Source organism: Eubalaena glacialis, chromosome 15 (genome assembly GCF_028564815.1).
Source record: "Eubalaena glacialis isolate mEubGla1 chromosome 15, mEubGla1.1.hap2.+ XY, whole genome shotgun sequence".
NCBI classification, from domain to species: Eukaryota; Metazoa; Chordata; class Mammalia; order Artiodactyla; family Balaenidae; genus Eubalaena; species Eubalaena glacialis.
In genome coordinates this window covers 18,156,621-18,228,709 of record NC_083730.1, presented here as the reverse complement: position 1 = coordinate 18,228,709, position 72,089 = coordinate 18,156,621, and the positions used below count along the sequence as shown (strand labels likewise).

General features: G+C 43.1%; 1 protein-coding gene across 1 annotated transcript; it reads left to right on the top strand.

Annotated features, from left to right (window-relative positions):
* Positions 1 to 17,192: 17,192 nt before the first annotated feature.
* On the top strand, positions 17,193 to 42,304 carry ST8SIA3 (ST8 alpha-N-acetyl-neuraminide alpha-2,8-sialyltransferase 3). Its single transcript, XM_061169227.1, is given in 9 exon segments — positions 17,193 to 17,362; positions 23,015 to 23,126; positions 23,272 to 23,392; positions 34,530 to 34,551; positions 34,553 to 34,771; positions 34,773 to 35,024; positions 36,415 to 36,534; positions 38,938 to 39,495; positions 42,022 to 42,304. Coding segments are annotated over 9 exon segments (1,857 nt in total).
* The last annotated feature ends 29,785 nt before the right edge of the window (positions 42,305 to 72,089 follow it).

Genomic DNA, 72,089 nt, shown 5'->3' with positions numbered 1-72,089 from the left:
AGCTGCCCTGAACTACCTCCATTGCTTAGTTCAAGGTCACAGTATGTGTCAGTTCCCCAGGGCCATCCAGGTAACCTGGAGAAGGGATGCTTATCTAACTGTATCTCTGACCCAGGCTGGTCTGGACCCTTGGAAGATGCAATTGCCATGTGGAAGCTGAGATGGGGAAGCCTGTGAGAGGAGCAAGTTTGGAGGTGAAGATCAGGAGTTCAGTTTTGAAGATGACAAGTGGAGGCGTTGAGATGGCTACGGAATATATGAGTCTGAATTTCAGGGATGAGAACCTGGCAGGAAATAGAAATTTATCAGACATCAGCATATAGATGATATTTAAGCCCAGGAGCCTAGATAAGATGATTGAGGGAGAGAGAAGACAGAAAAGATTAGAGGTCCAAGGACTGAGCCTTGGGGCATGCAAACATTTGGGGGCTGGAGGAATGATGAGACCAGCAAAGGATTGTGAGGAAGTGTAGTTCACAAAGTAAGAAGGAAGTCAGAAGAGTGAAGTGACAAAGACCCAAGTGAAGAACACGTGCCACAGAGGAGAGAGGGATACACTGAGCAAAGCGGATACACTTTAGTTCTGTGGCAAATAAAATGAGGACTGAGAATTGCTCAATGGTTTTAGCAACATGGAAATCATCAGCAAACCTGACGAGAGCAATACCTTTGGATTGTTGGAGGCAAAAGCCATATTATAGTGGATTCAAAGCAGAATGGAGGATAGCTATTGAATACAGCAAGTATAGACAACCTTTCAGAGATTTTGCCATGGATGGAAGCAAAAAGATGAGGCAATGGCTAGAGACGGACAAGAGTTTTGTGTTTTAGTAAGAATGTAAGAAATTACAGCTTGTTTACATGATGATGGGAATGACTCAGTAAGGAGGGGGAATTTTAATAATGCAGGAGAGAGAAGGCTAATTTCAGGAACTATGTCCTTGAATAGAAGAGAGACGATGAGATCCAGTGTAAAAGTTGAGATTTGGGACGAAAAGGAGCATAGATTGCTCATCCATAGCAAAAGGAGGGAAAGCAGAACTTTCTGGTGTCAAAAATCAAGAAACAGCAAAATTAAAAGCACCAAATAAATAAAATAGCACTAAGAGTTTATTGTGCATGTAAGAACAGGGAGTTTCGCAACTCCCATTGCGAACTGGGAGTTTTCAAGTTCAAAACTGATATGAAACTCAGTGGCACGATGTTAGAGGGTGAGGAAGTGGTTTCAGCTTTGCAATAATTGGTTATTACAACGGAGGTTTCAAGATGACAGGGGACTGGTTAAAAGTGATTACCTTATATCACTTTAGGAAGATGACTAAAGTTTCCCTTATGATCATCAGAGACATTTACAAAAAATAATCTAAGTTATGTTCCACTTTTGTTCATTAAATAAGCTTGATTTAGTTTTGCTTAGGTGGCTTAAATGGTTTTGCATACTAGGGAATTTTCAAGTCTGGTCTCCATTTTGTATTTAAATTTAATAATTCCCCCCTTTTGGCCATTCTCTCAGCAGGCTGAAAGTATGACCAACTAGCAGGGCATTACTCTCAGTTACCACTTCCAATATAGTCAGGCCGAAGAAAAACATAATCACTGTTTCCACTAGTTGAATCATCTGGACAGAGGGTCACGTCATCACTGTTACCATCATTGGTACGGTCATTGTTGAGTTCTTCCAGTTGTCTGATCCTGGTGTGTGAGTGGCTGCCTAAAGGCGTTTAAAACCCTTGAAAGAATACAAGAATACAGCTAGAGAGGTTAATATGACAACTATAAGGCGAATAATAGCCAGGGATTGGAAAGTTCCCTGGAACAGAGATTCCCAGGGGCCGATATTTAACCAATTAAATAAACCAAATAGGTTATAATCAGATTCAGGCTTTATCTTTCTAAGTCAACCTACATTTTTTTGGGTAACGTGCAACTGGGTTTCTTTTTTTTTCTGAGTTATTTAGAGAGGAACACATGATATACGAGTAGTCACATGTCCTCATGATTACTTGGGACAGGATAAACATGAGAGGATATTTTATTTTAGGAGGTGATCTTACAGGTGAGCTTCCACCTAAATAAGGCCGCTATATGGTGTGGTCCATCAGGTAATTTAATAAAGGCATTTCTATGGAAATGAAAGAAAAACAAAGGTTAATAGTTGGAACAAATTATAAACTCAGTTTCTGAGTTTGGATAGCAGCCATTTGAGAACATTTCTAGATTTGATTTCGAAGCATCTTTAGATGGTGGAATGAGGAAAGCAGTTTCAATCTGATGGATTTTCCTTCTTTGCAGTTCGACTGTCTTTGATGTGTGTGCTGGTGAACTCTCTTGAGTGGCCCACACAGCAGCAGGCATGAAGCTTGTCCATATACGATCCATTGTGGTGGTTTCTCTGAGGTTTACAGGTAGACGACAAAACCTCAAAGACAATGAACAGGACTAGAATCTGATAACAGGTACACTATAGTTTTTCTATTAAAACATAAATTTTTTCTATAGTCATGCCATTTTTATCAAAGATAATTACAGCAAAACTAATTTGTCTGTAGAATAAGTCTAGATCTATTAAATGTGGCTTGATTATTTACATAAATGTAGCAATCATAATGATTCTACTCATATTCTCAAATATGACATTCCAGTCAAAGCTTTGGTACTATCCAAGGGGCTTTATTGGCATAAAGTCAACCTCAGTTCCCTAAAATTGTCTGGTAATAGGGAATCTCAGATTAGATCTTAAAACGTCTCTTTAGACTAAGAAGCCAAGTTAAGGATTTGTCTAATTGTGTCTTGTTACAAAGAGAACAGATTCTTATTGAACTTATGTAAATACATATATTGCTCTTTTATAAGAAGAGAGAGCAAATCTTTTGAAATCTTCTGGAAAACCTAAGTTAGTTTGAGGTCAAAAAGAATTCAGAATTTGATTTGGGGAAGTTTGTCAAAAACGTCAAAAGATTTAAAACACTTGTTCAAATAGGATCACAGGTAACTGTGAACTCATCCTCAGTTATACATTCAACCAAAGTGACAAAAGATTTCTAAGGCAAATACAGAAAGTTACATAGTCGTAGAAAACAAAGAAACAAACAAACAAAAACACCTAGATCATGTAAACTTGAAAAACATTTGGGTTAGTTTCTACATTTCTAAGAGTTTTAGGAATACTTAATTTATATAAGTACTTATTTTTATTCAAGCCAATTTAGTAGTGCTCGTTTTAAAATATCACATATATGTAATATACATACATAAATATATATACACAAACATATAAACAGACACAGAGACCTTATAACTTTCATTTAAAATTTTTTGCCATGTCTCAGGTACAATAATACGAAACTCAGAAGAATAGCTGGATCCAAATTGTGTTTCTGGCAGAAGGACTAAGTTAAGATTACCTGCTCAGATGCCAAAGTTTTTTACTACAGAATTTTTACTTGCATGCTGTAAGGATTTTTTTTTAATTAGAGAAGCTATTTTTGGAGTCATTTTGTCTTTTAGAAGCTTCTGTACACCAATCCAAGAATGCATTTTCCAAAAAGCCACAAGACCCTGTCCGTATTCAGTGTACAAACAGGAAGCAGGAGTTTTTATGGGAGGTGGAGAAAGAGTTTGGATCCGGAGGAACCCATCTTTGTCTTTAGATTCCCTAAGATGTTTTAACTAGGAGAGACCCTATTTTTCAACAGCCATTCCAAAACACAGGGAATCAGTGTTTCTTGCCTTTTGAACAGAATAGGATGACTTACCAAGAAGCTACAACAAACAAAACATAAGTATGCACAATAAAGTCGGAGCACTCAAAACGCAAAGGGAGCAAAGCTCGGATCCAAGAGAGACCTGCCCCCAACTTCAGGTTGGTGAGAAAGCAGTGACCTCAGGGGCTCCGTGGGAACCAGCACCTGGTGGCCCAACGGCCTTGGAGTCGTTGGCGACCTTCTTTGACTCCTACTTCTGATGTCAGAAATTGTCAAAAATCCAGAAGTAGCAAAATTAAAAACACCAGTTCAAGAAAACCATATGAGTAAGAGTTTATTATGCATATAAGAACAGTTCGTGAACTAGGAGGTGTCAAATTCAAAACTGGCATGAAACTCAGGGCATGATGTTACAGGGTGGCTTATAAAGTGAAAATGAGAGAGTTGCTTAACCTTTACAATATTTGGTTATTACAGTGGGGGTTTCCAGACAGCAGGGGATTGGTTAAAAGTGATTATCTCATACCATTTTAGGAAAATGGCAAGTTTCTTTACAGAATGACTTATAAAGTAAAAATGAGGAAGTTGTTTAACCTTTACAATGATAGGCTATTACAACTGGGGTTGGGTACAGCAGGGAATTATTTAGAAGTGAGTATCTCATACCATTTTAGGAAAATGACCAGGTTTCTTTTATGATGATCAGAGGCATTTAAAGAAATAACTTAAGTTTTGCTTGTGTCCATAAGCTAGATTTAGTTTTGCTTTTGTGGCTGAAATGGTTTTGTTTGCTCAGGGAGTTTTCAAGTCTGGTTTCCATGTTACATCTGATTTTCACACTGGGCTCAGATGCGTGTTGGTGGATGGATCTGATAGTGAGAATGTGTGCAAGCTCTCTTCTGATGGCTTCCACCTTCTCAGTGAAATACCGAGCCAAGATCATCAACTGTAGTGTACATGGGGAAGGTTTGAGGAGAGAGAAAGTAGAAATTCATCAAATGTGGAAGCGTAAATGGACCCAAGAGATGTAGTAGAACTGCCCACTGGAAGTTAGTGGGCGTGAGTTCAAGGCCAGGGGCTGTGTGTATTTCTCCCGTCCTGTTCAGCTGCATGAGTGCAATTACAGGGCAAGGGGACCATTGGATTTAACCAGGGTTGGAATTTTGAGAGAGAAGCTAGCAAGGGGAGCACATGCGTAAGGGTATAAATATAATTATGGGGCCGCAGAACTGAAGGTGGGTAAGGAGGGAGTGAGGCCATGATGGGGGGAGATGAGGGCCAGAGAGAGGATGGGAGCCTCAGTCAACTGCAGGGTCTGAGTCAGGGTTACTTCTTAGATTTGGAGAACAGACGGAGTGAAATGAGTAGATGTGATGTGAGGTCACAGAGTAAGATGACTGGGGACGAGGGGCTGGTGACTGGTAATGACAGTCAAGGGTATGACTTGGGAGGATGGTAGGGTGGAGGGTGAGATGGATTGGAACTGGAGAGGTCAAGGAGGAGGTGGGCTAAGGTAGAAAGGATCATCTACCAAGAATTATGGCAGGAAGATCGGCAAGGGTAACGGCCAGCAGGAAGTAAGGTCTTCAAGAGCGAGGGGATGCGTGCAGGGTTGGTGAATGTCAGCAACGTGGAGGGGAAGTGGGTGGTAGAGGAGGACGGCGCAAGATCAATGCCAGGACTTTAGGGGGCAACAAGCCTAACAGCCAAGCGCACAGGCCAGAGCCAGCCTGCCAGGGTTTGCATCCCAGCCCGGACGGTGATTCGCTGTGTGACTTGCCATAAGTCATGTGACCTCTCTGAGCTTCAGTCTCCTGGTCTGTAAATTGAGGATAGTAACCAAGCTGAAACACAATGGGGTTGTGAGGACTGAACAGGCCCCAGTCCAGGGCGAGTGCCACCCAGGTGTTTTGTCATTGTCACTATGAGGGAGGCGGTGGATATGGACGCCAAAGCACAGAGCAGCATTTATGAAGCAGTACAAGGTCATTCAGCTCGTAAGTTGTTCCAGGACCGCAAACCCAGTCTGTCCAGCTCTGAAGCACTGGCAACACTACTCAGATGATAATGAAAGATAGTTACAGTCAGCACAGGTGACAGACGTGACGCTCCCCTGGCCCAACCAACTGTGAGCTGGTCCTTTGCCCCCTTCTCCCCTCTCTGTGATCAGACACCCTCTCCACGCCGCAGAGCTTCTCCTCAAGGCCCTGGTGCTCTCGGGAAAGCACCTGACGTTCATCCCTGCTGAGATGGGAAGGACTTGAAATAGGATGCCTCGTTCCCTCAGACCTTGGCTTTGACACAAAAGGAATCAAGTACCAATGATGGATTTCCCTGATGAGAAGGGGGTCCACTGGGGATGCTGCCAGGCCTTCTATAATCCCCTCAAATCCCCGCCCTGCCTTTCCTCAGGGCTTCCTTTCATGACCAACACTGGCCTTGCTGAGCAGCCTCGGTGGGCAGATGTGAAGCCCCTGATCCCAGGGTGGGTGGCAGCAGTGGGCAGTAGCCCTGGAAGGTCAAGAAATGGGGGTCAGCCATTGGAACAGAGATCCAGTGGCCTTACAGGAAGTCACGTGAACCCAGAGACGTGAAGCCACTAGCCTGAGGTCACACAGCTGCTTGCTGGTAGGCAAGGGCTGGAACCTAGGTCATCTGTTGCCCAGCCCTGAGGTCCTTCCACAGCCCCACACTCAGGGACAGACTTGGGAACTGACAGCCAGACAAGGACTAGGGGTGTTGTTAACCACATTTAAAACACCTTTTTAAATGAAAAGTCGTGGCGATGAGCCTTCCCCCTCACTTTGCTACACTGAGAGTTTTGTCATTGCACCATATGCCGCAAGGACCAAGTATAGATTTTTGTGACAAAATTAGCAAGGCTATTAAAGACTGTAAAGGAAATCATCAAAAAGCCAGAGTTAGAGTCAGGGCAGCTAAATTGTCCTCCTGTGCTCTGCAGCACATCCAGACCACCCATCCAGGCCACCCATCCACCATCACTTTCCCACGCCATGCTCCCAGGTGGATGTGGCCTGAGACAGAAGAGCAGACAGAAGAGCATAATGGAGAAGGTGGGGGGAGGGGGGAGGGATGATAACAAGCACGTGTCATATCCTGCTAACTGTGTGCCAGGCGCACTCTGCTCTCCACAGCCCTTTGAAGCAGCTATTATTATTATCCCCATTTCACAGATATGGAAACTGAGGCACAGAGAAGTAACAAGGTTGAAAATAAATCAGATCCTGGCCTGGGAAGATCGAAGAAGCTTTGTCCATCACTTTCACATTTTTCCCTCCTAGCTGGTGCCGACTTCAGCACATAAACATGCTCAAGTGCCCCATTTTAATAGAAAGATTTCCTTCACCTTGTCCACAGCATGCTACTGCTTCAAGAATTTTCTCCTTCTGCCACCAACTTGCTGGAAAGAGAAACAAATCCTCCCCATTCCTGCTTTCTCGGCTCCTGATCCCGCGTCACTTCACGCAGGCTTCCACCCCCCCCCCACACCCTTACGATGACTCCAGTTGAACTCCTAAGGGTTGGAACCAGCGCTCCCTCCTCCCCAGTCGCCCTCGCTCTCTCCCTCTCTCTCCTGAGACATCACTGACCACCCCTGACCTTGGCACACCCTCCTCCATCATCGGTCACACCTACGTCCCCTTCTACCTCTCGGAAACAGCCTCAGTCGCCTTCACTAGCTCCTCTTCCTATGCCCACCTCCTAACTAGCTCTCCCCCAAAATCCCAAGAAGGTTTTTGGGCACAAACATTTGGGCAGTGGTTCTCAGCCCTGGTGAGACATTAGAATCATCCACCCCAATGCCAAAGGCTCTGAATTCATTGGTCTGGGATGCGCCCATCATATATATATATATATATATATTTTAAACTCCTCCACACAATTCTAATGTGTAGCTGGGGTGGCAATTCACTGATATAAGACACTCTCCACATCTTGGAGGAGGGGGTACTGGGGACACACTCAGGTAAGAGGAAAGGGCGGAGGAAGTCCCAAGAGGAAGGCAGAAGAGGCTGGGGAAACTTTCCCCCCACTCGAAGGGGGTGCCTGATATCTGTCCTGCTTCTGGTTCCTTAAGCCACTTCTAAATCTTTCCACTTCTAACTCTTCCCTAGTAAATCCTAGGGAAGCGCCAAGCTCAAAGCAGTCTGCTAGGAAGGAAAAAGGAGTAGAATAGACCAATTTCTCCTTGTTAATACAGCACCATAAGAATTGTTTTATTGCTTTATTTGGAGCTTGATTTTTTTTTATAAGATCAGGCAAAAATGGTCATTAGTATTCCACACAACCGCAGAGGTGACCCTTGATATTCAAGGAAAAATAACATAAAGCAACAGACCGTTCACATTAGAATCATGTTCGATGCTACTTTTTTTCCTAACAGTCTTTTCATGATTCAAATCATTAAATGGGAGCATTAGAAGGTCCCTTCAAGGCCATCTGGCTCGGCCCCTCAGCCCATGAGGAATCAATGAGGCTTCATTCAAGGAGCACGGACTGGCCATCAGACCGACCTGAGTTTTAGTCTCAGCTCGACCGCTTTCCAGCTGAGCCACCTTGGACATGTAACTTATATAAAGGTCACTCAGTTTACTTGTCCGTAAAACGGGGATCATGATACCCACCTCCACCACACCACAGAGCGGTCGTGAAGAATAAATGAGTCAACAATAAATGTTAGTCCTCTTAGTTGAATTTTGAATCTTGAATGTGACTTTTGACCTCGAACCCTGACTACACACTAAACATTCTGTGATAGCAGTTTGACACCATCGGTTTCTACCACTAGCACTTAGGGTGTCCTGTGGCATCAGCCTCATTTGTAGGCAGACTACGGGGCCACCTGGCAGAAGACCCACCTGCCAAAATATCTTCTCCCGGCAGTTTGCCACAGCGCCGACTGGAGAGCAGTGTGGTAAGGTGGGAGGGGACCCACGCTGGGGTCCAAAGAATTCAACGGACCCCAGTTCTACAAATTGCTAGCTGCGTGACCTCAGGCAAACAACTTCACCTTTCTGAGCCTAAGGGTGAGGATGATAATCCTTGCTCTGCCCACTTGCATATTATGGCGGGTCAGATGAAACTGTGTATGGTGGTAGCTCTGTCAGTGTCAGGAAGAACCATGGAGAACGTGGGGACGTTAACCTGACATCTCCATTTAGATTTTTCAAAGGCACCTCAAACCCAACATGATTAATACCAAATTCATGCCCATCCTGAATCCACTCCTTCTCCATGGATCTCTGCATCTTCCGATGGCACCACCATCCATCCGTCCACATGGTTGCTCAGGCCAGAAACCCAGAAGTCATTAACTCTTTCCTCTCGCTCACCTTTCTCATCCAGCTTATCACCAAATACAGCCAATTTTCCCTTAAAACTATCTATGTCTATGGACTCCATCCACTCCTCTCCACCACCACCCTAGTCCCAGCCAATACCACTGAGATCTCATGATACCCCCTCTCTCTGTCTCTCTGTCTCTCTGTCTCTCTCTCTCTCTCTCTCTCTCTCTCACACACACACACACACACACACATACACACATTAAAGCTGTTAACAAGGGCTCCAAATGCTTTTGAGATAAAGACCAAAAAAATCCTTACCCCAGCCTGGGCCCTGGCCTGACTCTCCAACTCCATTTCTTACCATTTTTCCACCTTCAGCACTGGTCAACCAGTTGGGGCTTCTTCCCATTCTTAGAAACCACCATGCCGCAGGGCCTTCCCACGTGCCTTCCTTTTTTTTCTAGGACACACTCCACTCCCTTCCCCTGATTAACTCCTGCTCTTCCTGCAGATTTTTGCTCCCAGCACCGAGTCACCACTTCCTCAGGGAACTGCTTCCTGACCTCCCTGACCAAGTCAGTCCCCCTGTTACCCTTCCTGTGGCCACCGTCATCTCTCCTCCATAGCACCCAGCATACTGGAAGTTTTATATTTTCTTGTAAAAGAGAATGTTCTATCTGATTTCTTGCTGACGATTATATTCACAACATAAAGCACAGTGCCTGGCACTTAGCAGGAACTTTATAAATATTTGTTGCATGAGTGAACATGGTTCACAAAGGCAAATTTGAAGTCAACTCTTAAAAGCAACAACAAACCCTCAGGTTCGTTTTTACTTTTTGTTAAATAATTGTTGAACCTCTTCTGGGCCAAAACTAGTTTGGTGCCTGATGGAATATCTTTATGCTAGAACGTCTGAAATGCTCTCCCATTCCTCTGAGCACACTTAGGCAAGCATGTCTGGTACAGAGAGAGGTTATCAGATGATTTGCCTTCCCCAGCACCCGATCCTGTTTCCCTGGATCTTCCCAGTGGCTTCTGATAAATCTGCTGACAGCTCTTCCCTCTGGCTTAGGAGCCAGACTTGCCCTACGGAGGGACTCATTTCAGGAAGCTCTCCTGAAAATTATCTGGCTGACCTCTGCTTTTCCCATTTGTAAAATCCATAACCAGTAACATAGCCAGGAACAAGGTTCTGCCCACCGAGGCCTGGGGGGCGGGTGGGGAGCCTGCCCCATCAGCTGGGAGATGATCCTTCCATCTCCTGTGAGTGGACCCCTGGGAGCCCCTGAAGGGAGCCCAGGTACTTCTCCCTGCATCCTACCCCAGGGGGCAGTGCTCAGATATGGCAATGTTTGAGAGAGATATTTTTCCACAAAAAAATGAGCTTCTGACCCAATGAGATTTAAGCAGACAAAAGATGGAATGTGCTATTTTTTTTCTCCTAAGGTCCTCCATGTCACTTCCAGCAAAAATAGGTTACTCGTACTGTGGTACCTATTGTCAAAATGCTTATTTGTACAAAAGGAAATGCGGGGGTCGGGGCAGAGGCTAACTGGCAAGGAGGGGGTTGGAAAGGGAAGAAGAAATGAAGGAAGAAAGCAGAAAGAAGGGAAGAGTAGAGAGAAGGTACAAAGAGAAAGAGAAATGATGGAGGGAAGGAAGCTCATTCAGGGGAATTTGTTTTATTAAATTCCAACCCAAGGAAGCTGTGTACACAGGCTCCCCGTTTTCTCCTTCTGAAGCCCGAAGGCAAACCAAGATGCTGTGTCAATTATAGAAAAAATCAATGAAGATACTGTTCAGGAGTCCTTTTCACCATTCAGCACGGATGGTATCCTTCACTTTCTAGCACTGATTCATTTACTTTCAGCCTCTCTGGGGGCTACTGACATATTGCTATCTCAGAAGAATCGGAAGCAAAATCACCTTTGTTTCTTCCTGCAACTCATTCCTCTGTACGCTTTGTTAGAGGAGTTATGTGACCTCGCTAGGCCTGTAGGGCTGAAGGGCGAGACCTCAACAGATGAAGCTGAGGAATTGGGTGCCTCCTTCCACCAACCTGGCATCCCCTCTGAGGTGTCCAGGGCCCCACAAGGCCTCCAGCCTCTAGGCTGAGAACCTCTCATAGTTTCACAGCCCGTTCCCTTCACTGTATCTGTCTGGATGCTAATAAATTAAAACCTACCCTAGTGCTAGGACCCTCCCAGCTCAATAGCATTAAGGAAGGAGGCTTCTTAGAGAAATAAAGCCATATTCCAAAGCAATGGCATTGATGAAGGAGGTGTAGGCATTACAACGTGTGAAGAACATCCCAGATGCAGGCCTTGTAGGTAAGGTATGGCGGCCACCTGTGTGGCTGAAACCCACCATTACAGAGTCATTCATTTGAATTAAGTAATACTCTTCTCCTTTGGGTCTACTTTAGATTTCAAACATTTCTAGGGAGGTCAAACCTTCTGTCCCTGTACCGGTTTCCTCTTGCTGCTGTAACAAATTACCAAAAACTTATGGCTTAAAACCACACAAGCTTATTCTCACAGTTCTAGAGGTCAGAAGTCTAAAGTGGGTCAGCAGAGCTGCCTTCTTTCTGGAGGCTGTAGGAAAGGATTTGTTCCTTGCTAGAGCTGCCTGCATTCCTTGACTCATGGCCATCTTCCTCCATTTTGAAAACTGCATCGTAGCATCTTCCAATCTCTGTCTCTGTCTCTTTCTGTCTCTCTGTCTCTGTCTCTTTCTGTCTCTCTGTCTCTGCCTCTGTCTCTGTCTCTCTGCTTCCATCATCACATCACCTTTTCTGAATCTGCTTCCTTTGTCTCCTTCTCTGCCTTTGACCATCTAACTTCTCTCTTATGAGGACTCTTGTCGTTTCATTGGGCCCACCCCATAATCCAGGATAATCTTCCCATCTCAAAATCCTTAAATGAATTATATCTGCAAAGTTATTTCTGCCATATAAAGTAACAGATTCAAAGGGTCTGAGGATTAAGATATGGACATTTGGGGAGAGGCATTATTCTATCTACCACATTCCCCAATGTTTTATATGAGTGAATGATGCAATCATATTTCTCCCCAGCTAGGTGACAGGGGAGATCAGGGGAGACACTCAAGAGCTGGGTAAAAGAAGAACATTAGGTACTAACAGGGGGTAGAGAGTGAGGAAATGAGAGGCGGAAGTGACATAGTGTTGACTTCAATAGCTTTTTTCCTGATTTTACATGACTAATATTCAAGGATAAAAATACTCAATAGAATGGACCCCATTCTCCCCAGATGATGCAAGAAAACAGATTTATCAAATTCTGGTATTTTTCTACGACGAAGTATTACTCTGACTAAAATAAATAAATAAATAGATAGCTAGATAAATAAATAAGAATGAGCTACTGGTACATACAACATGATTGAATCTCAAAAATATTTTGAGTGAAAGAAACCACACACAAAAACTGTATTCTGCATGATTCCATTTATAAAAAGTTCAAGAATAGGAAAACTAATACATGGTGGAAAAAATCAGAACAATTGTCTATGAGAGGTGGGAATTTCTTGATGGAGGCATAAGGGAATGTTCTTGGTGATGGAAATGTTCTAAGTCCTGATGGGGGTTGTGGTTATACAGGTGCATACATTTATCAAATTGTACACTTAATGTCTATGCATTTCTCTGTATATAAATTTTACCTCAATTAAACAATTTTTAAAAATAGTTAGGAAACATAGAGAATAAATTGAAAGACTCAAATATACATGTGCTCAAACTTCTAGAAGAAGGGAACTGAGGAACTGATGGCAAGGCAATATCCAAAGAAGAAATGGCTAGGAATTGGTGAGAGATGATGAATCCTCAAATTGAGAGTATATACCAATTGCCAAGCAGAATAAACAAAGAGAAATCTCCACTTAGACACAGCATAGTGAAACCATAGGATATTAAAGACAAAATCATAAAAGCTATCAGAGAGAGATGAAGGTAGAAAGAGAGAGAGAGAGATTACCTACAAAAATATGCTCACTAAACTGACCTCAATCTTTTCAACAGCAGCAATGGATGCCATAAGACAGCAGGACAGTATCTCTCAAAGTGCTGAAGGAAAATGTAACAAAAACTATGTACTCTGCTAAATGATCATGAAAGAGTAAGGGCAAAATAAACACATCCTAAGTGTACAAAAAATGAATAATTTTTTTTACCACCCACACTCCCTCTCTGCATAAATCACTTACGGTTGTCCTTCAGCAAAAAGAAAAATCAAACTAGAGGTAAGATGTGGGCTACCCAATGAACTCAGAAATTATAGAACACATTGGCAACTTTCATTAAGTAGTAACTATAGCCAGTCAAAGAGACATTTCACTTTTATTTTAAAAGGTAAAATAATTTGAAAGTAATATAATTAGTGTTCATTGCAGAAAACTTGAAAAATACAGAAAATTATAAAGAAAGTAGAAACCACCCACAGTCCAGCATCCAGAGGATCACATCACTGTTTCCACTGACCCTGTATTTATCACTGAAGCCCTAAGCCAGTGCATATTCTTCCCCAAGAATATTTTAAATGACATACATTATTACATTGGAAGGTTGTTACATAATGGATAAAACCAATCTGTCTTTTGATTTGTCTCTGTATTTTACTTTTTCCATAACATTGCTATAAAGATCCTTGTGCATATATTTTTCTATGAGTCACTTTTTGTTACAATATATCTCTAGCAAAGATTCTTCTAGGAAATTCTGACCACTGCCTTGTTGCAGCAGATGGACCCTTTAATGACTCTCAAATGAAAGGCCTTGGAGAAGTGCAAACAGCCCTGGAATGATGATGCCAAGAATACACAATGGGAAAAGATAGTCTCTCCAACAAATGATGTTGGGATATCTGGATATCCACATGGAAAATAATGAAATTAGACCCTTACCTAATACCATACACAAAACTCAACTCAAAATGGATTAAAGACTTAAATGTAAGACGTGAAACTACAAAACTCCTATAAGAAAATATAGGGGACGATCTTCATGACATTAATCTTAACAATAAATTCATGGATATGACACAAAGGGCACAAGCAACAAAAGCACAAATAGACAAGTGGGATTACATCTAACTGAAAAACTTTTGCACAGCAAAGAAAATAATCAACAGAGTGGAAAGGCAACCTGCAGAATGGGAGAAAATATTTGCAAACCATATATCTGAGAAAGAGTTAATTTCCAAAATATATAAAGAACTCCTATAACTCAACAGCAAAAAAAAAACTAATAACGTGATTTAAAAGTGGGCTAAGGGCCTGAACAGACATTTCTCCAAAAAAGGCACACAAATGGACAACGGGTATATGAAAAGATGTTCAATGTCACTAATCATCACGGAAATGTAAATAAAAACCACAGGAAGATATCACTCACATCTGTTAGGATGGCTATTATCAAAAAAAAAAAAAAAAGACAAAAAGTGCTGTCGAGGATACAGAGAGATTAGAACCCTTGTATAGTGTGGGTGGGAATGCAAAATTGTGTAGCCACTATGGAAAACTGCATGAAAGTTCCCCCCAACTTAAAAATAAAACTACCATATGATCCAGCAATCCCACTTCTGGGTATGCATCCAAAAGAATTGAAATCAGGATCTCAAAGAGATATTAGCACTCCCATGTCCATAGCAGCGCTATTCACGATGTCAAGATATAGAAACAACCTAATAGTCCATCAACAAATGAATAAAGAAACTGTGGCATGTATATTCAATGGAATACTGTTCAGCCTCTAAAAAGAAGGAAATCCTGTAATAAGTGACAACATGGATGAACCTTGAGGACATTATGCTAAGTGAAATAAGCCAGTTACAGAAGGACAGATACTATATGATTCCACGTATATGAGGTATCTAAAATAGTCAAACTCACAGAAACAAAGAAAGGAAGGCTGGTTGCCAGAGGCTGGAGGGAGAGACAAGTGGGGAGTTGCTAACCCATGAGCATAAAATTTCGGTCATGCCAGATTAATAAATTCTAGAGATCTACCGTACAATATTGTGCCTAAAGATAGCATACTGTATTCGTACACTTAAAACTTTGTTAAGAGGATAGATCTCATATTAAGTGTTCTTATCACAATACAATTTACATTTTTTTAATTAAAAAAAAAGATGTTATTGTGAATCTGCCTCTGCCACTAACCAGCCAACTGCTTCCCTGGGCTCCAGGAGGCTCCTACGTGACAATGGCGTTAGGCAGAGGATTTATCAGGTCCTCACTGCTCTGACCTTCAGTGATTCTACAGCCCAATGAGCAGCCCTGACCCTGTCTAGAAAGGACTCTCCCCTCCCCTAGAAAAGGCCCTGGCTCTGACACAGTGGAAACTTCTCCCTAGTTCCAGCTCCCTGGGCAAGTGACACCAAGAAGCAAGAGCTGCTTGCAGAGAGGTGAGACTGAAACCACACGCCTGGGTGGGATCGGGTTTCCCTGGCGAAGACTGACCCTGACGCCCAGGCTCTGCTCGCGGCCTGGGCTGCTGTGTGGGAGGCCAGGGCAGCTCCTCTCGAGTTCACATCCTGGGGCAGAAGGCGGCCTGTCTCCGCCTCTGGCCCTTCACACCAAACAGACGCACGGGCAGATGTTCTGGTTCAGTGCTTCCCACAAGCAGATGCCAGGGAGGCAAATCCTCTGGGGTCTGGGAAGAGGCATGAAAAGATCTGCAGGAAAAATCTGTTTTCACCTTTAAAACGCATGTGCTTTTTGTATTTTATTCCATACTCTTTCCATATTTATTTTAGTGTGAAAATCTTTCCCTTATTCTTCAAGTAAAATTGATACCCCAGGAAGATGCATTTCTCTTGTGCTTTAAGTACCCCTAGCACATATGACACCTCCCATGGAGGGTACATATAGCTCAGTCAGCAAAGCAGGGGGTCCCTCAGGACTCCTCCCCCCACCCTCTGTGCTGGCTCTCAGCACCTGCTTCTGGTCCCCAGTTGTCACTCCTGCATTTACACTTGGTCGTCTCTCAGGCTCACAGCCTTGGCAGTTCCTTCAACCCAGACACCCCCCGCCGCCTTAGTTCTAAAGGACGCCCTGTTGCTGTCCTTAGACCCACAGAACCCCACTTCCCAGCACCAGTGAAGAGGGGGCATTTCTGACACCACCTCCCAAAATTCAGTGCCCAGGGGACAATGTTGGATCAGGACACCCTGGCCAGACCCCTCCCCCCAACATTTGTATGTAGATAAATCTGGCCAAAGAGAACACCTAGGGCAGCTGGAAAGATGAAAAATGGGGTAGGGTGGGGCAGAGGGTTGAGCAGAGCAACAAAAGAACAACTTACGAACTGGGACGCTGCTGGGAAAGGTGTGGTGGCAAAACTGCACGGGCAGGCAACCAGCAGCCCCGATACAGGTGCCGGTTGTCTCTCCAGGGGCACCACGGTGTTCAGTTCCGGTGGGGAAGGGCTGGCACCTCCCACTAATGTTGGTCCAGGCAGAAGCTGACCCACCTCTCCAGAGAGAAGTAAACCCAGCTATTTGGGCCCTTGGGAAAAACCAACTCTCGGTAGATTTTGCAAAAACATTTGCTCAAAGCACTGATGCCTTAGAATAATGTTTCCTTCCCCCTCTACTCCAGGAGGGGCAGCCTGGAATTTTCCTCATGGTTTCAGCCAGGAATTTCCAAAAATCATTGGTCTCCAAAGTTTTTTGATCATTCATCTCTGTTAGTAAATATGTTAGAGGCACTCTTAACATATGTGTATCTAAAAACTTATAAATTATATACAATGGTACCTATATATTTGTACATTATAAAGCATATTCAAAAATAGGCATCTTCGAAGGATGAGTTGAAAATTAAATACAAATAAAAGATCTAATGTTTCTTTCTCCAGCCAATTCGCTGGTACAATCCAGGTTGGAGGCCACAGCTATAAGCAACCTCGTTGTCTGTTACTCTTTTGTTCTTTAAATTTTGTTTGAGGTGCTGTGCTTCTGTTCAGCCATTAATCTCAGATGTGAACGTCTTTGTCACCTGGATGAATGTGTCTGAGAGTGGGAAGAAGAGATGAGAGGATTAACTATCGCCCTCAACTCGAAGGACCAGCTACACGTTCTGCAACAATTCCAAGTGCCTAAGTGACCGCTCTGCACTGGCCCTGTGTTGGGTACGGTGGGCCAGCCCGAGCATGGAGTCTGCTCTCCGGAGCACTCCATCTCCACTGCCCTCCGCTACCCAGAACTCAGATTTGGAGCAGCCAGGAGGCAAGAGAAGTGATGGACCACAGGGCGATGACAGAAGAGCGGAGAGGTCCTGGGGTCTGAGCCAGTCTCCGAAGGATGGGCAGGACACTGACATGTGGGATAGGGGGAAATAAGACTCCCAGCAGAGGGGCTAAATATCTCCAAACATTTAATAAGATATGCTTTAAGGGGCGGCCCTAATGAATATCCTGTCCCAGAGTCTGTTAGAAACAGGAAAGCACAGGAAGAACATGCCGCCACTTTGATTCAGGCCTGGACTCCAGTGCTGGCTTTTCCACCTTCTGGCTGTGTGACCCAGAGAAAGCCACTTCACCCCCTGAGCCACAGCTATCTCATCTGTTAAATTCAGATACTATAGCTCTCAGGGTTGCTGTGAAGTATAAAGAAAATCACACATGTCAACGTCCACTTCGGTACACAGTAAATATGAGTTCCCTGTAGAGAACAGCGCTGGGGGATGCCCACGGGAACAGGAGCCCCTCTGGACTGACCATTCATGAATGTGTGCCACACCTTCCTGACCAATTTGTATTTTCATTCTGGCCCATCTTAAGGCCCAGTGAGTGACCATCTGTGTTGCAGTTAAGAGCACAAAGTCAGAAAGCAGACTCCCTCAGTCCAAACCCTGCTCTCCCACGTGCTGGCTGCATGCCTGTGAACAAGCCCCAACTACCTCAGCCTGCTTCCTTATTAAATGGGGATGGATGCATTCATTCAACAAGTATTCATTTTGCACCTGCTATGCACCAGACACTATTCTGGCACATACAACAATGCTGAGGATACAGCAATGAACAAAACAGATAAAGATCCCAGGTCTAGAGCAGAATATGTACAAGATGAGCCTGGATCATCACGTCACCCCAGAAAACAAGGCAGCCATCCAAAGTCCTGTCAAAAGATCTTGGGACCCAAACTGAAGGGACTCCCACTAGCTGAGGAAGAGCATCGATAAGACTAACACTGGCAATGGATTGAAACGCATCACATTTGTAAAACTCCATCAGTTCATACTCATGGATATTTCTGAATGGCCACATTATGATGATGCTAGATGTATTATTCTGAAAACTGAAAAAAATCAAGCATTTAATTCAACTTTCCTAAATGAGCTGTATCTCAAGGTAACTCAAGAGTTGATGCGGGGATGTTTCACTCTACAGGAATGTTCTGGAAAGTAAAGAAAAGAAATGATAAAATATCACCATCTTACAACGCCCATTGAGTCAATAAATCTGGGCATGATCATCAATGGCCGCTCACACCCCACAAAAGAGATAACCGGGCACCACGTGACTCCTGACACACAGCACCGATGAAGTACTCCTGGCAAACAGCCAAAGACCAAACCTGAATCTGAAGAAGCCTCTGGGTCCAACTACCAGCTTGCAAGAAATACAGGGGACAGAGGAACATGTTAAATGACATGATGGGAATATAACAAGCAAGATCCAAGACAAACCGCCCAGTTTCTTCAACAAAAGTTACCAAGTGGGAGGGGGAAGAAAGAGGGAGGGGGAACCTCTGAACTTAAAAGAAATGATCACATGCAATCTATGGATCTTACATGTTCTGATACAAACAAACACACTAGTTAAAAATCACTTATGTGTTTAATGGGACAGAGTTTCAGATGGGAATGATGACAAAGTTCTGGAGATGGATGAGGGTGATGGTTGCACAATGTAAATGTACTTAATACCACCGGGCTATACACTTAAAAATTATTAAAATGGTCAATTTTTTGTAATGTATATTTTTACCACAATTTAAAAAATCATTTGAGACTATTAGAGAAATTTGAACACTGACCGGATATTCAACAGTATTAAGGAATTGCTATAGTTGTATTTTATGTGTCCTTATATCTTAGAGATACATATGGAAGTATTTATAGATTAAATGGTATGATGGCTGTAATTTGCCTCAAATTAATCCAGTGGGGTTGGAGGGATGGTGTAAATGATACAAGATTCAGCAGGAGTTGGTGATTATCGTAGCTGGATGATGGATATAGGGGATTTATTGTATAATTGAAATGTTTCATAATACAAAGTTCTAAAAAATTATCCCTTCCCTCCCAGAGTTTACATTTGACTGTGGGAAAATAAACAAATAAGTAAAATACGTAGATGGTGATGAGTGTTATGGAGGAGAAATAAGCCAGGAATATAGCAGGAGGTGCAGGCTGGAAACGTAAATTTGAACATTGTCAGCACATGTAGGTATGTAAGGTCATGAGACCGGTTTAGTCCATCCAGGGAATGAGTGTAGATACAAGTTAGTAGTCTGAGTTCTGAGTTCTGGGGTTCCCCGCGGTTGAGAGATTAGGACGATGAGGAGAATCCAGCAAAGAACTGAGAAGGAAAAATCAGTGAGGGAGGAGGAAAACTCACAGGAGCATGAAGTCCCGGAATCCAGAGACAAAAATGTTCCAAGCAGGGAGTGATCGTCTGTGTCAAATGATGATAATGGCCCAGTAAGCTTAGGACTAAAGATGGACCATTCGATTTAGCAATAGGAAAGCCTGATTAGAGTGGGTTCTGGGGAGAATTGGAGACATCAAAACATATACTTTTTTCAAGTATACAACACCACTGTTAACTGTAAGGTATTGTATACTTGAGAGTTGCTGAGAGTAGATCTGAAGCATTCTCACCACAGAGAGAGGGGGGCGGAAGTTGACTATGTTAACTATGTGAGCTGGTGGGTATAGCATTGATCTTGGCAATCATTCCAAGAGTATATGTATGTCAAATCATCACGTTGTGTACTTTAAATATATACAATTATATTTGTCGATTATTCCTCAATAAAGTTTTCTAAGAAAAGAATAGACAACTCTTTTTAAGGAGTTTTGCTATAAAAGAGGACAGAAAATTGGGGTGGCAGCTGGAGGAGTAAATGGAGTCAAGAGACGAATTTTTTTTTGAACTTTATTTAATTATTTTTTTATACAGCAGGTTCTTATTAGTTATCCATTTTATACATGTTAGTGTATATATGTCAATCCCAATCTCCCAATTCATCACACCACCACCACCACCCCGCCGCTTTCCCCCCTTGGGGTTCATACGTTTGTTCTCTACATCTGTGAAGAGACGAATTTTTTAAAATAGGAGAAATTAAAGTGTGTTGGCAGGCTGCTGGGAGGGAACCAGCAGAGAGCAACATTTTGATGATGCAGGAGAGGAGCAGGGCTGAACCACTGCCCTGGAGTAGGCGAGGCCAGGGACGGTCTAGTGCACAAGTTCCAGGGCTGCAGCTCATCCAGGGGAATGGATGAGAGGGAGGGTAGATGGTATCGTGTTGACGCAACACGGTGGTAGAAGACATGCAGGTGCGGAAGCTCTGTTCTGGTTGCTTTCAGTTTCTCAGAGAAGTCATCGGGTGAGAGCGAGAATGAGGAAGGTGGTGCGGAGGCTTAGGGAGAGAGGAGAAGGGGTGCCAGGCATCCACAGGAGTGGAGCAGATGAAAGGACCCGGGAAATATAGATGGACCATCCGAATAATACCCATACCTCCGGCATAAAGTTGAAAAACTTCAGTTAGATGACACATGAAAAAGTGCTTAGCTAGTGCCTGACATAATAAACACAATAAATATTAGCTTGTCATTTGTTATTACTAGGCCACTCTCCTAAATGCTCTTAATTCTTAATTCAAGAATTGTCACTATTTCTAACAGACAGGGTTGAGTGAAGTCCCACATTGTCTCCATTTTACAGTTCTTAGGATGAAACCCTAGCAAACAGCCCCTTCACCTCAAAACCAATGGAGCCACGCCTGCTGAGGACGTCCCCCTGCACATGCCCGGGAGGAGTCTCTCCTGGAAGGCAGCCTTCGCTGGCAGCGGGCACGGCCACAGAACACTGCATCCCGCTTGCTGAGAGGAGAGACCATTCCGATCAGGTAGCTCCTTGGTCATTACCGTCCTTGCCTTGGAATTTCATTAGGACCTGGTGTGGCTCCTGGGCTCCCAGTTTCCAGGGGCTTAGAGTGATGTTGCCCGTGGTACAAATACAAAATCGCCAATAGCTGCCTGGTGTGCGGACTCGGGGGATTCTGTAGTACAGGGGTCCTCTATGGTGACCTGCCAGGCATGAGGTGGGTTAACTATGAAGATGAAGATGAGCCATCCATGTGGCGACAAGGGCAGGATGGCTGGGGAGATGCTGGGTGCGATGGTGGGAAGTTCTGAACCAGGAGTCCCAAGGCTTCCGATATTATCCTGGCTCCGTCACGATGAATCGCATTACCTTGAACTGTTCAGGTTCCTTTTTGGGTAAATGGGAATGATGATAATGATGACAATGGTGATGATGGCTTTACTCTGATTCTAACAAAACACAGTCCCTGCCGTTCTAAAGTCAGTGCTACAAAAGGAAGGGAGGTGGGAAGGGGCAAGTTTCCTGTGTCAGCTGTCTTCTGTCTGCACCCCCACAGCCACTCTCCACTCTGATCCACTCTGCTTCGTGCCCAGGGATGTGGGCCTGGATCTGGACTGCATCAGTGAGTTTACTTGCCTTCTGGCTTTAGGTTCAGCTAATGCAAGACCCCAGCTGGAGACCAGAGACTGGACATAGCATGAAGTCAGGCAGTTGTTTGCCATGAGTTGGCTACTGGAGACCACAGCTCCTGCAGGTTGGCTTCCTCATCAGCCACCCTCTCTAGATTCTGGTGGCCCCTTGCTCTCCTGCCCTTCAGGAGGGGAGTAAGAGCTCCCCACAGTCGTTAGCCCTGTGGTGCTTCACCATCCCTTACTGGTCTCCCTAATCCCTGCCCACACCTTTATTAAACTCTCTTCAAATGCCTCGTTTGGTTTTATCTACTGTTTCCTACTGGGACCTTGACTGAGTTCCTTTTCTAGCAAGGTCCAGACTCTCTTATCATCTCTCGACTGAGTGCAGGAATCATTGACAAACACTGACTAGTATTTATTGAACGGTTAGCACATACCAGCTTCCACTTAGGTTACAAAAAGTAAAAAGCATCACTTACTGCAAAAGACCTAAAATCTCACTTGAAAGTCAAGGCATGTGCACATCAAAAAGCACAAAATGTGCCTCACACATGCTTGATGAAGCTGAGTTCTTTCCCTCCCTACTAGAAGGAGAAACTTGCTTTCCAGTTGCTCAGCCCCTGGGCCTCTTGCCAAACTAGGTCCCCTACAAACCAGGTCTCCACAGAACCAGGAGGCGTAATAGAGGAACAACAGGATGCCGGGTTGTAAGCTTTCCTATTGCAGCACGTATTCTATCAGAAGGTCCAGTTTGTTTATCTATGTCCCCAACCAGACAATGAGCCCTGTGAAGGCAGGGACCCCAGTCCTCTCATCACCCATCCTCTTCTCCTCTGGACCACTGTGCTGGGCTCCCAACCGTTCTCCCTGCTTCGACCCGTGTCCCTGTCCTGTTAACTATTCCTCACATGGTATCAGGAATGGCTTCCAAAATGATAAATCTAATTCTGCTGCTCCACTGCTAAGACCGCCCAAGGGCTTCCCCCTGCACCCAGGATAAAGTCCAACTCCACACGCTACAGGGCCCTACGGATCTGGTGCCAACCTCACCCTCACCACGTTCCCAACCACACCAACCTTTCTGTTCCACAAACAAGCCAAGCTAAGTCTGACCCCTGGCCCATTGCACCTGCTGTTCCTTATTCCTGGAATGCCTGGCTGGCTCTTTGCTCTCCTCTAAGCCTCAGCTTAAACTCACACCCTTTATCACATCTCCTTTTACAGTTTCTACATCGCACTTAGCACCATATACTCTCACAGTATTAGCACCATGAGAGTGGGACCTTGTGCGTGTCGTTCGCCACTAGATCCCCAGAGCACGGAACTTGGGCACACAGTATGTTCTCATTAAATAAAGAGTGGGTAAAGGCCTGCTATTCAGATGAGCTCAAAGATGCTTTGGAGGAATGTATTAGGAGAATAAAATTCTTTAAGTGAAAGTAAGTGGGAAATTAACCTGACGCTTTATGTTATTTTGGCAGGTTACTGACGAGAGCTGGCTAGCCAGAAAGGAAGAGCTGAGTCCACATGCAGGGGAGGTGTTGGGCTATGCCCCTGGGGGTCCTTATAAGAAACTTTGGGGACCTTCTGTCCTTCATATAGGTTGGGTGGGGGCAGGGAGCTGTGCAGAGCCACCTCACTCTCTTCTCCCCACTCCCCTTTATTTTCCTTTCTCTCTTTCAGTCTTTCCTTCATCTCTTCCCATGGGTAATGAAATACTGGTCTCATCTAGCACTACTGCCTCTCTTTAAGACTTCAAAAGTCTCTCTTTAGGAGGTCCCAGGGACATCAGAGGAGGGACCAGATTTTTTAAAAAAATAAACCTCAGAGTTTAAACAATGTGGCATGGCATTATGTCAGTTAAGATGCCTTTGGTCAAATTAAACCCAGACTCAACTGGTTTAAACAGTAAAGAAGATTTATTTTCACATATAGCTAGAGGTCCTGGTAAAGGGAAGCTGCAAGATCAGTTAAATCAATTCCCTGCAATATCCTCAAGGACCCGGTTCCTTCTGACTTTCTACCTTATCATCCCCAGTGTTAGATTTGTCCTCAGCTATCTCCCCTCATGGTCACAAGGTGGCTGCCACCATTCCAAACCTCATGACAAACATGACAATGTCCAGGGGAAGAAGAGTGACTGCTTTTCCCTCAGGTCTCACTTTAAAACAGAGGTAATCTTTCTCAGAAACTCTCCCAGACACTTCCTTTCATGTCCCATTGGCCAGAGCAAAGCCAAATGTGGCAAGAGAATAAAATCACCATAGTAAGATTAGACTCATTGAGAATTGTTCTTGAGCAGGAGATGAAGGTTGCGGAGTTTGCCAAAGTGCCTATTCCAGGTACCAGCCAAGAATCTCACGCCATTCTGAGGTATTAGGTAGAAGGTGCACAGTTAGCCAAATTTCAATGTAATGACCATTGTGAAATGCAGAATGCAAAAGGTTGCTAGCCTATAAAATAATGGGAAAATATATCATTGATGAGAACAGAGAAAACAAGTGCCTAATTCTAACTCTTTGGTAGAGAGTGGGGAATGAACAGGAAACTGGGGATGCTTTCTCAGAGGAGATGCCAATAACAAAGCCAAGATATCTTGATATTTACTGTATGCCCAGCACAGAGCTTGGTGCGTTACATAATTAACTCATTTAATCCCTTCAATAGCCCTATGACATATGTACCACTCTTTCCCATTTGAGGTGAGGAGACTGAGGCATGGAGAAGTTAAATAGCTTTTCCCAGGTCACCAAGTTAGTTAACTGGTCTCTGGATTCAAGTCCGGGCAGGCTGATTCCAGACCCATTCTTTTACTTAATCCCTGGACTATTCGTTCTCCTTAATCTTGAGAAAGATTTTCAAAGGGACAAGCATGAGCTCCCCATGTGTTTAAACTGAAGTAGGAAGTCTAGGCAGAAGGGACAGCAAATAAGATGAGTTGAAGGAGATAAGAAGGTTCAAGTACCCCTGCTAGAAAGTGATTACCTGGTTCAGGTAGGAGATGGTTAGGAATTTGGTTAGGTGGTACAAAAAGAAAGGAAGAGGCAAATTGAAAAAAATATACAATTTTCAAAGGAAGAAATACTAGCACTAACACTGGTATAATTGATTATGGGTATTACCAAAACAGAAGTTCATGCCAGCAGATCTTAAGAAAATGGAATGTCTATAAAGGATTCACAAGACATAGAACCAAACCTAGAAAGCCATTCAGTGTCCAAGCAAGTTGGCTCCCAAAGTCACTCTGGTAGTTCCTCAAGATCTTCCAGTCAATGTTCCCCATGTTCTCCCTCCACGTTCCAAGGGAACTGAGAGCCTTTCTCCCTGGGCACTGTATGGGCAACCAGCCAGTGGATGGGTGGACCCACTTCTGCTCCAGTGAGTGCCCAGAGCACAGCCTCGACCTGCTTCCCTACCAGAGCCATGGGCAGGGCAGTGTCAGCCAAATGGGGAGATCATGATGTAAGCCTAGGTAAAGGAGGAAGAAGATTCAAGGCTGATTTACAGGATGAAAAGGATGAGGCCCTTGGGAGTGGCAAAATCGTTGGGAAACATTTAAAGGAACTAGCTTGTAGGAGGAAAGAAGATGATGTGTTCGGTTTCGAACAAGTTAGGTTTAAGAAGATGGCACATCCAAGAGATGGCATTAGAGGGACAAGACTGGAATGCAGGTCAGGACTGCATACACAGATACGAGACTCAGTCAAGTAGATGATCATCCAGTTATTGAGCATGTGTCTGTCCTAGGTTCTAGAACTGTCCTAGGTTCTAGAGCTGCAGCAGTGATGAGAATGAGGCCTCTGCTCTTGTTTGGCTTGCTTTCTAATGGTTAAGCCCTTGAAAATAAGTGACCCTTTGCACAAACCCTCACACTATTCCCTGTATCCTGTGTGACCATGCAGAGAAAAGAGAGAGGTTGAAGTCATGTAATTTGGGAAGACAAAATAAAGATGGAGAAGAAGAAATAAGACTGGGAGGGCGCCCTCAGAGAAGAACAGGGAACCGAGAGAATGTCATTTATGGAAGGAGGAGTGAGTTTAAAGAAGAAGTTAACATCCATTGGCTCCCGGCTAATAGTGAAGGAAAAGCCACTGAATTTGACAGGAGGGTTGCCGCTGGGCAGCTTCTAGCAATGGTTTTTGGTCCTCACTGTGCATCAGAATCACCTGAGGCGCCTTAAAACATACAGATGCCTGGGAGCTACTGCCAAGATCCTAATGCAACTGGTTTGGGATGTGGTCTGGGCATTGGTATTAATGGCTGCTCAGGTGACTTAAATGTGCAGGGCGAGTTGAGAAACACTGCTCTAAATAAAGTGATTTCAACAGTAGAGGCTAGATTGCAGAGAATAGAAAAGGAGAGGGTTTTTTGTAGTGGAGAGACTAGCAGTCTTAACATCAGACATGGATGTTTAGTCTCCGTCTCCTTCTGCCTTGCTGTGGGATTTAACCTCCTTGTGTCTTATCTATGAAATCAGGATAGAAATACTTGCTGTGCCCAACTCACAGTTTCCTGGGGAGGTGAAGATGGGATAATAGATGTGAGAGTACTTTGAAAAAAGATTGAAGTGCTATAAAAATGTAGGATTTATATGGTTGTCAGTTTTTTGCCCCAAAGATAGTGATTATCAATTGTAAAGACCTACGTGGAACCAGCATCCCTTTCCACTCTGAGCTCACAAAGAGAGCATCCTTTGATAAGTGCTCACAGCCACTATCTAAAGGTCTAATGCTGTCTGCAACCCTCACTTTTTCGCAGCTGGCCTTACACCAGATCTATAATAGATGAAGTTTCCACAGTTTTGCAAATCCTACCTAAAATTGCTAAATACACAGCCATCCAACATAAAACTAAAGAGTTGAAGGATGTTGCTGTAAAGATTAAAAAGTAAGTTTGATGTTACAAGGTCCCCATTTAGTTGTCAGTCCTAATTGTCATAGAGAATGGGGAAGGCAGAGAACAGACTGGGGGACATCTGGGAGTGCAGACAATGCTGCAGGGTCAGAAAAGCCTAATTCCCCCGGCAGATGGGGAAAGATTGTCCAAAATCTAAGCCAAAACCAGCAGAATTCAGTAACCACCTTGGAGTCTACGTCATACCTGGATATGCCTACATACGTAATATATGTCATGCCAGGTCTCCAAGAAATGAAGCAACCTTCTCAGCGTTCCGCACTCTGATTGCCCTTGAGGTAGCACCTGCCCCCAGGTGAGCAGTGGTACCTGTTGATGGTGACTAAGGTCCAATTGGGAGGCTTTCTGTAATCCTAGATGATCACAGATGAGAAAAATAGCATTACAACATGCTCTCTACTCACTTTTGTTGGATGTTTTCCTTTGGGAAAAATACAAGATCAATACAATTCTTTGTGAAGGACATGGCATACATAATGGTTGAGTTTCTTTTTTCTAATGAGCAGCTTGAACTCAGAGCAAGAATAAAGCTCCTCCACGGGAATTAAGCCAGGTGTCAGATAACAGGTGTAAGCATCGGAGAGATGCTGGGGAAGATCAGTTACCTCCCTCTCGCCTCTGAGCCTGCCCTGGCTCCTTCTACTTGGGTTGCTGTTAGGGAGAAGGTGGTAATTACATTCTCCATCTGCCTGCAAGTCTCCACCCAACCTCTTCTACCTGCAAAAAAGGCTTACATCAAAATTGCCCTCCTCCAAACACTAGTACAGACACCCAAAGCTAGACACTCCCTCATCTTACACCACCTCCAACAGGACTTAGAGTCTTTGCATGTAAAACTACCGAGCAAAATAGAATGTTGAAATAAAGATATAAAGGTTTCTTCCCAAGTTTACATCGATCATCTCATCCATTGAGAAGCCACTTTCCTCATGTTCAACCATCCTTGTAAAAAGCTGACCATGAGGAGAAAGGGATACAGAAGCCAAGGTGGATACTATATCCTTGGCTCCTTTTTAAATGAGAAATATTCACTTTGAGGAAGCATCTTTCATGCCCCAGTGTATAGACCCTAAGCTTCTGGCATGGAAGGCAACCAGGTTTGGTGAAAAGAGGAATAACTATGCGGTCATTCAGTCCTATATTAAAATCCCATTTTTAAAATAGCTGCTGTGAACTTGGCCAAGTAATTTAATCCCCCTTAGTCTCTTTTTCCCTTATCTACGGCAAGGAATAAAATACTATCATATAGCATTATTGTGAACATGACACAGAACGTGGAGGTCCATAGTATATAACATGATGTAGCTCAGTCTCCCCACTGCCCTACTGAGACTGAGTTTTTCAATATTGGGAAGTCCAGTGACCACTTATTCCTGTGAATTCCCTGTGAACACAATACGAGAAATCTCAGCTAGAGGCATGTGCTTATAATCGGGATAGGGGGGTCCACAGACCGGGGAGGGGATACTTAGCAGTCCATCCTTCAACAATTCCTACCATTTCCTCTGTGGAAGCTGTACTCATCAATAAATCAGCACGTGGTAGTGCATTTTTTTAAAATTACATGGAAATTTTCTCGCTTTTTGTTATAATAATATACAAACAAAAGTGTTTTTCCCCCTGCTCTCAAAGATATGTTGTTGACAATTACAGTTTCAGAAGCACAAGGAACAAAAAACTGCCCAGAAACTCAAGATGAAGGCTAAAATGAGATTTTTTTTAAAAACACCTCCCCTGATGGTACCTAGGAAATGTCACTGTGGCTGCTCTCACCGTGGGTGATTTCCTGTACCCACAGTCAGTGCGATAAAGAGACACAATAGACATAAGAATAGCTTAAAGCTTAACTGTAAGATTATTTTTCAAGTAGCTTCTCCAAGTATAATACCTTAGCTTCTAGAAAAAGTAATCGCTGCAAACATTTGAAAAGTCGAAATTCTATGCAAGGACCCAGGAGATTAACACAATTGAACGTAATAGCTCTTCCCAACGATTTCCTAGGGGTTGGACCGCAAAAAGCCTTAAGACGGCTTTCCAAATATATTTTATTTATTCATTGAAGAAAAGGCTATTTGAAGTTCTTGTATTCCTTTCACATAGAGATGCTTCACTGAGCTTTAAGAGAAGTCTGTAGGCGCAAAATGAGTAATTCCTCAGCTTCTGGAAAATGTAATCATTGCAAACATCTGAAGTGTTAAAATTTTATGCAAAATGTCTTTTGTAAAAGATACAGATAAAAACCTTGAAACAAAAATCATTTCAAACTGGTCTCAGCATTTATATTTTAGAAATTAATACAGGGGACTTCCCTGGTGGCACAGTGGTTAAGAATCCGCCTGCCAATGCAGGGGACACGGGTTTGATCCCTGGTCCAGGAAGAGTCCACATGCTGCAGAGCAACTAAGCCCGTGTGCCACAACTATTGAGCCTGAGCTCTAGAGCCCACGAGCCACAACTGCTGAGCCTGCGAGCCACAACTACTGAAGCCCGCGTGCCTAGGGCCCGTGCTCCACAACAAGAGAAGCCACCGCAATGCGAAGCCCGCACACCGCAATGAAGACCCAAGGCAGCCAACGATAGATAGATAGATAAATGAATAAATGTTTTAAAAAAATTAAAAAGAATAAAATAAAATAAAAATTAATACATACTCAAATGCCTATGAATGCACAGAGCATCCGTGGATGGCAACAGTAGCTGTCTCTAGGGAGATAAGGGTAGGAGGGCGTTTCACTGTTCACAGTGCATACCTCCTGTGCTTTATATTTTGTATTTAATTAAACGTGTTCTCTTCAGTAAGCAAGCCAACTCGCGCATCCCATTCAAGGTGAATGATCTTTCCCTACAATCAGTACTGGAGACCGACCTTCTCCCTAACCTGCACCTCAGGTATGCTACAGAGCAGAGAAGCTCCTTGCCTTCTTTCCACACCGGGCATCAGCTGTGTTGGGTGCTGTGCTGGCACTAAAGTATACAATGAAAATAAGATGCTGTCTTCTGAATGTCCCCACGGGATGGCTGGGCACCCCCCCACCCCTGTGCCCAGGCTCCAGCCCTACTCAGTTTTCTCCCAGCCACAGAGCAGGCCACTGCCTTTCAGATGTATCACTGTGGTCTTTTCCTTGTTGCCACGCACCCCGCGCCCCAACCCTTGTGATTAAATGGCTTTTTTAAAGAGGCTAGTATGCATCCTCTTCCTCAGTAGCCCTGAGACACAATGACCAAGGGAGAAGGTTTAAAGCCCACTTCCTCTTGGCCCTGGAATACCAGTGGACACATTAAAGCCACTAGCTGTGTGACCTTGGCAAGTTGCTTAACTTCTTTGAGCCTCAGTTTCTCATTCTTGAAATGGCGGCAGTCATTATACCATCAGAGGGATGGAACGGAGATTGAATGAGATTAGTTATGTAAAATGCCTAGTATAATACCCAACACATAGCAGGTGTGCAATAAAAGTGAGATGACGAAATCATCATCATCTTCAATGGTAGTAGCATTAGCTGGTTCTTACTGTCAAAGGATGATGCTTTCAAACTTCCCAGGCCTGCACACATTTCCAGCTGTCTGTCTCTGGACCTGCTTACAAGCAGTATGCAGCAGTAGAAAGGGTGGGCTTTAAAGTCAAAGAGGTTTCACCTTGAGCAAATCCTTAACATCAGTTTCTTCAGCTATAAAGTGAGGAGAATTATACCTTCCTCACCAGATTGGTGCAAAGATTACAGATAATGTATAAAAAGCACCTGGCACTTAATAAGTGCTCTATACATGTTGGCTGTTTTCACCTTACTCCAAGGGGGCTTATTTATTCACTGGCCCCAACACGCCTTTCTCTCTTCTGCCTCTGCATCTTTTTTCAGCCTCGTTGTCCCTGACTGCCCTGCCCCTGTTACCATCTCCATCTCTGGAGACTTCCATATATCTTTCTAGTTTCATTTCCATCTGAGAGCTTTCATGAAGCTCTCTTTGACCACAATGGCTTTTCCCACCTATGAACTCATAAAGTATTTATCTTCTGTGGGGAAATAGGAGGTAGAAATCCAGAGGACCCCAAGATCTTTCCTCTGTGGCCACTGTTAGACCTAGTAGAAATGAAGGAGTCAGGCAACAGTGTAGAGAAAGAACTCCATCTCATGTGGCTTGGGGACAGTCCACTGGGAAACTGCTCTTTGGGAGTTTCCCAGTGGACTGTCGTCTGGAGGGGTCACTTGCCCTTCCGAAAGTCAACTCCATGATGCCTTATTCAAGAGTGCTTCATAACAGAAAATGGTCAATTTTTTTCATTCATCAATTGAGGCACAAAACAGGCTGGTGGGCCACTGGACACATCAGCTGACGTCCACATGAGCAGTCGCTGTTTCCATCTCTCCGTGGGCCTGATTCCAGCTGCTCCTACCCCCATTCGGTCCAAACGAGATTGATCCATTCCTCTCTACAAACTCTGGACAGTTCTGAACAGCACTGCTGAAGATACGGCATCTCATCAGGAGCCTTCGTGGGCTCTTCTTTGTGGCAGTCAACTCACACCCTTGCTGTTCCCCAAGCCCACCATAATCTTCCCTGCCTCCTGTTTTCCCTCTACTTGGGACATCCTTTTTAAAGTTCTTTACCTAATGAACCCCACTCATGATTTAAAATCCAGCTCAGAGGTTGCCCTCTATGAAGAGCCCTACCACCAACCTCTCCAGACAGAGTTTATAACCCAGTTCTCTCATCAATCCTTTACTGTTGAGCTCTTCACATAGTACTGCCAGAATGCTTACTCCTCTCTCCCCTCACAAGACCATAAGCATTATGAGGTCAAGAATAATTTTATAACCCCTGAGTCTGCCTATCAGAGTGTCTGACAACCAACACATTTGATTTAATGAATTGATGAAAGAAAACAGGAATAAATGAATGAATGATGTCATTTCTAACAAAAGACACCATTCCTCCCAGCTGTCCCATCCAAGTAGTGCCTATAAATTATTCTTGGTAGGTATGGGTTGGTGAGGAACTACACATGGGTTGGTGAGGAACTACACAGGGCAACAGACCCATGTTTGCAAAATGTGGGTACTTTTTGCAAACAAAAAGTGGGAAAGTACTTGTATCCAAAAATAACAGCTCCCCTAGAAAATATTAAGTCAAAGGAGTCTTTCATTTCTGTATTTCTTGTATTTACCCTCCTGAACTACTATAGAGGTCTGATTTCCAATGAAATCTGAAAAAGTGATATTTTGTAAAAGTACCCTATTTTTTAATTTACTAAGTAGCTATAATCCCAGGCCTGAAAAATACCATATTCAGTAGCTGCAGTTGCTCTTTGAAGCAGCATTCCCAAGATTTTTTCCTCTGGTAATTACTGAGCAATCCATTGTCACCTTTAGGCCTGGCATAGGATTCCTGCGTGCCTGTTTATTTTCTGGCTAATTTGGTTCCTTTACATCACATGACCTTCAGTGATCCATATGCAATATGGGAATTATCCTAGTAGGACTTTCTTTAGAGGGTTCGCAGAGGTGTGCTAAGCATAAGTAATACATCAATTTTTAAATCCAGGCAGAATGAGTCCATATCATATGTTCCAGGAAAGCCTGTAATGCTGTAAGAGAACCAAAGAGCTTCTCGATCTTTGTCATTTTCTGTAGGAAAATGCCTCACCAAGTACATCCTTTTTTCTATGCGTTCTGAAGCAGGATATTTATGGGGTCAGAGAAAGACACTAAAAACTTGCCCAAACTGTTTAGCTCATATTTATTAACTGCTTAATACAAGCCAGGAGCAGGAGCTGTACCTAGGACTTTACATGCCTTGTTTAATTTTCCCCAAAATCCTGGGAGGTTTTTATTTCAGTTATGTAGATAAAGGAGCTTGAAGCACAGAGATGCTGACAACTTATCCAAGGTCACAGAGTCAGCGTTTGAGGTCCAGTCTGCTGACTTCAGAGCCTGGAGCTGTAACCAGTACTCTGGCCTCCATGGTGTGTCCCCCTACTTCTTGTTCAAGAAGAGTTTTTCCAATATGTGTAATTCCCAGACAGCTCTCATAAGATCTTATCCCCTTTGGCATTTTACACTATATTCATATGAGCTCTTTTTTTAAAAAAAAAAAAAAAGTATTTATTCAAAAAATATGCTTCAAGTACTCATCATGCGCAGACATGTAAGACTTCTCTAAAATTTTTACATAGTTAAAAAGTCCCATGGGGAAAAGATTGTGTCCTCTTAACCTACATTTTTAGATTTTGATATAAAATATCTTGAGTAGGTGCAAAATTACTAACTCTCTGTTCCACTGGAAAAAGACAGCTGCATTCTGTGTGCTGCTGTCCACAACCAGACGTGTTTCACAGGGAGCTCATTAGGTCCTCAAACAGTTATTAAGCATGCCTCTCCATAGACAGTATGCGGGGAGTATGCGGAAACAGGGCAGAAGAAGACATGGTCCTGGATCTGCAGAAGCTTACAGCCCAGGAGCTCACCGCTTTGAAGAATTCACAGCCCACAGACAGACTATAACATCAGGTCCACCAAAGCCCATAAAACCAGAAGTTCAAGAGAGAAAGAAATCATAGCCACCTTGGAAAACATCAACTTGCTTTATTGGAAAAGGTTCCTGAAGCTGATTTCTCACCTCCAGCTTCTTTCCTTAGTGCTTACTGACCATTACTGGGAGGACCAGGCCAAGGGTACAGCTAGGGGGAAGACGTCACAAGTTACTTGCAGAGGACAGAGCTAAAGAAACATGTAGATTGCCTTCTGAGCATCCAACAGCATGACTGAAAATGAATTAACTTTTATTTCCAATGTATATTAAAACAGATAACATGTGAATATGCTAAAACAAATTGAAACAGCAACACAAAGTGTTAGGCAGTGAGCTTTCCTTCCACCCTCGGAGGCAGCATCTCTTACTTGGTTTTTGAGTTCCTCCAAAAGAGAGTTCTGGGCATTTATAATGGACAGAGGTTTATGATGCCCCAGCTCCTGGTCTAAGCTAAGCTAAGCTTTAGGGCAAAGTTGAGTGGCCCATCCTGAAGGCCTGGCCACGGGGATGTGTCAGAAAAGTGGGCAATGGAGAGTTTAATCAGAGGGAACTTCTCCAGTCCTGGTTACCTCCAGGGCATGCTGGTTGCCCACGTGCAGGGTGCTGGGAGTCAGACACTGGGAGGAAAGGGAGGGGGAGCCGGGCCCTCCACACTCACAGCTCACCTTACAACTCTGCCAGGCACCACCCATCTTTTAGAGAGAAGTGCAGTATGCGCTGGGCATAGGAAGCAGATACGGGAGAGATTATGGAAGATTCCAAGGAGGTTTTAAGCGCTCACAAGGCCCAACCGCTATTTAGGGCTTCCTTGCTGGGGTGCTGGGGCAGGTGCTGATCCGTGGGGCCCGGGGCTGTGCTCTGTGGTGAGGAGAGAAGCTTTTAAATCTCTACTCCTAAAACCACTCTCCCTGCATCTCATAAGCACCCAGCTGTTGTTCATCCTCCAGGACAGCAACTCCAGATATTTATCTCTATATTCCACGATTAACTTATAAAGTAATGAATTGTCCATTGAACTAAGTTTGGGCGTCTGTCTGGCCAGAGCCACCTCCTGGCCCGCACCCTCAGCTGGGAAGGCCATTGACGTGGGCTGCAGCCTTCCAGCCTCAATTCCCCTCCCTCTGCCACCTCCCCTTCATCCCTCCCTCTTCCGCCCCTCCCCCTGTTATTTGGGAGATTAGAGTTCATTAATTAAATCCTGTGCTTAGATCGAACTGTAACGTTATTCCAATCACATTTATCTTGCAGGCGGCAGAGGAGACGGCAGCCTCGCTGGAAACGCGCTGGGGAGCCTGAGCTGGCGGTCGGAGACGCACGGCGCGCAGCTACATCGCCACGCCGCCGCGCAGACCCTCCATCTTCCTGCTCAGCCTCCTGGCCCGCTCGCCCCTGCCTTGGGGGCCTGGCTTCTCTCTGGGGCTCCTGCCCGCCCCTACGCCCTGGCCCTCCGCGGCTCCCCTGCCTGGTCCCCCTCCCCACCCCCCCGGCACATACGCTGACACGCGCGCGCGAACACTCACACACACACACTCACACACACTGACACGCCAGCGAGCTGCTGGCCGCTCAATGGACCGCTTTCCCCGGTTTTCCTGATCCCAGCGCAGCCCGGGATGAGAAATTGCAAAATGGCCCGGGTCGCCAGTGTGCTGGGGCTGGTTATGCTCAGCGTCGCCCTGCTGATTTTATCGCTCATCAGCTACGTGTCCCTGAAAAAGGAGAACATCTTCACCACTCCCAAGTATGCCAACCCGGGGGCGCCCCGAATGTACATGTTCCACGCGGGATTCCGGTGAGTGCGGGCCTCTGAGCGCCCTCAGGTATCTGGTTTATGGGGGCGGGAGGTCAGAGGGGGGTGTTTTGCCTTCTCCGAGACACTTCGGGCAAGAAAACTGCGCGGTCCTTCCATTCCTCTTTCTGATTCTTACACCACCACCCCTCCCGTGCTTTTTTTTTAACCCAAAGCCCCTACAAGCCGTTGTCCTAATCAATGTGATTGCATTCTCGAATTCTTCTTCGGCATCCCTTCCCCCATTTCAAAAATGGGGGGAGGGTTTAAGCAGAATGATGGTGTAGGGAGAGGCCTTGTGTGTATTTGGGAAGGGGCATGGAGAGATGGACATGCGTTAGGTTAGTGCCTACCCCGCGCCCTTGTCCGCAGACTCCACGGCCGGGCTCCGGGCGGTCCGGGGCGATTTAATGGCGCAGGCGCCGGACTCCTCTTGCGCTCTCCTCCTTTCCTCTCCCCAACCCTTCACCCCATCAAATGATGCGCGGGTCTGTTCTCCTGAAGCCCCTGGGGTATTCGACCTCCATCCTTCCCTCCCTCCCCCGCACACAGCGCCATCGCCCCCACCCCCCCGCCTTTCCGGGATTTCTGCAATTCCCCCGCCCTCTGCGGGAAGCGAGCCTCCTAAGGGCCGCCTACCCTCGCCCCAGCTCCAAGTCACCAACGGGCGCAACGCTGGACTGAGAAGGCTCCGGGCGAAGCTTGGCGCAGCTCGTCGAGAGCCTCTGCCCCAGTGTGCCCCCCTAGCAGAGCCTCTGAGGGGCGGGTAGCAAATACAAAGTGCACCCTGTGGTCCAAGCCAGGCCAGAACGCGAAACCTAGAGAAGCCCCACCTGGGCAGAGGAGTGGAGTTGGCCAGCGGCCTCCAGGGGGGTCCCCAGTCAGGGGACAGGGAGTGAAATCAGACCTAGGCTCGGGAAGGAAGAGGTTAAGGACGGAGCCACCCCCAGCCTTCCCCTGGGTCTCCGGTTCATCTGCCCTTTCTACAAAAATCAATCCGGCCGGACCGCGGGGGCGGCGCGGGTAGGGCGAGCCGTGGTGCGGCCGCTGTCCGCGGTGCTGACTCCCTGGTCCTCTCCGCGCATCAGTTTCCAGCAGAGCGCCGGGCTCCCGCCCCTGCTCTCCGAAAGACGGCCATTTTATGGTCTTTCCCGCACCCGCGGGGATGGACAATGGAGACGGATTTCCCTCGTTTTCTTTCTTCCTCCCGGGTGTGTGTGGGGGGCAGAAGGTGGACCAGATGAGAAGGGGCTCTGGGGCGGGATGTAGCCAGTACGTGTTCCAGCCGCGCCCCATCCCCGCCCCGCTCCCAACCGGCTGGACTTTAATGGCTACCTTGGCTTCCCCTAGCTGAGGCCAGCACGCTTGTCTGTGTACTCATACTCCTCTCCAGGTCACAGTTTGCGCTGAAGCTTCTAGATCCGTCCTTTGTGCCCTTTCCGCATTCTCTGACTCATGAACTCCAAGCCAGACCTAAGTGGACATTTAATCGGACAGCGTTTTTACATCAAAGGTAGGATAGGGGGAAAAGATCCAAAAGGTGTTCTGAATTCTGGAGCTCAAAAACAAAACAAAACGAAATAATACAAAACAACAAACATCTACCCCCCACCCAACCCGAGGTGTATTTGCATTGTCTTCTTGGCCTGACTGAACAAAGGCTGATTAGTAATCTTTTTTAATTTAAATATGTGGTGCCCTCTCATAAAAAGAAAACATCAAAAAGACCAATTTGAATGGAAGGGAAAAAAGATATTTCCAGTATCCTCCCTAACTTGAGCTTAATTGAGCACCATGATGTATAGTTAACATCATGGCTAATACTGCCAAAGCCATTTATTTAAAAAAAAAAAAAGTTAAGTACAAAAATGCCACCCAATGCATTTTCATTCCCCGACTAGAAAAAAATTTTTAAAAATAAAGTAAAAAAGTATTGTCCCACTGAAACACAGAAGACACTACACTTCATCCCTAACAAATTACTAGTGAAAATCTCGGCCCAAATATATACAGGTATTTAATGGTTTTGGTTTTTTACCTGTTTCTTCTCATTAAACTTTTATAGCTTTTAACGTATTGCAAAAGCTACCCAACATTGTTCTTAATTGTCTTGTAGCAGCTTCATTTATACATGAAGGAGTTTTTGTGCTATGTGTGTGGGTTTTTGTTTTGTTTTGTTTTGGAGGTGGGGGAAGAAGGATGAGATTTATACAAACGTATTTATTCTCCTCAGTGATATCTGGTCAACTCTTAGGAATCCCAGATAAGTCATTTCTCCTTCCTCTTTGGTGGGATTATTATGCTGCTAAATGGAATGTGAGCCATCTAGTGTATTCATTAGGGGTATGAATACTTATTTTACGAATACTTATTTTACCACTCTATTTAGGGTGTTGTGTTTTGGTCATAGAATTTCTAGTTATTGCACTCTTTTATTTTAATCTAATTATGGAATTAAAACAAATTCAGTAGCTATCCATGGTGTCATGAAAATGTTTACATGAAAGGTTGACACACGGTCACATGATTATGATTAAAAATTTTTAAACATTAATTAGAAGTTAGTCCATGACAATAATTGATTAATTCTAAAACTCTGAAGTTTTTTTTAACTTTTGTGGGTTTAATCCAATATTAATTTTATAGACAGCCCAGAAATTTTTCATGGGTCGAATACCATATACCTTTTCCCCAAACATATTTCTGACTCAATAAAAATATTCTTCCCACACTAGGCCATGTGACCCAAATAACTAGTTAGAACAATATTGCCTTCTCAAAACATCCCTCCTTTTAATCCATTTAGGTAAGCTTTAATTAACTTTCCCAGTATCACTTTAAACTTACTTTACCTTTGTAATAGTCTGTAATGAACACTGTTAGCAACTTTGGAAGTTCTGGCTTAAAGCTTTCAGTTTATGTTTCTCTGTATTTTGTCAAATGAAGTAATTTTTAAAAAATAAGATTCCAGGTAAAATGATGATATGTAAAGCATTTAGTTTCATTCCTGCTATTATTTTTAGGCAAAAGACACAGGAGGTTCAATGTGGTTTCTTAGAACTGAAGAACCTACTAGCAGAGTAACATATGACCGGTCTCTCTTAAATATTTTAAATAGCAGAGACTTTAAGAGGATACGCTTAATTACACTTAATGCTCAACATGAAAGCAACCAGAAATTAGTGCTAAGTATCACCCTTGCCTTGTTTATCCTCTGAATTCTTAGAATATACACACATTTTCAGGATTTACAATAGCTTCTTTTTCTAAGAATTAGGTTTCTCTAACTTAAATGGGTTTCTATATAATCAAGTAGAAAAATGTTCCTTTTTCATTATTTAAAGGACATTAATGAGATTATCATCTCATTTCTATTAAATATTCAACTACACCCACTGCTATTACCATTTTCATATTTTAATAATAGATAGTACCATACTGACTCATATCTGTTTGGCTCTTATTTGGACACCAGTGATGTTTGATATTCCTTGAACGCTGCAGTCCAATAGCAAACAAGTAGTCCCTAGTTACAAACTCTTAGTCACCAATGTTTGTGCATTAATGTGAGCTCTTTGGGGCCTGTGTAAATTGTCTCCCTGTATTTTCTGACACAGTTTGGCCTATGCCTCCCCCTTGATCAAACACACTTTTCAGGTAGAGCAGAAAACCAAAGAATTGGCAGCTAAAAACCATAAATTACAACATTTACAAGCTTCAAAGGACTATACCCAGAATTTGAGAGACTAGCACGTTTGTAAATTCTGAAGCAGTTCTTCCTTCAATTATGAATGTATAATCTTTCTTGGGTTCAGTGCCTACGGTTCTTGTCTAAATGAAATAGCATAAGACATAAGATGGAAAATCAATTCTTTTTTTGAATGGGGTATATTTAATGAATTTCTTTTTATTTTAGGCAAGAAATTCTTCAGCATGTCGATGTAATAAAAAATTTTTCTTTGACCAAGAATAGTGTTCGGATTGGACAACTGATGCACTATGATTATTCCAGCCATAAATATGTTTTCTCTATTAGCAATAACTTCCGATCGCTGCTTCCAGATGTGTCACCCATTGTGAATAAGCATTATAATATTTGTGCTGTGGTTGGAAATAGTGGGATCCTGACAGGGAGCCGGTGTGGACAACAAATAGATAAGTCAGATTTTGTTTTCCGTTGCAATTTTGCCCCTACGGAGGCTTTCCAAAGAGATGTTGGAAGGAAAACCAACCTTACCACCTTCAACCCCAGCATCCTGGAAAAATATTACAACAATCTTTTGACCATTCAGGACCGTAACAACTTTTTTCTCAGTTTAAAAAAGCTCGATGGGGCCATTCTTTGGATCCCTGCATTTTTCTTCCACACTTCAGCAACTGTTACCAGGACACTAGTTGACTTTTTTGTTGAACACAGAGGTCAGTTAAAGGTCCAACTGGCTTGGCCTGGAAATATAATGCAACATGTCAACAGGTGTGTATATTTTATTGCCTTTAACTCATACCCTACCAGATGGCAAATCAATATTGTAATCTCTTGGGGGTGGTAGCGAACTGATTAGTTAGTTGTTGCGGTTAGCTTAGTACCTTAGAATGAACGCTTATGTTTTGTAATGAATGAATGGATCATTCTAGGTAAGAAGTTCAGTCTCCTACCCCAGCTAGTAACCAAGTGTCAAATGGAGGGACTGGTGTTTCATCAGCTTCTCCTCTCCATTCCCTGTCCCCTTCCTTGGTGGGAAGCCTAACAAGCAGTCATGGAAATCACCACAAATCAATAATTTTCTTTTAATGGATAGCTGTGTCCCAATAATGCCAATGACTAAAGTGGACAAATCAATTGGTTTTTTTAAAGATGCAATTGACTTTAAATGTTCCTTTTTATTTGATATTTGGGTGTTTTTTAGATGTCCAAGATTAGAAAACCACCTAGACAAATCAAAATTGTATAATCTGCTTTTATAATTCGAGATTTGAGTGCCAAAACATGTGAAAAGTATTTTATCAGCTCATCGTTATCCCTTGTAATTTGAAAGACAGATTAACCAGGATGCAATATTTTCGTCTAGTCTGATGAGTCTTAACTCTGGCTGTACCTTAGAATCACTTGGAGAGATTTAAAAAATACTCTTGCCTGGGCTCTAATTCAAGAGATTCTAATGTAATTTGTCTGGTGGGGGAGGAGAGAGGCTCAGGCACTTGGTATGTCTTAATAACTCCCCAGCTGATTCTAATAAGCAGCCAGAATTGGGAGCAGGCATTTGTAAAATGCAGGGCATTTTATAAAGCAAGATTAATTGCAGAATTTTTTTCTTTAAATAATCTGAGGAAATTGCCTCAACTCTAATTTCCCCTATGAGAATAGCCCCAGTGTCCTAACATACTGTCCAGATGTTACTGCAAGTTAAGAGTGGGTTCTAGGAGGTCTGGTAAACAAGGATTGTAAAATTTTTATCCCGTGGTAGATGGGTACATAGTAGTGTACCTGTAGTCCTCTAAAGTCTTCCGAATTTAAGATCTGTGTAGTTGACCTCTCATATAAGGAGGAATTATCATGTAATCAGCTGGTATGTATCTAACAGGTAGGGTGATGCCAGAATTTACAGTCCACACTGGAACCTTTTCTTTGAAAGAAAAAGGGCACTATTAAGAATTACAACAAAGACAATAGGCAAAAACTGGGACTGTTCCAGTTTCCCAGGATGTATGGTTACCTTCTTAAGAGGTAATATAACCCAACTCCTAAGTTTAAAGATGCATTAACTGAGGTACAAAGAATGAGTTATTTACCCAACATCACTGCCCAAAATGGGCAGAACCAGAATTAGAAGCCAGGCCTCCTGCCAACCTGCCCTGTGGTCTTTTGACCTCATCGTTTTGCTCCCCTCTTGCTCTATGTAAGTACAGCTGTACTAAAAGAAACATCAGAAGCCATTCTAACTCCTTAGGTAAGAATATTAAAACAAAGACTGAACTTCTGAATTTCACCTGGAAGGGAAATGTCCACGTGAAGCCTTCAGGTAGTGAAGCGGGAACTGCATGTGACAGAACCTTCAGGAAGCGGCCTGTGTGGCCCACCTGGCCCCCAGCCTTTCAGCAGGTCGGGCTTGAACATGCTGGTTCAGGGAAAACTTGGAGGAAGTACAGTCCATGGAAACCTGATTCATGAACAGTTTGATTCTGCCTGCACAGCCAGTCAGAAAGGCACACGTGTGTGCGTGCACACACACACACACACCCTCACTCCACAGCAGTCTCAGATATTTGGCAGTTTAGGTAGGAAGGCTTCAAATTACTATCTAAATATGGAAGGAACAACAACCATAATTTAGCCTTTTTTAAAATTCAGAAAGTGTATAAATACTTTTCTTAGGTTCTGGCACGCCAAAGAAGGGCTTGGGAGCATTTGGTTAAGACAAAGGAACAGGGAATGTGATTTTTTTACGAGCGGGTAGATAAAAAATAAGGCCCTACAATCTTTCCAAACCCAAGAAGACAGATTTAATCTCTAAGTTTGGATAAGGAAGTAACAGAGGAGGCCCCCTTTGATTAAGCAACCTCCTCCCCAGCCCAAGGGCCCTTTATGTGTGAGAAGCACAGTCATTCTCACTGGTGGGCTTTTATGGCATCACCACTGAGTCAGAGACACCACTCTTTAGGACAACCCAGAGCAGGGATGGCTTCAAACATGTGTGACTTCTATAGTAACACACGAGCCCACGCTTAGAAAGGCCAACTCTTGGTTTAATACTCTGCTGTTGCCCTCTTGAAATTCTCAATAATTTTTGAAGTAAGGGCCCACATTTTCATTTTGCACGGGGTCTCACAAATGATGTAGCCGGTCCTGCCCTGAGGTGTTTTGTGGTCTAAAAGACAGATTCAAAGCAAGTACTGGTTAAGTTACCTGGATAAATTCACTTCCCAAACCAGTCACAGTGACCCATCTGACCAAAACCTTCAACACTGGCCTCTGAATCCACCTGTACTTATTGTTCCACAGGTACTGGAAAAACAAACATTTGTCACCCAAACGGCTGAGCACAGGTATTCTTATGTACACCCTTGCGTCAGCAATATGTGAAGAGATCCACTTGTATGGATTTTGGCCTTTTGGATTTGACCCCAACACAAGGGAAGATCTTCCATACCATTACTATGACAAAAAAGGAACCAAATTTACTACCAAGTGGCAGGAGTCCCACCAGCTGCCTGCTGAGTTTCAGCTGTTGTACCGAATGCACGGGGAAGGGCTCACCAAGCTGACTCTGTCACGCTGTGCCTAAGAACTGCAAACAGAAAGTGCCAAATGGCTGATTTAAAAGTGCCCCAACTCACACTGAATAGTCGACAGAATAGAACCCTAGAGAATTTCTTAAAAGGAATGTCTGCCACTTAAAAGGAAAGATGTCTTCTCTCCCCCTTTTGCACTGCTCTTTTAAGGGTCTTAGCAGGACAGATGCTTGGAAGCCACCTGACTTAAACTTGATTGATAAAGGGAATGTTGCATTTGGAACTATGCTGCTAACGAAATGGTCTGAAGTATTTTCATGTTTGTATTTTAATAATAAACTGCCTCCCATTTTTTATGAGGATTAGGGCTGTAGTTTCTGCAGCTTTGCTCAGATACAGTCCTCGTAATCAGAGGCCTCTGGCCAATTTGAGCAGGATTTCAGTTTTGCTTGGGTGGGATCAGACTCTTTAAAATGATAACATAAAAGACTGGCTTACGTATATTGTCTCTCTCTCTCTCTCTCTCCCCACCCCCCCAACCACTCCCCTGACCCACCCCCCATCCCCCCACCGTGGAGTTTAATATTTTTGCTAGGAATCCTATTGAAATAGCTTTGCTTGTATGTCTTGCATCTGTAATTTATATGTTCAAGGCTCTGGGTAACTTTGATATTTCATGACAAACTGAGCAAATCATGATGGGGATCCCCTTATGATTACTTTTATAAGAAATGCCTCTTATGAAGTTCTCACTAGTCTGTGAAGTCATTCTACAGCAGCGTGGTTCCTCTCTGGCGAGAGGTGTATAATACAGTGCCTCTTTCACTACCACGAAAAAAGCCTAGGTCGTGGGCGGCATCTCTTGGCATGAGGGCTGTTATGGCAGATCATTTTGTTGCCACGTCTACAGGGCATTGCAGCCTGGGTTTAGTGCCTCCCACAGTCCCAACCCGAGCACTGGGCTGGGAATTCTCTCAGAATATAGAGGCAAGGAGTCAGCTTAAGAACCTGGAACTTATAGGAAAAAGGAAGAAGAGGAAGGAGAATACTTAGAAGTTGTTATGGATCCCGTATCCCCTAAAGTGTTGTAACTATGATTAGGGCCTCAGAACCAGCAGGGTTAAAGCAGAGAAGATGCTCTGAGGCTGGCCAGGTCCCCATGTGAATAGCACTGAGGCGAGGTCATCTTGAGTATCACTGTGTCCGTCAGCACTGCTCCAGAACTTCAAGACAATCGTAGACACCAGATATTCCCTCTTGCCACGGAAATTGGATCTATACACCTACAAATTAAGCATTTCGAAAGGAAAAGCCACTGTGTAGTGGCAAGACTGGTACTAAATAAACCCGTGGAATTGGAGGTGTATAGTCCTGCTGCAGAGGAATTCACTAGCCGTTCTCCTTTCCATTATTTCAGCCTTAGGAGTAGAAACCACATCACTCCTGTCCCTGGCTTTTCACTGAGCAGCACTTTGTTCCTCCAGTTCAGCCCAAAGCCTGGCCAAGTTGATGTTAAATTTTAATAAGAGTTTCTTTCTTCTTTCCAAATGCCAGTCAAGCACATTTATAATACATTTAGGTGGGGTAGCTTGTTCTTTTCCAGAAATCTTCATCTAGATTCCTTGCCATGTTACTAATACTGTTTCAAATAATTACTATAGTTCAGTAATCAGCTCACTGCCCCTCCTTGAGAAGGTATCATCACGCCTAAAATCAAACCAAATTCAGTAAGGAAAGACTCAGTCCTTATGCTCATGTTCTGCCTGGTCCTAACGGGGGGCTGTTTTATTCTAATTTTTTTCCAGAAAGCTAATCAGAGCAGGTTACGTAGATCCAGTACTAACCAGTGAAAGGAAAATCATACAGGTTCAAACGTGTTACCAATTGTGACACATCTCACAATGTTGTGTGAACGGCAATCATCCAAACAGGAAAAAATAGGAATAGATGTTTTGAAATGGGAAACACTAAAACAGCTCGACACTTGAAATAATTAGAAGGGGAGATATTAAAAACATTTTAAAATTCAGTGGTATAATTTGATGGGCACCAAAACCACATGCTTATTCCCTATCACTTTAAAGAGGAAAGTACTACAGTTTTCATGCGGTTCTCTGTTAGGGTCACTGAGAGATGGATAACTGACAGGAGTGTTTAGTTGGCTCTTCCTAAGCACTTAGTTCATTTGGTTACAGCTAAGTGATATTAATGCCAATATTATATGAGCCAGCTTCTGACTCTGGAGTTTTAATCCCAATGTGCCCATTAGGTTTCACTAAATATAAATATGTAGACACTTTGAACCAGGAAGGTTAAAAGAGCAAAAGACCAAAATCCCAAAAACCAGTTAATTGTTCTACTAGTGGACCATTTAAATTAGATCTCATCAGAATGGCAAGTTTGGGGATTTTTTTTTTTAAGTTCAGGGAGATTTTGTAAATCTCACTTCACTCTTGGCTCCATTTTAACCTAGAGTGAGAGGACTTTGCCATCTCCCAACATCATTTCATCCATCACTTTCAAAAAACTCAAAATGTTGAAGAAACAGACCTGTCTCCCGGAACTAGAAGAACTTAGAGATCAGGCTCAACCCCTGTTTCCAGGTAGGACTTCCTGGAGCTGATCCAAAAAGACCATACTTCCCTTTTCTTTAAAAAACTCTGAAGAAAATCCCAAGTCCTCCCATAGCGGTTAACCACAATTCTCATAATTATAAATTCTTTATATGCAGCCTATATCCTCCTTCTGCAAAAATTAGATTCAATATGTGAGTAAAGCATTTATCCCAGTTTTCGGCATGTAGTCAGCACTCAGTAATATATGGCAGCTTTTACTGTTATTTTTATTGTTAGTTATGCCCTTGACCTACAGTTCCAGCATAGAGAAAAACAGCCTCTAGCTGATCATACAAAAACTCTTCTTGTTTTTAAAGACCGTTTCAAAGATTAAACCTACATAACCACTGTCACGACCAAAAGAGTTGGTGGGTCCCATGAGTCCAGATTAGAAAGGCAGTGGTGTAAGTAGCCAGAACTCCCGGGGCTGTGTGGTCAAGAGCAGGGAATTGGGCAGACGGGCCTTTTGGGTCCTCCCTCCTGATTCAGCTACAGGTACAAACCCCTGGCATTTGCATTGCCCTTGCTTTACTGGTTCTAGGTTAAGTGCATCCTTTTGTCAGAATCTTTCCTCTTTTCAGATACTCACGGCAGAGCCCACCCCCAGCTATTGGACTAAATATCACCATAAAGCCCCCAAGTCTGTCTACACATGACACCAATACAAATGACCAATTCACTTGCAGAGGGAAAAAAACCCACAAACATTTAGCCACCTGTTTAATGCTAGTTCCTCAGTTTTCATCAGTTGTTCTGAGTGTCATGTGCAGACATGCAGATCCAGGCGAGACAGAGTTAAAGTGTGGTATTATGAATCCCTCCCAAACCCAGAAAACATTCCCCATGTTTGACGATTAAACGTCTATGCTTCCTCCACCTTTGCTCCTGTGTCTTCACTGTCCTTGATCATTGTACAAGTGCCGTGCGTTTAGTAGTGTGTATGCCTAGCAGTGCTGATGGTGACCGCTGTGCTGTCTGTGTGTAACTTTGATGTCAGGCACTGACCATGGGGCTACCAGCCAGGATGTGCAAAAGAAGAGGCTCCCCCAGCCTCCTTGTGCCCAGGCCTCCAGTTATCCATGAATGTGAGTGCCAGGAGTAACCTAACTTGGTGGGGAAGCTGAGGAATGGAAGAGCGTTTCTTCTGACTTAGGGCAAATTACTAATTATTAGACACTCACAGACAGTAAAGAGGTGTTGACTTGAGGGCAAAGGTAGCAGGGACGGAATTCTAGAGCCCTAGGACGCTGGAAATGGAAGAGCCTTTGAGTGGCTCTAGTCCTAATTCTTGACTTTCCAAATGAGACATGGAGAAACAGAAAGGCTAAGTGATTTTCCCAAGATTGCACAGGAAATCAGTGGAGAGATTCTGACTCCTCATCTAGTATTTCTTGGCTTATCAGCATCAAATAAAAATGGGCTCAAAGGGAAAGTGATTATGGTCTTGGGTTCACAAGGCACAGAAAATAAAATAAGTTATAAAAGCTGTAAAAGAGGAAAAAAGATTCTCCCCCCACCAAAAAAAACTATTTCTCAATGCAAAATGGAAAAGGAGATGCTTGCCTAGGTGTACAACAGTCCACTGGTAATAACCTACATTCTCCCCTAAAATGAGAGGAAACCTACTTGGTAAATCATGATTCTGATAAATCTGGTAAATCACAATTCAGTTACTGACAGTTCCCAGTTGACAGATGGACTCTTATCTAATAATCTATTCATCTTAATAAAATCGTGTTTTAGTAATATGTATACGTAATTTAAAAGTTGAATACTGAAGATGGTTATGTACTTCTCCATATGTATAATTTTCAGTTGAGGCCTCTTGAGGTAAAAATACATTTTGTCAGTGCCTCCCATATTATAAGTAATTTCAACAGCAGACTCCATATTACTGCATTTAGTTCAATATGCTAAGAAGATGTGCAAATAATTATGAATAATTTGGGCTGGGTCTTCATGTACAAAATGAGAGACTTAGCAATTTTCTGTATAATTCTGGATCCTTAAGTCCTTTTCCCCTCAGTTGTTTGAATGTGCCAGGCAAAAGTTTCTGTTTAGCCTCTACTTCTCCCTGAATGTGTAGAACTATGCTTTTGCTTACAAAGAAAGTTGGGGTTATGTGTATGTGGCTGAAAAGCCCAGATGGAAGATCATAGGTGCTGGGGACTTAGAGCCCCTGGGCCACCTGATGGACCTGTCTGGGCTCTGTGGCCCAATTAATCAAGGCCACAGGTGAGTTGATACCAAGGACCAAAATGACTAAATATGCCTGTCTCACACTTTGATTGCCTTGCCACATAGATATAACATTTGAAGTGGGAAACATTTTAGAATGTCATTATTGTATTATGCAGTATTTCTTAAAATTTCTTTTTATTGTGATGACTTATTATTGAAGATATATGTGTTTGAACAGATGTTTTTATCCTCAGTGAAGCTCACTCTCCTGTTGTTAATTACAATGGAATCACAGTGAAGAGTCCATCATAGAATAACTGACTCCAATTTAAGATTACAACGGGGTTATGGGGTAAGGACCTGGATTATGCCACCGATCCACCGGCAAGCAAAGCTGAATGACAGGAGAAGCTAATACAATCCCTGCTCCCCACCCCAGCCCTTTGACTCAGAATGTCCTGGAATAAGCGCAGCTTACAAAGATTCCTGGGTGATTCTGTTGTGGCCACAATTTGAGAAACAAAAATATAGAGCAAAGTCATATATACCATGTTGACCAAAGTAGCTGAATGCTTATCACTCCTCATGCAGTTAATATCAGATCTGTTCCCTGGAGTTATCATGGCAATATAGACACAGTCTTAGTGACTCAACCATTCAACTATTTTGGCTAAACTGACCAGTCACTGATCTGTAAGTGAACAGTTACTGGTTAATTTAGTCAGAATGGATGCAAGCCTGAAGACAGTCAGAGCGGGGAACATAGCTTTAACATACTTTACCTCAAGGCCAGCTCTTTATATTTCACTCTTTATATTTCAGACTAAGAGACAGATCTCAGGTCACTCATATTTATAAATAGATAGACTGAGAAACAGGGAAGTTAAACGATTCATTCAGATTCTACTTAGATGTCATTCCCAGAGCCTAAAATATTCCTCAAGTGGTCTGATTTCTCAACCCCCAGGTAATGCCCCAAATGCACACATCTTCGGGTTAAAATGAAACCCATCAAAAAAGAAAAAAAATCAAGAAGCTAAAGTTCTAAGACCAAGTGAGTATAAGAGAGGTGGCCAGTTGGCACTGGCTGCCTTGTGCCAGCCTCTGTTGAATGAGGTGCCTCCATCCTAATGAAGCTGTGGCCAGGCTCCTTGCTATGGCTGTGCACATGCAAAGCCTTTAATCATCAGGGATACTAAAGATCTCCTTTGAGTTCCCTGCTGTGGGGTTAAGAGACAGCTTTAGCTCTTTGGTGTGCTGCTAAATGTTTAACAACTGGCTATGAAGAATGATGAAGCCCTGATCTGTAGGACTTGCCAGTTTCCATGGTGTAAATACTCTCATCATAGCCAATTTCAAACTACTAACTTGATGTCAACCAGCTGAAAATGTCACAATATGTTCTCAAGAGCCACTCTGAGCTGGCTCCAGCACAGCACTGCCTGAACAATTTCTGAGTCAGTGATACCAAATAGGAGGACTTGCAGTGGCTTGGAGGGACTCCCAAGGGCCCCCCCTCCGCACAGAGAGGCGTTTCCACCTTGATCAATTCTACTAATTTTTAGTATATTATTGGTCCTTGAGGCTAAGGACCCTAAGGTGTTCAAAATATTCCCTAGCCATGTGACTCTTAGGAAGCACTCAACAAACTCCTCAGAACCTTAGGAAATTACTAGCCATGGCTTGTCTGGTTTCTAAAGTTGACCTTCCAGGTAAACATTCTTTAACTGCCAGTTGAAACCACATTTGGCTGATCTTTTCTTACATCCTATAGTCCATCACCTGTTTCCCCAGTTCTCTAATTTTCTCTGTCCTCTCCTCAACCTTCTGGCACAAGATTGACAGGCATCCAGAAATTAGTGCCTGCAAAGGCGCAGGGGAAAAAACAAGACATCCAATATGCTTACCTGGACCCATTACACCTGGAGAGGCTCTGTAGTTCAAATGTCTCTACCTCACCAGGGGGACACTCAGCTAAGCATCATGCCCATACCTGGGGCTTGAGTATGCACTCGGCTGGGCTTTATTTGCACTCAAAAAATTCCTAGTGGGCTAAAAACACCACTAAATAAGAATACTACTGGGAAAACTGTAAAGGAAGGCACCATATGATGCCTTGTCCTTAGCTAAGCTAGGACCCTGAAAAACTCTACCAGAAAACATTTGGCCACTGCAGTCCCTGGGCATTGAGCACGACTTTCCTTCTTCCTCACCACTAGTTATAAGTGAAAGTCCTATTTCCTGAGTATCTAGAAATCAGATACCCTAGTGAGCCACAGAACAAGCTTTGTTTGCAAATTAAAGGTTTTCTGATGTAAGTCATTCTTAGGTGGGTTTAATTAAATCCTTTGGAAGGTAATGCTGGAAAAAAAATATACTTAATTCCTTACATACAATAAGTGGCCATAGGTTTTTATTCTGCGTGTAGTAAATCAAAAATAGATCATAAAGGAGCAAATCTACTTTCCTTGCTGTAGTAAAATATCCTATAGGTTCTGTAAAACCTTTCTAGACTGTGAATGTTTGAAGCTCAACTTGGACATTTTCTATATTATGTTCCAAAGGCCAGGGTATGCCTCTGTCTTCTGGTCTTCTTAACAGTTACCAAAATGAGCTTGTTTCTCTATACTTAACACACTACATTTTATTTTAAATGAGTCAGGTACATGTTAAAATGTTTTCTTCTGTATTCAGAACAATTTGCATGGAGCCTGGGCACAAAGTAGGCCTTCATCCTCTGGCTCTTTTCTGGACACCAAAGAGGTTAAGTCCATAGTTACAAAAAGAAGGGATTTGACAGTAGCCCCCATTTTATTATGAATAAATTGACAGCAAAGCCAGCATTGAGGAACCAGCCACCTCCGTAACATCTTTAGCTAGGGAGGGTGGGGAGAAAATTTGGTAGATAATGGGACAGAGGTTTGGTCAATGTGTGTAAGTGAAATAAAGTCATTTAATTATTTTCAAAAAGGAAGGGGAGATTTCCCTCTGAAATCTAGAATCCAGACCATTTTGCAAGACTTAGCATAACTGGTATCCGTGAGAGAAATACTCTTTAACCCCGTTTCAAGATCCAGATCTAAGCCCTTACTAGGCAGAAAGCAGCCTTACAACCAAGAGCCCTGGCAGGGGTTTATTGATGGGTTCAGATCCAAACACGGAACATCAGCAATTAGCACAGAAATTCACCCAGGACACAGAACAAAAATACCGAAGCATGCCAATGCTGCTTCATTTACTCACATAGGACAGTCACCTAAGTCCATAGCAGAACTTCACAGATCTAGACATTCACTCAGGTCTAGATTCTAGGTGAACATCTTCAACATGGACATGAGACAACTGAGGTTCAGAAAGTAGGAAGCTTATCTGCCCAGCTAGTTAACTGGAATTAGAGTCTGGGTCTCCCCACCACTGATTCTACTACACCACACCATACTGCCTCCGTTCTTTAGAAGGGAAGCTGACAATCCATCGTGAAAGCATAAATCAGAAAACAAGGCAAAAGAATGTTTATGGTATCTTCTCTCATTTAACTACTTGGTTTCACCATTTCATTTTAGCATCATTTTAAGGAATGTTATATCAGTGTAGGATGAGTAACAAAGATCTTTATGGTGTAATGATGGAACCAAAAGGTCAAAAGGTAGGAGAACAGTGAATGTAAGTTATTAAAGAAATGGGGAGGCAGCATGTGTCAGGGAAAATAAGTGCTTCTTGTGCTATCATAACCATGGAGCCCTCCCCCCACGCACCTAGTGCATTTGTTCTGGAAATGCTATTTTATGCTGAGAGACTGGCATTGAAGACTTCACTCCTTCCCAGCTAAATCAGAAGACCTCTTGCTCTTTGGAAGAAGCTTCAACCCTTAGGACCCAGACTCACGTCTCTTGTGAGAGGCAGCCTCAGCTGCTCTTAGAAACAAGCTGCCAGACTGACAGGGCCATGGAGACCTAAAGGAAGCCAGCATGCTGGACTGAGGAACATGTAAATAACCTCCTGCCTTCGTGGTGAACAAGGACAATCATCTTTTTCTTTTGTAAGGGTAATCGCGTGTATATTGTGACTGTAGTTTATGGAGAAAATGCAATGATTTGCTTCAACAGCTCCCCAAATGTACCTGTTAAGCGTGAATGTGCCTGCCTCATTGCCTCGTGTGCCAAACACAGTACTGAATGCGTTGTTTTTAAATAAACTGTTTTATCGTGCACTGGAAAACACTGCTCGGTGTCTCTGTCCCATTCGGAAGACCCCACCACAGCCACACACACACACACACACACACTAACAAACACACTGCATCCAATGAAGACATTAAATGCATCCTCCTTTCTTCATTCCCTGTGTTTTGAGGAATTCTCCTTGGAGATTTGTAGAATTCCAGAAAGGTTGAGCTTGGCTGTCTACAGCCATGAACTAGCTGCAAATACCAATAGCTTCCCGATGCCCAATTTTTCCCTAGGTCCTTTAAATGCAAATCATGCAACAGGCCTTAACACTGTTAAATAATAATACATTACTCTTGAATATGACAGTCACATGCATCGTTTTATTTCATCACTAATCAGGTGAGAGAGGGATGCTTAAGGACGCGGTTCATGCTGCACTGCTAGTGGCAGAGTTAAAATGAGAAACTGACTCTCAGTCCAGGGCTCTTTTCCTTGCATCTTCACACCGTTCCAGTCACTCTTTAGACCACCTGCCCTGAATGCCCCCATCAGCCTCCATCCCCTTACCCTGTGTTATTTTTTTCAAAGTATTTTCTTTCCTCACTTGAAATGATAGCATTTATTTATTTATTCATAGTTTTTCTGTGTCTCCCACTATATTATAAACTCTACCTTCTCCAAAACAGATAAATTTGCCTGCTTTAATCAGCCTATGCCCCCAATGCCCATAAGAGTGCTAGGAACTTAGTAGGCTATCAATTGATATTTGTTGGCTGGCTGGCTGGCTGGCTGGCTGGCTGGCTGGATACACCATAGAGTCTGAATATCACTTCCACTCATGTTTATCTCCCTTCCCGTCTTTGTGCCTCCACCACAGACACCAAAAGTGCTCACTCTGCTCTGACTCTGCTGCCTCAGACAGCACCATGAATAAGTATCTGTTGACTGAACGAATGAACAGTCCCGGAATTGTTTTTCTCAATATCTATGCTCCAACATTAAGCATGTCCCAGCATATTAATGCACCAAAGCACACCCTGATTGTAATTTTAAGCAAAAGGAGAACTTATGTAGGGTAAAAAAAATACAGTATGGTTGGAAAGACCCCACCTTCGGTAAACAGGGTTGCATCAGAGAGGGTTTGTTGCAGTACTCTCTAATTCAAATCAAAAGTCCTTAATGGTCACTTATGTGTAACGCCAGGCAGGATAGGAACAGGATACGAAATGAGCAAACTCACAATGCTCCTCCTGAAGGAACTTAAAAGTCTTACTGGGGAAATAGTTCAACACATTACAGGGGAATATCATTTACCCTATGCAGCTCCAGGGAATGTTGGGATGCAGGTGACAGACAGAGAGAAAAGGATGCCCCATTAAATTCGAGTGAAGGCAATAAAAACTTTAGACACCAGATGTAATACTCAGGGCTTATATTTTCTGAAAACTACTTGACAAGCTGATGATTCCCCCATCACCTCTCACAGAGAAGCGGTTAAGTTATTCTAAAACAAAACAAAACACTTCACAAACTTCAGCAAAACGTGAAATTGACACCAAGCTTATTGCAGGCTCTCTTTGCCTGGGGCCAATTGGTACAAATTAAATTTTAAAAGTAGAATTTTTTTCCCTAAGAAAATGCACTGCCACAGCTTGACCAAGACAGAAAATTAAAGAAACCCCACCCATAAAAGGGCCAACTTGACCCAAGTCTCCCAGGTCAGTAAGGCAATCAGCCTTCTGCATTAGTCTAAGCAAGCATATGGGCTCCTTCTCCAGTGGGCCTTCTACAGGGTCCAAAGGCCCGGGGTGGCCCATACCAGCCTCAATAGCTGAGGTTTCCCCCATTTAAGCACGCTATTCTCAGTGAGTGAGTTAGCTTGACGAACAGGCTGCTCCGAACACTATCTCACACCACTCAGAACATCATAGGTGACCAGGAACTTAGAGATTCAATGAATTCAATGCTCTAGTTTCCAAATGAAGAAACCAAGGCTTAGGAGTTAAAGTGACTTATCTAAATGTATTGTCCTAGCGAGCCACATTTTAAGTACTTTATCAATTTTCTGGGACGCAAACGACAAAGTTATTTTTATATCAACTAACAATTCTCAATTCTAAATGATAATATTTGAAAGGAAAATCTGCTCATTTTAACTCTTTTTTCTTATTATTATAAAAATATTCTTTGAAAAAATATTAGAAAATAGAGATAAGCAAAAGAATATTAAAAAAACCTAAAACTTTCACCTGTTTTTGAGTGTGTGTTTGTTCTAAACCATGCATACTGTTGCGTTCTTTTGATTTTTCTCCACTTAAAAATATATCAAGAACAGCTTTCCATGTTGTTAAATATTCTTTGATAGGCTCACAGAATGGAAGCTGTATCTTATTTAACCAATTCTCCATTGTTGTTTCAAATTTAAGTTTGCGTTCTTTGCCATTTTTCTTTGCTGTAAACAGTGCTTTGATGAACGTCTTTGTAACTGAATGTTTGAACATCAATGACTGTTTCCCTGTATAAATCCCTTTAAGTGGATTTTCAAGAGGTATGACAAAGAGAAGTCTTTTTCAAAGCCAGTCAGAAATAGAAGTCAAGTAGAAGTTCAATGACCAAATTTTTAAATCTTTGTTTCACAAGAAAAGTTGAAAAGGCTTTAAACAAAAAGGTTAGGAGGAAAGCATGCTTCATCAACGAGGATGACTCCTCAACAGAGAAGTAATGCCTATTTATATACGATGCTAAGGTAAGTAAATAAGCTATTGTTGTGTGCTCCTTAATTCAGTTACTTTTTCTCTTGTTTGGGAGCTGGGAGAACTTCACTCATCGAAGGAGAAAGCCCATCCAATCATATCCTCATTGCTAATCAAATAAGAAGCACCCAGGACCATCTGGAAGAGACGGACCTTCAATACAACGATAGATGGCGCTTTTCCTTATTCTGAGAGTATGTTTACTGCTTGCTCAGTCCTACCAACCCAACGGTGCTTCCAGTTCGCATTAAGTCCAAGAAGTCAAAGTGAGTAGGATGAGGTAAATAATCTACCTTGAGGCCACACAAATCCTATAGACCAGTTGTTTTGTTGAACTTTTTAAAATCAATATCTCCACTTCTACAGGAGAGATGTGACTTTAAAAGCAAATTCAAAATTAGAACATACAGATTTTCAAAGCAGATTTATTAAGGGTGGCCAATGAAATAACTACAGAACTCCCTATTCCCTATTACTGTCCCCCTCTTAAGTAAATCTGTATCTGCACCCAAAATAAATGAGTAAGTATATTCATCACTGTGGGTCTCACAGTCTCTGTCACAACTACCCAACTCTGCTATTGTAGCACAAAAGCAGCTAGAGATGGTACATGAATGAGTACAGCTGTGTTCCAACAAATTTTATTTACAAAAACAGGCAGCAGCCAGATTTGGCCTGTGGGGCTATGGTTTGCCAAACCTTGCTTTAAGTAACATGCTCCTTCCTGTATGTAAAATATATCATTTGATAACTTTCATTGTATTTGTTTTCTAGGGCTGTCATAATAAATTACCACAAACTTGGTGGCTTAAAGCAACAGAAATTTATTCTGCCAGAAGTCTGAATTCAAGGTATCAGCAAGGTTGATTCCTTCTGGGAGTTCTGTGAAGAATTGTTTGATGTCTCTGTACTTGCTTCTGGGGCTGTCAGCAACCCTTGGCATTCCTTGGCTTTTAGCTACATAACGCCAATCTGGCTCCATCTTCACTCGGCCTTCTCTGTGTGTCTATATGTTTCCCATTCTCTTGTCTTATAAGGACTTGCCTTATAAGAAATTTGGAGCTCACTCTAATCCAGGATGATCTCATCTCAAGATCCTTACCTTATTACATCTGCAAAGATCCTTACTACAAATAAGATCACATTCCAGGTGGACATATTTTTTAGGGGCCACAATTCAACCCACTACATCCGTTTACAATATTACCCTATCCACCAAGTAATTCAAGGACCCACAGAGAAGAACCCATGGAACACAATTCAGTGATGCACAGACTCACATGTGCTCCTGGTGCCATTATTCCCCTTCAAAATTAACAAACCCATACTGCAAGAGCCCAACAGCATTACTGGGTGGTGGAAATTATGTTCTTAAATCATATTTTATAAAGCTTTCTGAAATCTATAGACAATAAATGGATGTGTTTCCAACAGTGGATTCAGAAACAAATCAAACATCACCACCAAAATCAACAAATTCTAAAAAAGCTCCTAGTATACAAAGAACTCATTTCCCACACCAAGGAGATGCTCAGTGCCAGGGATACTGGTCTTGTATAAGTGAGTTTTCTGGCTGGGGTACATGCACCACATTGAAACAAAAAAACATGTAGGAGAAAACATGAAAGTTGACCAACCCATGACATGAAGTGTAAGTTCAGAAGAGATGTCTAAAATGTTCCAGTGGGCATAGTTGTTCGACACTTAAAGATCAATTTAAAACTCATTCTCATCTTGCAGCAGACATCACAGATATATAGATATAGATCTCAACAACTTTAGTCACAAACACGAATACTTCTGATTTAGCTTCCAGAAACCTTTGTGACCTAATCAGTAAACAAAGCCTATTGGGAACTAAGGTGGAAATTTAGTTGGAGATATTTTTCTTAGAAATGGAACACACTGAAACTATATTTAATGAAGTGTAGATATAGTAAAGGAGGGTGCTTGAGTGACTTAAAGGAGAGAAAGGTCAGAGTTAAATAGAAAATCAGAAAATGAAATGGCTACATAGATTTGTTTTGTCCAGTTTGGAAGCATTACATCCTTCAGAATGGAACGTATACCAGAAAGTTTTCTGCATTAAATTATGTCAAGACCAGAATGACTACTTGGAGGCTTCATTCTTAGGAGACAAGATTATTTACATGAAATGTGGAGGCTTAAATGGCCTAAATGGTCTTTCCTATTAGTAGCTGAGGGTTCCCAGAGGGAAGACATCCCCGCACCCTCACCTAGATGTTCTAGACCAGGAAACGATCCACTGGTGCCAGGGAACACTACATGATCTGTCCATTCTCACTCTTTGGATCCAGCCCTAACTAAGGGAGGGAATTTTCCAGGTGATGAATACAGCAAACACTAGAGCAGAAAGAATGAATGATGGAAGAGGTAAGTTCCGTGAGTCTTTGGTATAAAAGGAGGAAGGTGGGGTTGATCTGGATACTATCTAAAGAAGAGAATCCTGAGCTACCAACCAGGGACAAGGGACCAGAGAACTTTGTCATTCTCTTTAATCTTTGTAATTCCCTGTGTTTCTTTTGCTGAATACCTAGACTGTTCCCCTGTTGTGTGTTGTTAACTGTCTGGCAGCTCCTTTAAACGGTCCCAGCATTCTGCTTCAGGGAAGTTCCTCGTTTCCTTTCCGTCTAACTGCACTGACTTTCCTCACATATTAACTCCCCAGAGTCCCCCTCCCACTCAGCTCCCAGCTTGGTGTCCTCATCTGCCCCTGGCTGGATACAGTAATGCCAACTCCAGATTTCACCTTGTTCTGTAACCAGGGATTGCCCTTGAGATGCACACACCACAATCATCTCAGGCTTGTGATGGTGTCCCCCGAGCCAGGCCCTTGGAACATGACTCGGCAAGCCCACAGCACCCAAAACCCAGCCCATGTAAGTACAGAGTTATCAGGATAACCCCAGGAGCTGGAACTAGGAGTCTGGCCTCCTCTGCTGCCAGTTTGGGGACACACAGAAGAAGCTCAAGGGTTAAAATAGGCGGAAGCACTGTGATGAAAAAAGACAAACAGACTTAGTCCCTCTAGGGAGGGAGAAAGTGGCTATGGGAAGAGGGGCAGGAAGCTGGGGTGGGCAGATTCCCAACAGCCTCATAGAAAACTGGCATCTTCAGAAAACTATTCATGATTTTTGCATTCCCAGAGGTGTCCAAGTGAGCCAAGCCAAGCTGTTAAACCACTGAGATTTGGGGGTTAATGTATTACCAAAATATAACCTAGATTAATACAATTCCTTAGACTTTAAACTTTCAAAAACGGGTATCACCAAAAGGTGGTTTGCATATAGAAATTGTTCTAGTTTAAGCTCTTGGTATCCAGGTACAGATCCCACCTCCCACAGGTAGGTGTGCATTCCCCACTCCCATCCCCACTCCCATCCCCACTCCCATCCCCCACTCCCATCCCCCACTCCCATCCCCCACTCCCATCCCCACTCCCATTCCCCACTCCCATCCCCACTCCCATCCCCACTCCCATCCCCACTCCCATCCCCACTCCCATCCCCACTCCCATTCCCACTCCCATTCCCCTCTCCCATCCCCACTCCCATTCCCCTCTCCCATCCCCACTCCCATCCCCACTCCCATTCCCCACTCCCATTCCCACTCCCATCCCCACTCCCATTCCCCACTCCCATTTCCTCATCCTGAATGAGATCGCTCTCCCTCCTACTCTGCCCTCAAATCCCCACCATTGATGGCATTCCTTGTATTTGCTACTTCTTTGACCTTTAGCTCATCCTGCTTTGTATTTTCTGCTTTGCACCTTGTAACCCAACTAATGTAAGCTACTTGAGGGCAAGGACCACGTCCCATACTTCTTTGTGCGCTTTACTCTGACGCTTTTACAAGAGGTACTTGGTGCTTGTTAACTGCACACTTGCTCGGACTTGCCTGTGGCTCCCCTTAGAGTTGCATCTGTGAAGCTCCTGCAGCAGCTAGTCCTGTCGCCTTGGCAGCATCATTTCTAGCAACAGGAAATGCTTCATTCAGCTTCAGAGACAGGAAGACAGTGCGGCTCCGTGTATGGTCTTAGCACCGAACAGCCTCATGTAGGGGAGTTTACTTCTCTGTGGTCGGCCCGTCCCACCCAGCCAGAATATTCTACTGTGGTTGTTAATGCTTTTCTTCTAAAGTAAATAGCTCTGAGGAGTCAGCACATACTACTTAATTTCAGCGTGAAGCTCTCAGAATAATAGAGATAGTTTTCATGAGTAGATATATCCAGAAATCCCTTCGGATATTTGATTATGGCATTTCCCTCATATCCCTACCTGAAGGAGAGACACCAGCATATTAATTAACAATGGCTCTCCCCACATAGTGAAATTTTGGTGACTTTCTGTAATTTTCTAAATTTTCCCCAATGAACATTTATTTTTATCATCAGGGGAAAAAATGTTTGATTATTTTGTTTCTTTCCTCTCCCACTCAGAAAATCCAATGATTCCATTCTGAACACAATTTAAAAATCTAAGATTTCCTCAGGGGATGTGGAGACCTGGCCTATGGCTCAGCGCTTTCCATAAGCAAACACCCTGACTGGATGAAGCACTGGGACCCCAGAGGGAAGCATCTTTATCCATCAGCTAATGTTCAACCAAACAATGGAAGCTAAACAGGAAAAACCAACAGGCCTGCACACTTTTATAACCACACACAGGAATATCAATCTCCACAGAGAATTGTCCCAAATAACTCACTTCAGCTAGATGCCAGTGGGGCCCCATTCATTCTCCACAGCGTTCCCTGTGGGGAGCCTGCAGAACAGGAGTCAGCAGCTCCATGAACCATGACTAAGGGCTCTCTGGGACCTGGCTCAAAGTGGGGAGTGAGGAGGAAAATGTCTTGGTCAAAGCAACCCCAGCATACTTCCTCTCCTCCATCTAGAAACAGGACACTAAGGGATGATATGCTCCAGGTGAATGGCTTCTCAGATTGACAAGCAGAGGATATTAACATTGGAAGGAACTTCAGAGGCTCAGAGGAGTGACTGACTTCTCCTTAGTCGCACAGCTTGTAAATGACAGATGCAAGACTGGAATCTAAGTCCCTTGACTCTTACTCTCAGCCCCTTTGCACGATCATGATGAAAAAAGCACAAGGACATCAGAAACGAAGTGCATCTTCAGCTTCCTGCACCCCTGTCGGCATCCACCTCCTCCGTCCCATGCCAGAGTGGGCTACGTGGCTTCTCTGTGCCCACCCCTAAGCTGTACTTGGCTTTCAGACTCCTCTAACCAAAAGGCAACTGCTTAGATTTGAAACAACCATTGTTATCTGTAATTAGTGATTCACTTGTCAGCATTCCAACAGCAACAATGAAAACACAATAGGGTCTACTGCAAATTTAAAACAAAAAAGTTTTTTTTTTTAATTAAAGCAAAGTAGATTTAAAGGAAATATATCATCGGATAAGTCTGGTCATTGAAGCTAATTCAAATTCCTCCTGATAGATGAAAAGGTAATAGTAGGGTAATATCTTGCCTTTAAGAAAGAAATTTACATCTTACTATGAAGCTCCCAGAGCTTAACCTGGGGTCCAAGTGACCAACTGTCCCAGTTTGCATAGGACTATCCCCAAGAGTCCTGGGAAACAGTTGTTCTCCCTAAACAGAATTCAAGAGGTCCCTGAATCTAGATGCAAAACAAATTACATCTTTATTTTGACTAATCTCTAATTGAAATTTACAAATTGCTTTCAATTATGAAAATAGGCAACAAATCACAGCGATATTAGCAATATCTGTGACTCTGTTACCAATAGAAATCCCAGATATTTTAATACATTAAATTGCAGCAGATATTTTAAAATATGTTCATCACTACTTTGAAATAAATGGGTATTAAAGTCACCACTAGATCTCATTTAATGCATTAATTTAAGAAAATATATTACTATATCAAAACTTTTTTTTCACTATTTTGATAGTTATATGCAATATAACTATAGCATTTTTTAAATTATGAGACATGGTCTACAGACTTCACCAGACTGTCAAAGAGATCCAACAGCACAAAAAAGGTTAAGGACTGTAGAGGCGCCATGCAGAACCTGAGAATCTAACTTTCTAGTACTGGAATTTACAGAACGATGTACCAGGGAGTACGCCAAAGGATTTTGAAACATCTCATTTTATCTCCTCTACCATCCTCTCAGGTAGTTACTAACCTCCAAAGGTCATGCTAATGAAGTCCATGCTCTTAACCACCAGGCAATCCGACCTTCCCAGGGCAAACCCAGAATTAGAATCTCCCCTCCTGATTCTCAAAACAGGATCCACCGACTGGGGCATGTGTGGGGACAAAGAGGTCCTATTTCGCAGCATACAAATGGGAAGGCTGCCTCCTGCTCTGACTATCTGAGAGACTAGATTTATTTATAAATACATTTGTTTATTTATCTAAATCCCACCCCCTTCCTAGGACCTTAGGGACGCTCACTAACTTTGGGAGCATTTCCCAGTCACCTCCGAGATGTCTTCTAGTTCCTATCACTTCTATATACAAGTGTATAGCACCCATTGGATTCTTTCTAGGAATGGATTCTAGTGAGATGTCTCCTTTAGAGAACTGAATTCCATCAAACTGACATTATTATTTTTCAGAGTGGCCAGAACCCTAGTCACTTAGAACCTTCTTCTCAGTCCCTTCAAAGCTTTGGCAGCACAGAGGTGACCCTAATAGCTTATAATCTCTATGAGTTTTATAAATACAGGTTAATCGGTTGCCTCCAAAGAGTGAAAAAAAAAAGGTGACTGTTGTAAAGGAGGCCCATTATTTTCATATTATCAGAACAGGTGAAAGCAGGATCCATTTTTCATCCTATTGAGAATTAGCCTCAATACCTCAATATTGAGGTATTTGAGCCTCAATACCTCAAAAATAGCCTCAAAAACAGTTTTTAACCTAGAAATGTCAATGTCTTACTACTAGAAAGTCTTTATTATTCCACAGAAGTGGAAGGCAGCAGCCCATTGACTGGAAGAACTAGAGGCTTTTCTAAATAAAAACCTCTCTCACTGACCTGCAAGCAGCTATGCTGACAAATCCTGACACATCATCAGATCAAACAGAAGCCATGAGATCACACATAAGATACAACTCCTAGATCTAGACTGCTGCTGACACCGAGGCTGTCACCTCACAAAATGTCACTCTGACATTTAAGAGACCCTATCTGATAGGATAATAATTCCTCCCCATCTGCCCAGGACAGGAGCAGTTTACCACTCTTCTCCTGGCTTCATTAGTATGAAAGCTTCACCTCCCTCTCAAGAATGCCATGATGAGGACAATATATAAGATCATCCTACTTACTGATCACCTGTTCTAGCCACTTCTTTCCATAGAGGAGGAAACTAAAACCCAGGGAAGTGAAGTGACTGATGCAAGCTCACAGAGTGAGTGGTGGGCACCAACTTCCCTCTCCCGAGCTATTCATCTAGGCTTGTGCTGGTATCTCCGTCCATCAGTATCTCCATGGCTACAGACACTTTGCTAACATTACTGTGTTTTTCCATATCTATAGGCAGGATTTTTCTTTTTTTTTCTTTTGAAGTATAATTTACATATAATAAAGTACACAAATATTAGGTGTTTACTTCAATGACTTTTGACACCCAAAACAACATATTAAATCTTTCAGTCAATCTTGAAATTTCCATTTATCACCTTTCAGCCAATTATCCTGCCCCAGAGGCAAACACAATCTGGTTTCTATCCCCATGGATTACTTTCCCTGTTCTTAGACTTCATATAAAAGGAATCATACATTTTATAGCTCTAGAAGGGGGAGAGGAAGAGTGATCATTTTGAATATACCCAGCCAGAGCCTTATCCATAACAAAGGTCCACTCTCCAGGAAAAAGATTTTGCCAGAGACTTACACAAGCTGAAAAAAACTGTGGTATAGCCATACAATGTGATACTACCCCATAATACAGAGGAATGAACTATTGACACACTCAACAATATAGGTAAACCTCAAAATAATTATAATTAAACCTAAAAGAGTTCATACTGCTTAATTCCATTTACATAAAATTCTTGAAAATACAAGCTAATCTCATACTGACAAAAAGCAGATCATTGATTGCCTGGGGATGCAGGCAGGGTGAGGGGGGTGGGTTGAGAAGGAAGGATTACAAAGGAGACACAAAGAAACTTCAGTATTTGATTGTGGTGATAGTTTCATAGGTATATAATAATGTCAAAACATATCAAATTTTACACTTCAAATATTTGAAATGTATGTTAATTATAGATCAATAAAACACTTAATTTTTTTAAGTTATCTGAAGCTAAGCTGGCTTCCTATCCCTGCCTCTAGCATCTTTCTCTCCCTCCCACTGCCCTGCTCTTCCCTCCTAGAAACAGGTTATTACTTCTGAATTGTATTTCCCTTAAGTTTCTTTCTGTCCTCAGCTCTCTGAGGTTTTTTTGTGCTGTTTATGTATTTTGGATATTAACCCCTTATCAGTCATAACATTTGCAAATATTTTCTCCCATTCAGTGGGTTGTCTTTTCATTTTGTTTATGGTTTCTTTTGCTGTGAAAAAGCTTTTGATGACTGTAGCTTTGTAGCATAGTCTGAAGTCAGGGGGTATGTTACCTCCAAGCTTTGTTCTTTTTTCTCAAGATCTCTGTGGCTATTCGAGGTCTTTAGTCATTCCATATAAATTTTAGGATTATTTGTTCTAGTTCTGTAAAAAATGTAATGGATATTTTGATAGGGATTGCATTAAATCTGTAGACTGCTTTGGGTGGTATGGACATTTTAACAATATTTAACAATTCCTCCAATCCACGAACATGGGATATCTTTCCATTTCTTTGTATCATTTTCAGTTTCCTTCATCAGTGTTTTATAGTTTTCAGAGTACAGGTCTTTCACTTCCTTGGTTAAGTTTATTCTTAGGTATTTTTATTCTTTTTGATATGATTTTAAGTAGGATTATTTTCTTCCTTCCTCTTTCATTATTAGTGTATAGAAAAGCAACAGATTTCTGTATATTAATCTTGTATCCTACAACTTTACTGAATTCATTTATTACTTCTAATAGTTTTTCATGGAGACTTGTGTCTGATGAGTTTTTAAAGTTATGATTTTATAGCTTATCTAACTTATTCACCTTTTGGGGTGGAGGCAGTGGTCTCTTGTAACTTCCTACTCCCGAACAAGAATTAGAAGTCCTCTATGTATTGAGCTATAATCTCATTTTTTATCAACACAAAATCCTAGAATTGAGAGGAGGGTACCTATATTCTATCAAACAATGGACAATACATCATTAAAAGCCCCAGAAGTATTAAAACCTCAGATACGTAAGGGTATTTATGTTTTTCCACGTCTGAGATGAGAAAACTGCAGCATAAATAGGCACATAGTTATAACTTGGCAGATACTAGAATTCACACACCTTGATTCTTAGTTTGGTTGTTTCCATGCTATACTCTGTATTGTTGCCTCCACAGTGGGAGATATACAAATTGAGAGATATAACATCATAAATTAGTTAATTTTCTCACCAATTAATAAATAAATTTAACACAGTTCCAATAAGAGTTCCAACCAGATTTTGGGAATAGAAGGCAGAGAGCAAGCAAAAAATGACTTAACTTGACAAAGTGACTATTAAATTCAGCCTAAAGACTATCTATGCAAAAAGCAACCAAAAAAATTATTGGAAAACAATGAGTAATGAATCACTAGCTTTGGCAGATATTAAAACATATAGAAAGTTACCATAATTAAAAGTGTATTATTAGTGAATGAGTAGACAGAAAAAAATCAATATATTCTGTTCTAGAACAGAAATTCTGAGAGCAGATCCAAGAATTCAGTATGTGATTATAACGACATTTTAAATCAGCGATCAAATAAATGGTATTGAAAAAAAGGCCCAGTGTCTGGGAGTGAATAGTTAAGAAAGTTAAAGTTACAGTCATTCATGTTCCCAGATATGAAGAGGTATGGTGGTAGTGGTTTTTAACTAAATCGTTCATGTTCTCCTCCCATTATATTTATCTTTTGTTTCATTTACCAGGTCATTCAAATTAACGCATCACCTTGCACATAGTCACTTACCCAAAGCAAGCAACATTTTTTACTGGTAAATTATTAAGAATTGGGATCTCTTTCATGTTACTGCAGTGGAGAAGCCTGGGAACTAGTCTTCAGAAAGTTCCAAGCTAGACTATTATTTTCAAATATTCAATGAACAGGAATTAAGTCCCTTCTATGGGCCAAGCATTGTGCTAGGTGCTGAGGATACTAAAGTGAGTAAAGTTTAGCCCTACCTTCAAAATGCTGTTAACCTATTAGTAAGTCAATAGGCTGTCTGCAATATATGTCATCTCTTCGCTTATTGTTTGCTTATGATTTGGGCACAGTAATAGAAGCATATTGTGTAAAAATAAGAAATATCCGGTAAAACGTGAAACACCAGAAAAATCATTCAGTATAGTTTTTGCTTATTAGATCTCTGCAGAGAGATTAAGCAGGACGGTCAGATTCTGATGCCTAGGTCTGACGATGCTCACTCCAGCAGATTTGCTGAACAAGATGGATCCTCCAGGTTCTCCCCTTCACACCACAAAGCAGTCACAGCTGGATGCTTTATCATGGCTCTACCCTCTCCCCGAACAAATCTGACAAGCTGATCGCATTAGGCCATGACATACAAAATATGGCATAATTGTAGACTGTAATCATCATGATGATAGCTGACTTGATAAGAGAGGTCAAATCCTATTTTTATATCCTGAATTTCTAAAATATTGTTTCGTCAAAAAAATCAATTTCTCATTTTTCTAGCGTTAACTTGAAAAGGGTGTAATTGATCAAGCCTAAATCCCTTACATCACCCAGGACTGTGTGAAAGGCTCATATCCAACAAGCCACTTGAGTTAAGGCCAGGCAAACAGCAGTTGTCCTCAGCATCTAACACCCATGGGACTGAACAGCTTCAAAACAAGAACATGTTTTACATCTTTTGGTTAAGACTGTGGGGAAAACACAGGCTCACAGAATATAGATGCTCAGCTGGCTCATTTGGGTTTTGTGGTCCAATTTGTGGATGAGATATTTATAAAATCCGGTGATTAAAATGCCATCTCATTAACATTCGTTAAGTGAAAACCACAAAGTGCAGTATGGGAACTCCAGTCTGAGGGGAGAAGGAGGAAGAAGATGAAAGCGAGATGCGTTTTCCTACGTCAGCACAGGCAAAAAGAGAGACCCAGGAAGAGGGGACCCCTCACCACTTCCTTTAAGTTAGACTTCTCCTGAATGAAGGAAAAAAGGGAGGGGAGAGGAAATGGGGTAGCTTTTCCATTCATCAGGTGCATTTGATCCCTAAGCAAACCAAATCCAAGACAAGCCCAAGTTGATTTCCCTGTGAATTCGAGCTCTCGATTTCTTGTACGATTTAGCTGAGGAGACACCTCTTCCAGGACGTCTGCCTAGACTAAACCTACTCCATGAAATGTTTGCATGCTCAGTGAGGCTGAACTCAGTGTTTTCAGCACAAAGTTGCTGTTTCTGCCTTGTGACTGGTTTCTGCTCCTGTTCCTGTGGTAAGGTGGTGTGGCTTCACGGAGAGAACCAAGCCTATGTGTCAGAAAAGCCTGGACTCCAGTCCCAGCTCTGGCATGGACTGCTCTTAGAACCTCTGATAATATCCACTTTGCAAGGATGTTATAGTGAGGGGTGCTGGAATGGGGGTTACGTGAATTATACAATATCTGTCTAATGAGTAGGCACTCACTAAATGAGCTAATATTATTATGATTTTACTAATATCACTGACTTTTCTCTCAATCTCAAACTCACAGGTGGCTTAGATAATGCATTCCATGTAGAATCAGTAATAGGATTATCCATTCAGTGGACATTCAGTAAATACCAACTGAATATACAAATGATGCTGTGTCCAGAGAAAGCATTTGAAACCTGGACCCTCCCCTCCCCTCGATGATTAATCAAGTTTAGTGACTATGGCCATGTTATGTGCAATGACTTTACTTGAGGACTTTGCAACAACTTCAGAAGGGTCTTCCTTCTTTGTCAATTATAGAATAATCTAGATCTCTGGCATTCTTCCTTCCTTGCTTACTTACCCCCAACCTACCACTCAACACACACACACACACACACACACACACACACACACAGCAGGGATTATTTCCATGGTGCTTAGAGTCATTGAACATAGAGCCAGAAACTCCAAATGAAGCTGCAGAGGCTGAGAGGCAGAGACTCGGTCATACAGTCCACAGAAAAACTGTGATCCACATTTGAATACTTTACCCACATTTATGTGTTTGGGGACGAGGGTCAGAGGACATCAGCTAGAAAGCACTGCTTCTGTGACTTTAATTCAACACTGCCTTTTGTACTTCTGAAGAGCTGCATACATAACGAACTCTCTTGCAGGCTGAGTGAGGAAGTGAGATTGGGGAGCTGTGCCTGGCAGAGGCAGAGGACTGAATCTGTTCTCCTCCCCAGGGCCAAACACGGACTAAGGGGTGGAAGTCACAAGTAGGAAGAGGATTTCCTAACCGTTGGCTTGAAAGCAATTGAATGGGCTGCCTCAGGAGATTTTCAAGATGACGTCAAAAACTACTGGAGAGATTCTTGCATTGGGAGGAGACAGGAGTGGCCAGCTTCTACACTTTTCTCATCCTGGGGCTGGTCTTCAGTAAGCAGACACCCCCGGGAGGCTGGGAGGTGGAGTGAAGTGGGAACCATTGGTGCGTGGTTTTGGAGCCTTTAAGTTGGGCATCAAAACTGCCCCTAAACCTCCCTGTTAATGATGGACAGGTTCTTATGATGGGGTAGATTGTTATCTACAGAGCCACATTTTCTTAAAGGGCTAGGATAACAAAATTCCCGTTCTATTCATTAAATTCTTTAAGGAAAGAAGTCGGGAGAAGAGATTTTGTTTTCATTCTTCTTCACTGGAAACTTAAAAGTCCTGGTCTGCCAGCTGATGGCTCCTTCCTCAAAGCTGGAACCCCCTTAAATCCCTTGTCCCGTCTCCCAAACACATACTCTCCTTGCACCTTGGTTTCCCTCTCAATTCTACTTCATTCAGCAGAAGGAGAACAAGCAGCAGACGGTCTAGGATGATTTGAAAGACATTTGCATTCCCTCTCACCCGAAGTCCAGCTCCTCTACCGAACTGCAACTGCCCCTGAAATGACTGCCATCAGAGAAGCACCTTGGGGTAAAAGCAATTCTTCCAGGAGGTAAGTGAATAGTGAGCACCGTAAACGCTGAGGCAGACGTTATTTTGCCAACCTCCTAACAAAGGTCCTAAAAAGAGGAAGAACATGACCAGAAGGTCTGGATGGGTGGGGAGCTGGGTGTGCAAGGTGAAAAATAGATCAGAGAGTTAAGAGAGTGACAGACCCACGGGGAGCACCAAAGTCAGGAAGGAGAGCGAAGCAGCCAAACAGTTCTGGAGTGGAGTGGAAAAGAGGGCATCAAAATGGAAGTCACAAAGAAAGCAAACCAAGCTTGGTCAGTATTCATTCATTCACTCAGGGAAGACTCCCCAGGGCACCAGGCACTGTTCTGGGCACTGCACAGTATAGTGAAAAAAGCCATGGCCTTTGATGTCAGCCAGGTCTGTGCTGAGTCATTAGCTCCATCTATTCACTGGCAGGTATTTAAATCAATGAGCACTGGTTTTCTCCTTTGTTTTGCTAGGGGATTAATTGATATAATTGTGCATAACACAGTCTCTGGTATGTATTCATCATTCTTCCCACCCTCTCCTTGCCCTTGTTCTACAATTCAACTAAAATTGACACTTGTTTCCAACCTAGGTGTCCTAGCTCTTCCAGACAACCACCCTACCCAAAACACTCAATTTCAGAAACGTACTAAACTCCACTAGCCCTGGGCCTCAAGCAAGCATTTCTCTGCAGAGCTGCTTTATCTCCCGAATCTCGGCAGAGCAAGATCTGCAGCCATCCTCAACGGTGAATACTAGTTTCTTTGAAAATAATGAAGCGCTATACAAATGAGCTGACAATCTCCTGGGAGCCCATATAAACCAGACAGTGTAATGAACCAACCAGTGGCAGATGAAAAGGTATCAACAGGGTTTACTAAATTATGGTTCCAGACTTGCTGTGAAAGGGAGAGAAGACTGGTCCAAAGAACACATAAATTGAAACAAATCCTCAAACCCTCTCCACAGAGCTAGAGCCGCCATCACATATGGTTCCCAAAGCTGGGGCTGTGAGAAGCCACTGCACAATACAAAGTCAAAAGGAACAACAAGGTGCTGTGGCAGCTCCCACCCTGGGACTTGCTGGCAATGAGGAAGCCCATCTACCCAGCCAACCTATTTGTAGTTCTAGGTGGGATCTGGGATGAACTCTTCTAGTGGTAAGAAGTCTGGCTACTAACAGTGCAAACATAATTGGATTGATCCACTTTATGGACCTCATTCATTCATTGAACAAATATTTACAGGGCACCTACTATGCACCTGCTAGGCACTGTTATAGATGCTGGGACACAGCCATGAATAAAACATGGGCTCTGACCTCCTGCAGCTCACACTGTAGTGAGAAGAGACAGACAATAAACAAAGAAGGAAAGAAAGAAGGAAGGAAGGAAGGAAGGCAGGCAAGAGGGAGGAAGGCAATTCCTTCCTTGCACTTATCACTATCTAAAATTAAAAGCCGAAGTCATATGTTAAGTGACTAGGTGACCTGAATGACAAGAAGCCAGCCATGCAAAGAACTGATATCGTATGTTACTGCCTCATATTTCATAGAATCATGTACTTTTCTTACTGAAAAGGACCTTAGTAATCATACCCAATGCTCTCAATTTATGAAACTGAGGCTCAGGAAATTAACATGAGTCTCCAAAGACACTCTGAAAATGAATCAGGATTCTCTATTCAGGGACTTCCCTGTTAATTTGCTGGAAGGTAAAAATAGACAAATGATAATTATCCAACAAATATGTATCGAGCCAGTACTCTTTTTTGAGCACTGTGATGGCTACTCTCCAGAAACTCTCCACACAGAAATGAGGAATACATAAATGAGGTAAGCAGAGATCCATCCTGTGCTAACTGGGGGGGGCCTGACTATTTGGTACAAAGTAAGAAGGAGAGGGTACACATGAGGGGGATTCACCCCAGAAGGCTGAATGGATGAAATGGAATAAGAAGGATTTTGTTGAACAGAAGAGGCATGAGGTCCATCCAAATAGGAGAAACATACTGGGAAAGGTGCAAGAAAGAGAAGTGAGGAGGAGAAGAGCTTGAGCAAACCAGGGAGTAGGCTGAGGAGGGGTGGGACATCATGTTGCCCAAGTCTAGATGGAGGGACCTCAAACGCAAGACAGATTTGGGGAAAAGAGAAGTTTCAAGGAATATAAATATGTCACAAGGATCACCCCTTAAAATGGTCTTGCCCATCATTCTCACCCCCTCTGCACAAGCCGCCAGATCTCCCTGTAATTTCTCAGTGATTTTAGGGTGATGATTCTAGATGGCTCAGAGCTCCTGAACATTCTCAGTACCTGCCACCTCCCAGCTTGCAGAGACTCTGACATTTGAGCCAACTCCAGCTCATCTTGTTCCTTTTTCCTCTTCCCCTTGACCTTTCCTTCACAACAGGTACTGCACTGGGTACTCCACACACACTAGCTCAAAATAACAATCATTTCTCCAATCATTTATTCAGCATGTAAATGGTACATCCTTTATGCCAGGCATGATTTTAAAGAATATCTCATTTAATCCTCTCCCTATGAGGTATGTATTACTAATTACAATATTTAGCTAGCAAATTGAGTCTCAGACAGGAAGGAAGGAATAATTTGCCTGATGTCACACAGCTGGAAGGCACTGGAGCTAGTATTTTAATCCAAGTCTTTTGAAAACAAAAACCCAAGTACTTTCCAATTTTTACCATAAAAACATTCAAGTACAAAACTGTATAAAAAGAAAAAACAAACTTTGTCTCCTTCATAATTTAGTTTTGGCCAGCCATATCTGTTTAGACACTGGAGGTATTTTGGCACTCTCTGAAATTCTCTTTCTAGTGAGTGGCCGAATTTCCTAGATGCAGCTGAACTATGGGTAACTGATACCAACATTTTTTTCTTACAAGCTATTATTTAACCTTTAGTCCAGGTAATACAGAATATATTAGGTCTTTGAACTTTCCCAGATGTCATGGTACCATCATATCTTTTTGAGACCAAAAAAGAATTGTTGGGCTTCCCTGGTGGCGCAGTGGTTGAGAATCTGCCTGCCAGTGCAGGGGACACGGGTTCGAGCCCTGGTCTGGGAAGATCCCACATGCCGCGGAGCAACTGGGCCCGTGAGCCACAATTACTGAGCCTGCGCGTCTGGAGCCTGTGCTCCGCAACAAGAGAGGCCGTGACAGTGAGAGGCCCGCGCACCGCGGTGAAGAGTGGCCCCTGCTTGCCACAACTAGAGAAAGCCCTCGCACAGAAACGAAGACCCAACACAGCCATAAATAAATAAATTTAAAAAAATAATAATAATAATCTAGTGCTCTTTTAAAAAAAAAAAAAAGAATTGTTAAAACATGGAAGTGGTCCAACAGGGATCAGGCATGAGCAAGTTCAGAGAGTACGTGTAGGCTGTGTGAGCAAGTTGCACAGATCCATACGCCCTCCGGTACTGTGGCACCGGCACCTCTCCTATGGCTGCATGACGGACTCTCTGGACCCAATGATGTTGCTGTACTACAGCCCACTCAGTAGGTCCAGAAATGGCAGTCTTCCCAGAGGGCAGAGCTTCAAGTGATACTCCAGTCTTCCAGTTTGTGCAAAAAGACAAGCAGTCAGAGGCTAGAATTTACATTAGCTCATGGACAATGGCCTAGCTGGTTAGTCAGGGGCCCGCCAGGAGGTAATTTGGAAGCTTGGGGAGAAAGAGGTTTGGGAAGAGGCATTTGGATGACCTATGGGAGAAGGCATGAATGATGAAGACCTTTGAATTACATGTTAATTCTCATCAGAGACCATCTCTGGTGGCAGACATTAAACAACCAGGTGGACAGAGCGAACTGACCCATCTTTGTCATCAGCCACCCCAGTGCTGGGACAATGCATGAAACACAGCAGCCATGATCACTGAAGCCTAAGCATGAAACCAACAGCACAGGCTCCCACTTACCAAGTGCCAGCACCAAATATCACCAAACATCCAACATATGGCACCATCCCTCAAAGAAATCAGCCAGCCATTCAGTGGCAAGTCAAGTACGTTGGACCTCTTCTACCCTGTCGAAGGCAGTGATTCAACTTGGATAGGATAGACACCTATTCCAGGTATGTGTTTACCTTTCCTGTGCACAGGCGTAGACAGTATCACTATCCAAAGACCTACAAGAGTATTTGACCCACCGACAAGGGATTCTGCAAAACACTACCTCAGACCAAGGGACCCACTACACGACAGAGGTGCTGTGGCAGCAGGCGTGTGACCACGGGACCTGCTGCTCCTATCACATACTGTTCCACTGAGAAGTCTCTGGCCTGAATGAGCAGTGCAACATCTTCTTAGTGACACAGCTGAGGGGCCGTCTTGGAGATGATATCCTGTGAGGATGGCACAGGATCCTCCAGGACTCAGTATATACTCTAAATGCCCAGTGCGTGGTACTGTGTCCCCATCACGTAGAATACACAGGTCCAGGAACCAAGAGATGGAACTATTTACCACCCTTGCCTCCGTAACCCACATGTTATCCACACAAGTCTAGGCTCTGCAGAGAATGGAAGCTCCTACCTGGGGACACAGTAGGAGTCCCTTCGAACTTTAAGCTACAGCTGCCACCCGACTACTTTGGGATCCTCATGCCAAGAGACCAGCAAGCAAGCAAAGGAATCAATCATACTGGCAAGAGTAATTAACCGTGGCCCACAGGGGGAGCTTCGCTTCTGCTACACAGTGGAAGTAGAGAAGAATGTGTCTGGCAATCAGGTGGTCCACTGAGGAGTCTCTTGCGTGTCCCACGCTTACCATTTAATGGTAAATGGACAAGAGCAGCAGCCAGAGCCCGAGAAGGGCACAGTAAGCAGGG